Here is a 72,089-nt window from a genome sequence, read left to right on the forward strand (position 1 = left end):
GGCAACCTAACCAATCTGACAAATTTCAATAAAAAAAAAAAAAGTAAAATCAAGCCTTATATTTGACCCTGTAACTTTCACAAACACTATAAAACCTCTACATGTGGGTACTGTTATACTCAGGAGACTTCGCTGAACACAAATATTAGTGTATCAGAACAGTAAAATATATCACAGCAATAATATCCTCAGTGAAAGAGCTGTTTGTGTGTGAAAAATGCAAAAAACTTCACTTTCACTGACAATATCATCGCTGTGATATGTTTTACTGTTTTGAAACACTAATATTTGTGTTCAGCGAAGTCTCCCGAGTAAAACAGTACCCCCATGTACAGGATTTAGGGTGTCATAGAAAGTTACAGGGTTAAACACAGTGCTAGCAAATTAAATTATCTGGACTTTTGGCCTGGGTTGGCAGGCAGGTCCCTCAAATTGCAATCATTAAAATTACTTAATTAGGTAAAAATATTACATAAATATGCACGTAGAATTTTAATATATATACATATTTATATATTTGACGTCTACGTGTATATTTATGAAATTATTTATGTAATTATGTATGTGGACATATGTATATTTCGTATTATTTTTATTTATTTATTTATTCATAGATATATATATCATTACATTCTAAGTGTATTTTGATATAAATATATATATATCAATATCAAAATACTGTTAGAATAAAACTGAATATATATATAATTTTTTTTTAATTATTAAAAATTATTTTTATTTTTTGTTATTTATTTTTATTAACATATTATTTGTATTTTATAATAATATATATATACCATATATATAGTTATTATATATATTGTATATATTCGTGTGTAATTTAAATATAAGTGTATTTTTATAATTATATACGTATATATAAATATAAAAATACACTTAGTGTGACATTATATATATATGATATATATACATATATTATATATAGGTATATATAGATATAATACATGTATATATAGCATATATATATACACATATTATTATTTTTTTCACACTTATTACTTTATTTTAAAACTTTATTTCTGATTTTTCACTTGCAGGGAGACTGCCTGTCAGCACAGACAGTCCCCCTGCAGGCAGATACACAGACACCTATTGCGGTCATGTGATCAAGTGATCACATGGCCGTGGGGTCCTGATCTGCCGAGGGGGGGCTGCCCGGGCAGACAGGCAACCCCCCTGGACCGGGAGAAGAGCTGATCGCCGCCGTGGGACCGACGGCGATCAGGTAAGTAGCCCAAAACCGTTATGACGGTTCAGGACCGTCCGCGGTCCAAACGCACGTTTTACCGCTGACGGTCCTGAACCGTCAGCGGTCCTTAAGGGGTTAAGCAGACTGTGATTGTCTATTACAAAGAGACAAAAGTGGAGACCACCCAGAATACGTATAATGAATGAAATACAAAGGGACAACCTAATAAGGATCCAATTCCCTAGAATGGGATCTGTGTGAAAATGAGAAACACTTTCATAGCGTAAAAAAGTAAATATAAATGGTGTTTAAGGTGAGATTAGAAATGCACTCACAAACAAACGATTATTCAGGCCTTTCACCCTCTCAGGGGTAATAAGATGAGCACAGAGGTCCTCCAGCACGATATGTGTGGATATAAAAATGCAATAATAGTGAAGAATGTTTAGAAATATATAAATTCACATTTATTCATTGCACTTACAAATTTTCAGCATAAAAAGGCATCTCTCCATAAACATATGGAACTCCTGGTGATGGTAATCGAGTATCCACAGTCCAGAGTCAGGAAGAAGATACAGCATACAAATAAAATAGAATAAAAACAATAGTACATAAGTCAATGATATATATACATATATTATATATAGGTATATATAGATATAATACATGTATATATAGCATATATATATACACATATTATTATTTTTTTCACACTTATTACTTTATTTTAAAACTTTATTTCTGATTTTTCACTTGCAGGGAGACTGCCTGTCAGCACAGACAGTCCCCCTGCAGGCAGATACACAGACACCTATTGCGGTCATGTGATCAAGTGATCACATGGCCGTGGGGTCCTGATCTGCCGATCTGACATCACTACACTTCTCATTGACTTATGTACTATTGTTTTTATTCTATTTTATTTGTATGCTGTATCTTCTTCCTGACTCTGGACTGTGGATACTCGATTACCATCACCAGGAGTTCCATATGTTTATGGAGAGATGCCTTTTTTATGCTGAAAATTTGTAAGTGCAATGAATAAATGTGAATTTATATATTTCTAAACATTCTTCACTATTATTGCATTTTTATATCCACATATATCGTGCTGGAGGACCTCTGTGCTCATCTTATTACCCCTGAGAGGGTGAAAGGCCTGAATAATCGTTTGTTTGTGAGTGCATTTCTAATCTCACCTTAAACACCATTTATATTTACTTTTTTACGCTATGAAAGTGTTTCTCATTTTCACACAGATCCCATTCTAGGGAATTGGATCCTTATTAGGTTGTCCCTTTGTATTTCATTCATTATACGTATTCTGGGTGGTCTCCACTTTTGTCTCTTTGTAACATATTTCCACAAGTGGTTGTGAAGTTCACCTGAAACTACCTCAGTATACGTGTTTTCTCTTAGTGTATATACTTTATTTTTTTGTGATTGTCTATTGTTGTGACTTAGATGATGATCAGATCACATTTTATGACCAATTTGTGCAGAAATCCATATTATTCCAAAGGGTTCACATACTTTTTATTGCAACTGTATAAAGGGACACTATAGTCATCCAAACCAGATCACTTCATCTAATTGAAGTGGTCTGGGTGCAATGTCCCTGTCCCATTTAGTCCTGCAATCAGGGCAGACCCGTCCATAGACCACGGTGGAGCCACGGCTCCAGGTGGCACTCTGACAGGGGCGGCATTTTGCTGCCCCTGTCATAATCTAAAAGAGACACACACACTCACTTACTAACACACACTCACTAACTAAACCCCCATTATTTTTTGCCTAGATTAGGTGTTTTTAATAAAACTAGCAAAATATGTCAGCACCAAAGTAGCTGTTTAGTAGATAAGGGAGTGCGCTGGATTTTCATTTTTACTGTACTTATTGGCACCCCATTTAAGCATGTTCAGGTGCGTGCAGCCAGACCCTTGTTTTACCACACATACAGATACAGACACACAGATACAAACACTAACACACATGCATATACACAGACACAGTGTATAGGTAAGTGTATTGGCTGTAGTGCACACACAGATACATGCTACATCCCCAGCATTCACACAGACAAACGCTACATCCCCAGCACGCACACAGACACATACTACATACCCAGCACACACACAGACACACACTTCATCCCCAGGGGACACACAGACACACTAAATCCCCAGCACACACTTCATCCCTAGCACACCCACATAAAGACACTACCATTGCAGAAGCATATATGTTGTTGTTGTTGTTGTTGTTTTTTGGGGGGGGGAGGGGAGAGGTGTGGAGGGGGTCAGGGTTTCATACTTGGATCCAGGCAGCACAATGTTTCAGGCCGGCCCTGCCTGCAATGTAAATCATTGCAGTTTTTGAGAAATCTGACAGCCACTAGAGGCACTTCCTGGATGCTAGTGGAAATAATGCTGGACGTCTTCAACACCCAGCGTCCTCAACACCCAGTGTCAGTGAAATCCCCATAGGAAAGCATTGGAGCAATGCTTTCATATGGGGAGGGCCTAATGCACTCTCAGCGCTCACTGCACATGCGCATTAGTCCCCCAGTAATATGATGTCAGAGGAGGTAGTGCGACAACTCGGGTTAATGACTAAAGGGCTTTTTTTAAAGTTTAGCTGCCAGAGGGGGGCCACGAGGGAGGAAGGGACCATATGTTATATGTATGACATAATGTGAATATTGTGCATGTAAGGAGTGTATGAACTATTAATCTGAAGTATACAAATCACACAATGAAAATATAATACATACATAATAGTTACACCCAGAGTACTATGACACACATGCACACACACATTTTTTAAACAGAGGACACTGACATATGCAGTTACCCACTCAGGACAATTATACACACACTTACACACAGAGGACATTCACACACACACGCACACACACACACATTTACATGCAGAGGACACTGAAACACTCACATTTACACATAGCTTTGAGGCAAAATTTGGAAACCAAATAAGAAAACAGAACCTCATTTCTTATGTATTTGAAAATAAAACAAATTCTCACTTTTTGGGATACTTGGTATTCCTTTGCAGTTAATGGGTACATTGTATGAGACCTGCATTGTATCATCACTGCTCAAGCTACCCTTTTATCCCTCCATTAGGGTCAAAAGTGTAGAATTATTGTAGATGAGAGGAAGGCCAGTGTGGCCTGAGTGGCGCAAGAGGCTCCATAGAAGCAGTATAGGTTCCCTTTTGGGAGCTAGCTGGGGAGCACCTGATCCAGAGTGCATCCTAATTCGATAGGTATCAGTATGGAGTAGGATATGTGAACCGTGTTGCATTTAGTGGTGCTCCGTGTACAATAAAGAATCACGGGTTGCACAGAGATAATGTTATCAAGCAAATTAAGTAGGTTGTGTACATTTAGGAGTTGCCCCTAACCAAGGGGATTGTGGGGGGTGGAGAGGGGAGGGGTAGAGTAAAAGCGTGCTCATGCGTGCCATGTACAGGTTGTCTGTAATGTCCATAAAGGTGTGAGTACTGTGTTGCTACAGATTTGGGTAGTGATCTTTTGCCTAAAGAACCTATCAGTATGTGACATAGAAAAGAATGGGTTACATGTGAACATAACATAAAATTAAACAATTTAGGCTATTGTGCCGCTTTGTTGGGCAAAGCCCCAGTTCCAGGCCTTGGTAGACCCAAGGATGGTGAGGCCCGTGACATCTGCCCAGATAATCAAGTCACACAGGAGCTTGTAGAGCTGGCTCTCGATGTAAAAGGCTCAGTTGTAGTTGGATGCCATGCTGTTGCTTGGGCTGGATCACTTAGTGTTGGGGTCAGTTTTATGAGACCCATGGTGATCAGCAGTGCAGGGGCTTCATCTGTGGATTGAAGTGTGTGAACAGTCCCGTTCCACGGCACTTGAAGTATGCCAAGGGGTCCCCAGCGGTAAGAAACCCCTGCTGCGCAGTTGGGAAGTGTAAAGTGCCATGGACCTGCGTCATTGCAGGTTGCCCTGGATAGGTCATGGTAAAATTACAATTGGGAGTCCTCAAATTGCATGTGTGTTTTGCCTCATAGGGCCGACATAATGTGATTACGATCTGCAAATGAAGTGTATCTCAAGATTACATCCCGTGGTGTGGTGGTGGTGGTGGTAGTGGAACGTCCCATCACTCCAGAGGGCCCCATCTTTTTAGCGATTCCTGGTGGTAGAATGGAGGCCAGTAGCATCCGGACATAGTGGGGAAGTTCATCAGAGGTGATTGCCATAGGTATGCCGCGGATTTTAACATGATTGCGGCGGTGGCGGTCCTCCAGCGTTATGAGTTGCACTATCATTGATTGCTGGTTATTTTGCAGCTGGAGGACTGGGTCACTGAGTCTGGCAACTGTTGCCTGTTCATCTTGTACCGCTCCTTCTGTGGCCTGTACCTGGTCGGTGACCACCTGTGTCTCCTTCCGCACGAGGGCGCGATCTGCTGCCATCATTTTGTGCAGGTCGGCAAGCAAGGCCCTGAGGTCATCCTTTGTTGCCAGTGCTGGACCCCCTGTGGGCTCTGGGGGAGGATGTAGACCCATGTCAGGTGCTTGAGAGGGCCCAGGTCCCTGGGTATCTTGAGCGTGCTGTGATGTGGCCGCATCTTGTATTTCCCCTGCAGGGCTTGATTTTAGTTTTGGGGGCTTTTGCAGGGACGTATTAGCCGCGAGGCAAACAAGGCATTTGCCTTGGGCGGCATTTTCCAGGGGGCGGCAAAAAAAGCCGCCCCCAAATGCCCAGGGCAAATGCCTTGTTAGCCTTGCGGCTAACCGACATGCCGGTCGGGCTGCTGGGCGGGCGGCACTGGCGGGCGGCTGGCGAGGGAGCACTTCCCCTGAGCTCTCTGCTCAGCTCCCTCGCAAGCCGCCTGCAGAGTGAGGCTGGGAGCCGGAATATGACGTCATATTCCGGCTCCGCCTCCCAGCCTCACTCTGCGGGCGGCGTGCGAGAGAGCTGAGCAGAGAGCTCAGGGGAAGTGCTCCCTCGCCAGCCGCCCGCCCTGCAGCCACTGGACCACCAGGGAATGGGAGAACCCCCACCCCCCCCCAGCATTCCCAAAGGTAAGGAGGCTGGGGGGAGGGGATAAATAAAAATAAAGAGAAGTGAGTATTAATGTAAGTGAGTGTGTGTGTCTGTTAGTGTGTGTGTGTCTGTTAGTGTGTGTGTGTCTGACTGTGTGTGTCTGTTAGTGCGTGTGTGTGTGTGTTAGTGTGTGTGGGTGTGTCTGTTAGTGTGTCCGACTGTGTGTGTCTGCAGACCGGCGTTTTGGTTCTTGTCGCCCGGTAGGGTATCGAAAAGGCATCAATGCAAAAAGTCACACTGAACTTGATAGTGTGGTAGTCGTCAGGAACAGATACAGAGTATTACCGCTTTTTGGCAGTTAGTTAATAGAATAGCGAGAGCCTAAAGATATGGTGTCCGTCTCGTCCCCACCCCCCTCAATTTACTATATATTTTCCCATTGTTTGCTGATTGCCTAAATTATTTGGTTTTGTTATTATTCACTGTACTTTAGACACCCCAAACTAAGTTTGTCCCTGTATTTGCAAATATCGTCTGGCAGGTGAAAAACTGAGCCCTTCCTTTTGCATCTAAAACCAGCCAAGGTCAGTGTGAGGCTGGCCTCGCCCACAAACTCGTTCTTCTCAACCTCCCAGGACTCAATGCGTGGCTGGACTCAGAAGATGACGTCATTGTGCCAGAGACTGCCAGGGAGAGCTCACCCCAGAGGAGAGGAGGCTATCCAATTTGGCAAGTCCAGCAGACTGCCTTACTCTCCTAATTAGACACCCACCTCTGCGCACAGCATATATAAGGCATATTAAGACTGACTTCTTTAGAACTTCTAATATCGATCTTTTAATACTTGGTCTTTCTTTTCTAACCATATAAATCTAAAAGAAACTAATCTTGAATTTCTGTTAACCATTTATGTGGGAAAAAAGTGGAAGTGATCTAAAAATGTATAGCCAATTTAGAAAGATAACCTTTCAAGGTATTGCTATGTCTCCACCATGAAATTACAAGTTACCTCCATTGTGCAATATATTGTTTGGTCTTATGTAATAACTATTTATAATTAATTTCTGCAATTTTAGGGGGATTTTCAGAAAATATAATGCCTAGATATTCTTAGTTATCCTTAGACCAAATAAAGCCATATTGGGTTTTTGTTTTTTAAATCAATTCTTCCCCTTTTTACTGATATTTAATCCCATAATACTCATCTACTTAATATTCAATTTATAATTAGAAAGTTTTCCATAGATCTGAATCTCCTCTACAAGAGCCTCTATTGAATTTAGAGGGTCAGTGATCAAAAGTAAAATGTTGTCTACATGGGGCGGAGCTTGGCTATTAGGATGATCGGACGTGCAGAGCTCTCCATGCCTTGGCCGATTTCGAAGGGGTGCATCTAGCTTCCAAAGTGTGCTGTGTGGATAGGGGAAGCCTGGACACCCACACAGACACTTATTTGTAACTTCACTCTACTGGGTGTCATGACATGAAGGGGTGCTGCCCTGCAACAGCACTGTCCCTTTAAGTGTGGGAACCAACTTAGCAGAGAAATAATTCTAGGACACGATAAATGGAGTAATAAAGAAAATGTATTAAGGCAAACCAAAAGGATATAGATATATATAATATATACAAAACAAAATATGACAATGCCACAAATATATAAATATATACAATAACCCAATATATACAATAGAGCAGGCAGAGTCCACGATAGTCCTAGGCAAAGGTAAAGGCTTAGTCAGGTTAGTGCAGCCACCAAGTACAAAATGAACATCAAGGGGCAAAGTCCTAAGCAGGTCACACTGAAATAATACAGCAAGGTCAGAATCACTGGAGAAGGAGTCTAGGCAGGAACACTGCAGGCGAACACTGGAACAGGAGGCACAGGACACAGGACCATAAGGACATCGGAACACCGGATCAGGAAACACAGGATACAGGAGCAAGGAGCCAGAATCACGGGAACCAGGAAACAGCAGGTACAGGGTCAAGGATAGAGGATAATGATCTGACCGGGAGTGAGGGGAGAAACCAGGATATATAGGTGCTAAACAAGGGCCAGGTGTAGTGCCTAATGAAAGGAAATGAGAAACAGTGCCAAACAGAAAGAGTGGTGAGTGCGAGTACTGCACGAGGGCATATTGACTAAGGAGTGTCGTGACAGTACCCCCCCCTTAAGGAGCGACTCCCGGCGCTCCAAAACCCAAAGATTCCCCACGGGTGACAGAAGAAAATCAGGGCCACCCAACCAGTAGAGGAAAACAAGGAGGAGGCTTAGGAGGAATGAGAGGTGGACAATCCCATGGGAGAAACCAACGAGGCAGAATAGAAACATACAAAAGCAAGGACTGTAGAGTAACATTTAGCAATAGAAGGGCAGACACAGAAACAGAAGGTAAAGGCACATAAGATAAGAAACACTCCATACCAGTGACCGACAAATGTGTTAACCCACTAGATCTGGGACTATTGCTAGTAACCGGTTCATCACTCAGAAGTCCTGGGTCTGACTTGGTCTCTGGCTTGTGGGATCCTCGGAACAAAGACTGCGATGCAACTTCAGTCGAAGGGAGAACAGTCTCTGCGTAATCTTGGGTAGGCACCACTGGAACCAAACAAGGAGAATCCCCTAAATAAATAGGTACAGGATCAAGAACATTCTGCGAGCCTTCCTCCACAGACCGCAGATATGCATCAAGGAAGGGTTCCCCAAATTTCTCTTCTTCCCTTGTGAACTCAGCTCGAGGTAGTTCTTTATTTGCCGTAGATAGACTTTCAACTGAAGGCAAGTCTTCATTTAACACTTGCTGGAGTTCAGGTGGAGTGATAGACATCATGGTAACTGAAATGTCATAGAAGGAGCTTCCTTCATCATGGGAACAGGTACCTCCTTGTTCGGTTACACTCCTTTCCTTTGGCGTTTGGTTAAGCGGCTGATCCATCACGGGTTTGTCACGTTGCACCCAGTTTGAGTCTTTGTCTTCTATTTGGAGATAACTGTCTTTACTTGGCGACAACTCATTTTCCACAGTTGCGGTTGGGAGAGGGGTGCCAATCTTCAAACCCCCAGAGGTAGACGGGTTAAAATTGGAATCATCAAGCCTCCCCACATCAACGTCATGAGCTGCCTTTGGCACAATAGCCTCTTCTTCCACTGGTTGTTCTGAAGTTTTCACCTTTGGTTCTTCAGCCTTCTCAGCCAGTGTCTTGAAAGAAGTAGGTCGTTTACCACGTCTCTTACGTGGTGACTTTTTGACAGGAGATTCACCTTCAACGAGATTGGTCCCCAATTTCGATGGTCCAGCCTTGTCGTCACTTGCATCACCCGGAGCACATGTTATAGGTGACTCTTCTAGTTCGGATGCATTGTCCTTTGTGGGACAGGCCTTCAGATCAGATCCCGTTACCTGGTTAAGGTCACTGGTGGTCTCCTCAATTGGCACGGTGAGGTAGGAATTCGTATCTCTGGTTGCAGACTCAGGGGAGTCTGTTTCTGCTTCGTGGTTGGGCAGAGTTTGCTTGAGACTTTCTCTGACCAGACATGTACCCTCTTGAACGGTGTTGAGATCGTTCATCTTGGTAGCCGGTAGCTTTCACCTTGGAAATAGGCGAGTGGATCTTGCAGAAAAGAGATGGTAATATATGGGTACTATGTGTCTCTGGTACTGAGACAACATTAGGAAACTGCGTACTGGTACTACCTTCCCATTCAGACTGCTCGTCCTCTAAAGCTGCTATGCAACGAGCACCCAGTTCATCAAAGACTTGGTCCATGAGGGGATCGCCAGTGCTGTATAACCCCTCAACATCTTCGTCTTTTGTTTGGGCAGGAAGGCATTCAGCTTTAATTTCCAGAGGGACTTCGGTTTTGCAGTCGAGAGGACCAACAAGCCATTTTCCCAAGTCAGAGTCAGGAGGATTTGTTATGCTATGTACATCAGAAAAGGGAATACCATCATTATTATCAGGCATAAAGACAGTCATTCTTTCTTGTACAAGATCAATAATAAATTGCACTTCAGGTAACAAGGCAACAAGATTATTGTGCATTACTCTCACTTGTCTCTGCAAATATGATAAAGATTTTTTATGTGATCTCTTTAAGAGACATACGGATAAGTGTATACACCCTACTTATCACAGGAGGCTCTCTCAACCATATATCGCAATTAGGTAACTGAAAAAGCAATGAATCACATATGTTTTTGTGAAAAGTTTGAAGTTCATAGATAAATCCACATAATACAGATTTCTGGATTTGACAGGAGACATCTATAATAGATAAGCATAAATTAGAGGCCTTTCCAATCTGCCGCTGAATTTTTCCTAACTGATTACAACAAGTCTCAATGAGAGCACACTCTTGCTGTGAATCAGCGTGAATATCAACAAGGTTCTTCATTGTGATCCTAGACATTATACTCTGCCGGTTCCAAGTGGTCAGATCATTCTGTCATGACATGAAGGGGTGCTGCCCTGCAACAGCACTATCCCTTTAAGTGTGGGAACCAACTTAGCAGAGAAATAATTCTAGGACACGATAAATGGAGTAATAAAGAAAATGTATTAAGGCAAACCAAAAGGATATAGATATATATAATATATACAAAACAAAATATGACAATGCCACAAATATATAAATATATACAATAACCCAATATATACAATAGAGCAGGCAGAGTCCACGATAGTCCTAGGCAAAGGTAAAGGCTTAGTCAGGTTAGTGCAGCCACCAAGTACAAAATGAACATCAAGGGGCAAAGTCCTAAGCAGGTCACACTGAAATAATACAGCAAGGTCAGAATCACTGGAGAAGGAGTCTAGGCAGGAACACTGCAGGCGAACACTGGAACAGGAGGCACAGGACACAGGACCATAAGGACATCGGAACACCGGATCAGGAAACACAGGAAACACAGGATACTCAGGATACAGGAGACAGAATCACGGGAACCAGGAAACAGCAGGTACAGGGTCAAGGATAGAGGATAATGATCTGACCGGGAGTGAGGGGAGAAACCAGGATATATAGGTGCTAAACAAGGGCCAGGTGTAGTGCCTAATGAAAGGAAATGAGAAACAGTGCCAAACAGAAAGAGTGGTGAGTGCGAGTACTGCACGAGGGCATATTGACTAAGGAGTGTCGTGACACTGGGAGCATGAGCAGTCCAGTTGCGGCCTACTACATGGGAAGGGGTTGCCAACCTCCCTGCCTTTTGTATCCTGACACAGCTATGCAGAGCTCCTATGCTCCCCACCCCTTTGGATAGGTGGGGATTATCCCCCTGTGTTGAGTGGTTCCTGCCGCACTACTCTTGTGCATTGTGCTGCTTATGAATCGCGTTCCAGTTACTCTTGCTGTCCAAGATGGTGTCTGCCCTTCTCTCTGACACGAGGAGCTTGGATCTGTCTCAGCTCTCTTCTAGCTACACTGCTGAGCATATCATGCTATGCCTGAATTAAATCTTTTAAACCTTTTGGCTCAAACTTAAAGACTAGCATTACCACCACAGCTTCAAATGGTCATCCGTAGAAACCCATATTCAAATTGGACCATCTCAGGACACATCTACTGTGTTCATTCTCCCTCATGCTACCACTCATCCTCCTCGGCCAAGAGCCAACCGAGCCAACCCTCAGGCATTGACAACGTAATCCGATTATCAATTGCCGTCGCAGGTACTTACCATAAGGGTCTTCTGCCACACCCCACAGGGGGAGAGCCTTGGTGCTCTTTATTTCCCTGGTCTGTGGTTACAGGATGCCAGCTTTCACTCAGGCCTGGGACTGGAGGAGAACCCTGTCCCGGTGCTCCACTGCAAGTATCTGCATGGACTCTCTGGACTGCACTCTGCCTCGAACACTTATGGGGATCTGCTGAGTTGGGATCTCATTCCATCATCTGCACTCTGCTCTTTTGGCATGGTAGCAAACACCATTTAGTTAACCTGTTGGGCAGCATCATTTCTTCGTGTTTTCTATATTTCTACATTTGGATTTTGTCATGAGTAGTGGTGCACAGTCACTAGCCTCAGTGGATATTAATATGCTTATGACCCAAATCTAATGCATGGGTTCAGATTAATACTATAATGTTTTATTCTGACACCTTGCACAAACCATGTGTTTATTTTTTCATGGTTTTCTCTTAGCATGATGTTTCTACTTGTTTTACTTTCTCATACACTTATTACACTAATGCTGTGTGGTCAGCTGATCTAGCTTAACTGCTGGTTTTCCTTGCAAGACTTTGACACACACACATTTGAATAATCGTACGTTTCTAACCCAAAAAACAAACAAAAAAGTGCATTTACTTATCTCATCTTGTACCGTATTATAGATATTTTATTGTCAGATTGCCTGTTATTCACTGCACTGCTGAAATAAAGATTGATAAAATGTTGCCTGCATAGGAGTTAAACTTTAAATCCTCGTTTTAGTATGTATCCCTCTTTTTTTTTTTTTACATGTTTTCTTCTTAACTCTGAATCCAAACCCCTTAAATCCCTGTTCTAGAAGACTCCAATCCACCCTATCGAAAGCCTTTTTTGGCGTCAAGGGTTAAAATGGTCATTGGAGTCTTCAATTTTGTTGATTTCTCTAGAATATTAAATAACTTTGTAAGGTAGTTACTTGATAATCTATTTACTATAAACCCTACTTGATCTATATGCACTATATTCAGAATAATTGGTTTCACTCTTTCAGAAATATAGCTGCATATGTTTTAATATCACAGTTAGTTAAGGAGTATGGCTGATAGTTTCCAATTCTAGTTTGTTCTTTATAAGGTTTAGGCATTTGCATTATATTAACCTGTAATAACTCACTCATCAGGGATCTCTCTAATTAGCTCATTATATATATCCCAAAGTTGTTTTTGGATAATATCTATAGTAACTTTACAAACAAATAGCTTGAAAATCAATCAGGTCCTGCGGTCTTATTACTTTTATCTTTTTTTAATTGCTGCTCTAACTTTATCAGTTGTGATTGGAAGTTACGGTAGTTGTTTTTTTTAACTGTACAGAAGTAAATTTATTTAATCTTGCCTTTTCTATATATCTCTTTTTTTCCAATGGATCTTTTTCTTTTGGTAAGTTATAAACAGTATAATAAAAGGTTTTTGAAAGCTTTATCAATATCTTTAGCTGAATAATAATATCATCATGAACTATTTTATAAAATCCTGTATTAGCATATTTCTTTTTAAGTTTGGCAGTTAACTTATGATCTGTTCTATTTTCTTCTAGAAACAGTATCTGATTTAACTTCTTCATTTTATATTTAGTATTTTTGTTTGATTTCTCATTGATATCTTGTTGGATCTTAATACTCTTTTTAACCAGTGTCGCTACAGAATTCTCATTATTTTCTTTTTTAAATTATAACGTTCAATATAGATCCCTGTTAACACGTTTTATGATCAGTCCAGACTATTTCTTTGATTACAGCTTTCATCATATTTCCAGAAGTTTTAAGATCACCCCAGAACATGTGTATTCACATGAATTATGTATTCTTGAATAATGAGTATAATCAAACTCCACCGGATAAAAGACTCTCCGTAGGTCATACTGCCAGTTTGCTTTCAATATATTTTGCATGGATTTTGTCTGATATGTTCCTTTGCATCTCTTATTTCCATGGCAACTTTTTTATTTCTTGTAACTTCTAATAATTTTTTTAGCCCCCTACTATAATTAACTTGCAATGCTTAACCCTATCTAATTTGTTTAAAATCATTTTAATAAAATCATCTGGGTTATTATTTGGTGCATAAACATAAACCAGGAAGAAAAGTTGTTCATTTAATTTACATACTATAATTATAAATAAGGCATTTGAGTAAATATATATTTATATTTTATTTCTAGGTTAATATTACCTGCAATGAAAATAGCAACTTTATTTTTGTTTAGAGTTTTAAAGGAAGCTGAGAACATTTCATTATATCCATTAAACGTATTATTTATTTATTTATTTTTATCTCTGCCTCTATCCAGTGTGTTGTTTGTATAAAGCAGACCTCTATATTCTCGTTCTTTCTGAAATAACTGTATAGTGATCTTTTATATGGTGAGTTAGGCCTCTAGCATTAATTATTGTCCATCTAGCCATTTAGTCTACTTGTCTCTTTTAAGTCCCCTCTGTTTCTCTAATTGCTCTGCTTATATTGTAATCCAAGCTATTTCTCAACTTATACATGGAAACCAAACAAGTCTGCTTATTATTTATTAAATCAAATGTCATAACATTTTGTGTTTACTTTTTAAAACTATCCCTTTAGGTTAAATCCCTTTAAGTGCTAATGTTCACACACACACACACACACACACACACACACATATATATATGCACACAAAACAAAAATAACCTTAATTATTTATTAAATTAAATGTTGTAATAGTTTGTGTTTCCTTTTCAAAACTACCCCTTTAAATGAAATCCCTTCAAGTACTAATAATCAACGTTGTAAAGAAAAATCACATGGTTACATTTTCAACTTATCTTTAACTAAACATTAAATAAATAAAATGCCATACAAATTTTAAGTTTGCTTTTCAAAAAGTGTCCCTCTTAATTAAATAGCTTATATTATTAAACATCCCCTATGTGCATGTTTTGGATCAAACCAAGTGTTTGCTTGGTCCTTTTCTTTCCTTCCTTTCTATATGCTTTTTTTTTCACTTCTCCCTGCTTTTGCTTGTTCTTTTTAACCCCTTAAGGACCAAACTTCTGGAATAAAATGGAATCATGACGTGTCACACATGTCATGTGTCCTTAAGGGGTTAAACCTGTCTACAGCTTTCTCAAAAGAATCCCATTTTATTTTTGAATCCATCATCAGTGAACTTGTAAACTTGTGGGAAAACCCCAAGTATATATTATACCCTTCGCACGTAAATCAGCGATAATATTATTATTTTTCTTCTTTCCTGTCATGTCCGGTAGGCAAGATCCACATATATGTGTATATATGTGTATATCTTTGTATTCATCGGTGGCGAGCAGATTCTCCCGAAGCCATGATCAGAAAATCTGAAGCACGCAATCACATCTCTGGGTTTTGATTCTGATAAACACTTTGATCTAAATACCCTTTGCCATCTTTTCATTATTAGCTGATTTAAAAGATTGTTTTAATACCCATGAACTTAAATACAGTCACCAAATATTTTCCCATTTTGGAGTAGTTATTTCTTGTTATCCTTAAATGATTTCTTCTTGCAAGGTTTTCTAAATCCGCAAATGTTTCTATCTGTTTCTGATTGTATTTTTGGTATGTCTGTACATACATGTTAGATTGTCTCCATTTTTTATTCTATTTTCATTCTATTTCCCACGACTGTAATAACAGACCTTAATTCAGATTTTAAATTTTCTGCACTTTTTGTAATTTCCTCTTTAATTGCTCTTAATTGGTTTTTAAAGCATGTCTTAAAATATTCAGAAGTCAAGTTATTTTTTTTTTGGATTCTCTGGAAAAGTCTTATTGAGGTGGAAAGAGGAATTTGAAAATAATATATAGTAGTTTTCATATCAACTTCTGTTTGAGAAGAGGCTAGGTTAGATATCTCACACATTCCCTTCTGTATCATCGGGGGGAAAAAACATGACACCGATTTTTCTCTCTCATTATCCATTTGGTCTTTGGTCTGTAATTTTTGTAATCATTTTTTTTTTTTGTTTTTTAAGATGTCATATGTGCTGACTTATTTTCTCTTTTTAGTCTTTCCTTCTCTCATTTTCTCTCCCACTCTTTGTTTCTTTATACTTTTTTAAAAATATTTTTTATCTTCTTTCCTTCCTTCTATTTTTCACAATACTTTACCGTCTTTCCCAAATTTAAATCCTGAATTCCTCAGCTGCTTGAAAATAAGCAGACATATTACAGATATTTGACTCACCTTTTAAGAATAAAATTTTATAGATTCCCAGCTTAATTGGCTTTTAATATAAACAAATTTCTTATTGAGTGGTAAGGTCCCTTCTTATTAGTTTTGATTTCAGTCAGAGATAAATAACATTATACATTCTTCTTGATTTTTATTACAACATTTTTGTTACAAATACAAAGACAATAAAAAAAACACCATACAAAAAAAACTAAGTTTTGTTGCATACAATTACAATAAAACATTATTCCATTCTTAATAAAACATTTTGCTGTTCTGTCGTTATTGTATTTCATTTGTTGTATTTCTCATATGCGTTAAATACCTAGAATGCAAAAAATACATAAAGTTACAAACATTACATACACTAACAAAAATAATTCATAAATGTATTTTTCTCTTGACTGAGGGATAAAAAAAAAAGTAAAAGGAGAGGAGGGGTGGCTAGCCTACAATTCACAAGACTTCCCCTTGATCTGCCCTAGGAGCCCTATAAAGTGTTCATTGTCTTTACTGTTTCGTCCCAGAATCCAGTATACCTGCGTCTTTTATTACCAGGTGTTGGAATATATTTCTCTATAAGTAGTTGAAAACTTATTTGGAGTCTTATCAAGCACCAATCAGGTTTAAAGGGATTTTTTCAATTTCTTGCTATAATTAGCTTTATTGCAGTCAGCATATGCAGTAATATATTCAGATATAATTTTTTTTAATGCTAGGTATGTTGATATGTAAAAGCATTGGATCTGTTTTTAGGGGAATTGTGCTTTTTAAGATTTTATTTATTTTTGCACCAACATCCTGCCATAGCTCTTTGATAATTGGACACTCCCACCAAATATGGATAAAATCTGCCGCCATTTCTCCGCATCTCCAGCAATCATCAGATTGGGTAGGGAATTTTTTTTTTTATCCTTTTGGGAACTAAATGCCATCTATTTAAGGTCTTAAAATGTAGTTAATTTAGATTTAAACAATGAAGATTTGTATTTAGGGTTTGGATTGAATTACACCAGTCTTTATGAGAAATTTGTATACCCAAATCTTTACTCTATTTCGATAATGCTAGAGGATAAGATTTCTTTTCCATATTATTTAGTAGATAATTCAATTTTGAAATTAGGTTTTTAGTGTCCTTAGTATTGATAATTTGTTCAAAATTTTTTATTTTTTCCTTTTCTTTAGGAAAAATGAAGTTTTTCATTATGTATAATCTAACCTTCGGACAGTCGAAAAAATCTTTATTCGCGAACAGTGATGTCAATTTTAAATCTATAAAAGTAAAAAAAAATCTGATTTGGTTAGATCTCCAACAGTTTTGATACCTTTATCTGACCATGGGAATAGATGATGTCAGGCAATAAGCCATTTAAAAATCAAATTTTGAGAGATGGGAAAACATTTTTCTCCTAAGTCTAACATCCGTTTAATTTCATAACAATTTTTCAAAATATGATTTAGGGACAGGCTTCCACAAAAAAAAAATAGCTTTTTTATTTGTATGATATGGTAACTGTTACAAAACTGTTACAAACCCGGATTATATTGACTATTTTGTATATTATGACTTCGGTACTTGAATGCTGCACCCTCTCCCGAATGGATTATATATACCCCGGTTCGTCAAACGAACAACCGACCACCCGGCTCCTGGCGTGTGCCGCCACTTAACCCCGGTCACCTCTCAAACTACCGAACGATCGACCACCCGGCTGAGAGCGTGTGCCACCAATTGATCACACAAGGAGTTGCGGTTGCGGTTAACCGCAGGCTAATTGACGGCCCCAGTATATATCTGTTCGTGCCTTATCTACCGATGGTTAAACTACCGAAAGAGGCACGAACGGGGACCACCTTCAATCTGGCATGTGGCCTCAATTAGAATGTAGAACGTTGCGGTTAACCGCAGGCTAAGTGCCCCTTCACGGAGGGCTAACTTCGTATACCGAACAGCGACCACATCCAGCCAGAGAGCGGGGATTCGGGCACAACTCTGGCCGTTATTAGTTCCACGAGTTGACGCCGAGGTCCCTCTGCCTATTGTTGCACCTAAAAACATGCCCGCCATTTTCAGCTTGCGACCTAAATACATGAACAGACTTTCTCTCTACGAAATACAGCAGCGGGTTCGTGAGTCTGAGTCGCTATTCGGTGAACTTGTGCACACAGACTGGAGCTATAAAATGAGCTCATGCCCGCCATTTTCAGCTTGCGACCTAAATACACGAACAGACTTTCTCTCTACGAAATACAGCAGCGGGTTCGAGAGTCTGAGTCGCTATTCGGTGAACTAGTGCACACAGACTGGAGCTATAAAATGAGTGGTGAAAGTACCTATTGTTGCACCTAAAAACATGCCCGCCATTTTCAGCTTGCGACCTAAATACACGAACAGACTTTCTCTCTACGAAATACAGCAGCGGGTTCGTGAGTCTGAGTCGCTATTCGGTGAACTAGTGCACATAGACTGGAGCTATAAAATGAGTGGTGAAAGTACCGAAGTATCTATTCTGTTAGAGTTATGTATTTTTAATCTGTTTTCTGTGTGTAAAATAAACGTGGGTTTTGGGCGCTTGGAGATAATTGTATTACTGTAACCGTTGGATTCATTATCTCCAAGCTGGGCGGTAGCAAGTTCAAATGATACAATGTCTTATGATTGGTTGACTTGTTGCATTGTACTTGTATCCCACCAGGTCCACAGGGGGCTGTCCTTGGACCTGGGGACTTGCATAAATTGCCATGCTTACGTGCCAGTAAAGTCGGTTCGTTTTACCCTCAACTCGCAGCCTCGACTTGTGTTGTAGGGATCAGGGAATCCTAGCTTTGCTATAGCTAGTGGGAGATTCTACACTTGCAGGTTTCTACCGACTGGAGCATCGTTCGCCTCTCTGACTTCGGGAACCAGGACATCCAAGCGATCCAACCTCCTGCTAGACCGGAGGCAATCGTAACAGTAACCAAAAACTTAAGGGTATAGATCTTAAAGGATTTATTCCCTTGGCTTCTAATTTATACCAACATTCCTCCCGGGATGAATCCTGGAGGGTACGTATTGCATGGGTAAATAAGGTGGCTGAACTAATCTGATCAGGGATGGAATTCCCAGCCCTCCGTCTCCAATTTGTTTTGATAGATTGGTGCTAATTCTTGGTCTTTTATTAGACCATATAAATTTGGAGAAAGAGGACTGCAAAAGATTAATCCAGCTTAAAGGGATACCACATGGTATTAAGCTCAAGATATATGTTAACTTGGGAATAACATAAGCTTTTATAGTATTGATCTTACCCCACCATGATATTTCTTTTTTTCTACAAGTATTTAATTTAATATCAATTTCTTTTATCACGTGTAGCAAATTAATCTTCATCCAATTTTACGGGTTTGTTGATATTTTTAAACCCAAGTAAGAAAAATGTTCCTTTGCCCAAAGGAAGTCAAAACTTTCCCTTATTGTGGATTTCATCTGTGATGTTAAAGAAAATGAAAGAGCAGTTGTTTTTGAGGTATTTAATTTGTAGTTCGAGAATCGACTATATCATTGTATCACCTCCATTCATTCATAAATAGAGTTTATTGGATCCTCCAGCACTATTAAACCGTCATCTGCGTAAAGTTTTATTTTAATCTCCACGTTATCTTTGAAGCCTTTAATTTTTTTGTTATTCCTTATTTCAAGAACAAGTACTTCAATGGTCATGATGTAAAGAAGATGAGAAAGCGGGCAGCCTTGTCTGGTACCCTTTTTATATTTAAATGTGTCAGAAGATATGCCCTGCCCCATAGGGTTAGAATAAAGAGCCATTACGGCTTGATGGATCCATCCTGAAAAACCAAAGGCTTTTAAAGTATTTAAAAGGAATTCTCAGCTGACCCTGTCAAATGCTTTCTCAGCATCCAATGACAGGGTTGGCATTGGGACCCCTCTTCGCCTAGCAGACTCAAAGATGTTTAACAACATTCGTATATGGATTGATGATGATTGCCCAGGTATGAAACCTACCTGATTTATATGGATTAATTTATTTATTTGATTTATTTATTTAAAATTATTAACTGTAGGCTATAATGCCTGCGTATAATTTAAAATCTTTATTCAAAGGGGAAATAGGTCTATAACTGTTAACATCATAAGGATTTTTCTCTGGTTTTAAAATAGTAACAATATTCCCTCTGAGGAAGTCTTCGGGAGAACTTCCTTTCTCTACGAACTCATTAAAGGCAATCTGTAGGTGTGTTATCAGATCTTTTGTAAAAGTTTTATAGAACATAGCTGTTAGCTCATCCGGGTCCAGTGATTTTTTTAGGTTTTGAGTGGTCTATTATCTCCATTATCTCTTCTCTGGAAAAAGTTCATTGAGTTTTTCTAATTGTGAAGAAGTTAACTTTTTAAATTCTTTTCCTTGAAAATAGGACTCTACACTTTGTGGAGATTCGTTAGTTGTAATGTTATATAAACCACTGTAGTATCTCTTGAAAACCTTCGCTATTTTATTAGGGAAAAGATAGGTTTTATTATCACAAATTATTTTAGACATGGTTTATGCTTTTTGAATATTTTTCAATTTATTGGTTAACATCTTATCCGCTTTATTGCTCTTATAATATTGGAGAGACTTTAGTCTTTCCAGTTTCTTAGAGGTTTAATGATTGTTCTTTCATTAATACTTTTTTTTAGATCATCAATCTGGTCTAAGATGTTTTTTGAGGGATTAATTTTGTTACTTTGTGTTAAATTGTCTAATTTAGAGGTAGAGGTGTGCTTCAAGTGCTATGAGAAACCACAAAAGTCCACTGGATCAGATACATCAAATTCAGTAGTTCTCTACTGCAGCCACAAGATGTCACCAACACCAAAAATACTGATCATGATGGCTAAGCCTTGGTACTCCCAGGGTAGCAACATGTTGTAATTATTCTATATAAATTTAAAAAACCCAGTTTAATTGATAGCAAATTACAAACACGTCTCTGAATCTCTAAGTATAATCACTAAGTATAAAACAAGAGCTAACCAGAACGTATATAACTAACACCCCACAAAACCATATATATATATACACATAAGAAAAAAAAAACATTAAAAACCCTAAAACCTCTAGTGATGTTGAAGAAAATAAAATAGTGCAATACTATATCATAAAAAACTATTTTATGGATAAATGCACTTACAAACAGCAAGATAACATCTGCATATCTCCACAAGTGGACCTCAGGAAACAATAGAGAACTTGTAGCCCCACAGATGACTAGCAACAAAAGGTATACCTGATGACTAGCAACAAAAGGTATACTCCTGAGTTAATCTCCCGTAAATACTTGCAATTGATTGCAGTGGCGGAACTGCCGAGGTTGAAAGGGGTCGCAGCTGCGACAGGGCCCGCCGGCATTAACTGCCGGGGCCACCTTGAAGGGGGCCCACCCGATAGCAATGAATTTCAAGGGGAGATGACATCAGAGCTGGTAGGAAGTGACTACCCTGGTCACTCCTCCCAGTTTACAATGGGAGCCGCGCGGGAGGAGGAGGTCAGAGTGGGAACTCTGACTCCCATCAGGCTGAGCCACTGGGCCCCGGGGAAAGTCACCCTCCTGCACCTAAAAGGTAGGAAACAGGAGGGTGACTAAACCATTTTCTATGTGTGTGTGTTTGTATGTGTGTCTGTATGAATGTTTCTCTGTATGTGTGTCTGTGTGTAAGTGTGTATGTCTGTCTGTGTGTCTGTATGTATGTGTATCTGTATGTGTGTCTGTATGAATGTTCGTATGTGTGTCTGTGTGTAAGTGTGTATGTCTGTCTGTGTGTCTGTATGTATGTGTATGTGTATTTGTATGTATGTATGTCTGTCTGCATGTATGAGTCTCTGTGTGTGTATGTGATTGTATGTATGTGTGTGTCTACATGTATGTGTGCCTGTATGTGTGTATCTCCGTATATGTGTGTGTCTGCATGTGTGTCTGTTTGTCGGCATGTGTGTGTGGGGGGGGAACGTATGGGGAGGTAGGGCAGACATATTGGGAAGTTGGCGGGGGTAGACGTATGGGGAGTGGTGGGGGGGTAAACCTATGGGGGGGCCGCAGGGCATTTTTTGCACCGGGGCCCCGTGGTTTCTAGTTATGCCTCTGCTATGAGGACATGTAATTATACACCAACAACAACATAATACCCCTTTAGTACATACAACACATATCAACCCTATACACAAAATATAGGTTGCACCAATATAAAGTCCAATTAGTTCACAATTGTTGGGGTCTGTTCTCCACTGGTAACCATCCAAACTTCAAATGGTGGGAGTATATGGTGGGAGTATATGAAATAAAAGCAGAAAATAACCAGTGATGGTGCAGAGCATATGGAGTTTTAGAAAAGACAAAAAGCCAGTTGCCTGAGGCAACCAGCCTGTAAGTGTGTCCGGGGAATCCAAAAAAGGGGGTAACCCTTACATACGTTTATAGAAAAAAATATCAAGGAGGACGATCTAGAGAGAGATAGGGGACACCTAGTCTCTACCCCAGATTGACCAAGGTAGGAAACCCCTTCCTAGCTGTAATGCTAAAACGTAACCTTTAATTAGGATGCAATAAAACAATGTGAATACTTGTAGAAAAAATAATAATAATAACAGTGAAAACAAAAATAAGGAGTGGTGCCCTAATAAATGTGGTAGTGGACAATAACAATTGTAGAATAATCAAATCGTCGTCCTTGAAAACCACCTATAAGGCGAGATCTAATGTCAAGACTAGTCACTGATAAGGGAGGGTAAAGGGGGAAACCAGAGTAATACTGAAAAATGCCTTCAAAAAGCTCCTATATGGGAAGGCTAGAAGATATAGAAAAACTGGTGCTCACAAGCAACAAAGTTGCACATATATCAAGTAGCACTAAGAGTTAAATCTTGTAACAAAATCATATATCTGCAGAGACTCCCATGCAGGGTGAATACAGAAGACCACCCACATTGAGCAGAGTGAGTGTGTCTAAACTAGGCTAAATAAAACGCCAACTAGAATTCCTAACTCCAGTAGTCCCTCCTAATAAACCTCCAAAATCCCAGGATAAGAGCATACAATCTAACTTGACTAAGATCTCAAAATCTGGAACCACTCCTGACTAAACTACCAGTTGTTTTTTTTTCATGCAGGCTCTGTCAATCATAGCAAGGGGAGGTGTGGCTAGGGCTGCATAAACAGAAACAAAGTGATTTAACTCCTAAATGACAGTGAATTGAGCAGTGAAATTGCAGGGGAATGATCTATACACTAAAACTGCTTTATTTAGCTAAAGTAATTTAGGTGACTATAGTGTTCCTTTAAATAATTGTATCTCAATCTCTAAATTGAACTTTAATCATATACACGAGGCTCTTGCAGGGTCTAGCAAGCTATTAACATAGCAGGGGATAAGACAATCTTAATTAAAGAGAACTTGCAATAAAGAAAGCCTAAATAGGGCTCTCTTTACAGGAAGTGTTTATGGAAGGCTGTGCAAGTCACATGCAGGGAGGTGTGACTAGGGTTCATAAACAAAGGGATTTAACTCCTAAATGGCAGAGGATTGAGCAGTGAGGCTGCAGGGGCATGTTCTATACACCAAAACTGCTTCATTAAGCTAAAGTTGTTCAGGTGACTATAGTGTCCCTTTAAACCACACATTGAGGGACCAGCCCCCAGATCTACATATCCATCAGTGGGGATGGATAGGACAATGTTTTAAAACAACAGTTTCCAAAAGCCAAAGTAGGAAACACATCACAGGAGGGCGGAGCGATGACGTAAGACACACGGTCCAGGTGGCGCACAAGAGGGTGACCCAGCGGTGAGAAAGCAAACAGGGATGCAAACAGAATCCGCGTGAAGTGAAACCACGAGTGGGAAGACAAGTAGAGGTGAAGATATACGGACGGCTGAATTGTAATACCGTTCCAGCAATCGGAGAAACAACAAACAGGAGGATAAATAGAGAAAGGGGTGCCTGGGTTACAAGAGGAAAGTCAAGCAAATTCCCCAGAGGTCGTAAGGGCGGAGAATTCTGGCTGGGACATTGGATCTGACACCAATTCTACAAATAGATGAGTACTGAACTGTTTGATTTGTTTATCTGTCAAATTAAAATCACAAATTTATTAAAATCAGTACCTACCCTGCAATACACACTGCAAAGACTATAAGCACAGAAGGCACTTAATAAACCTCCTCAGAAAGAGAATAAATATCAGGACTGAATACATGATAAGAGAGCTCGGGGGTAGTAGAAGGAAGAAGTGGTCTGGCTACGTACAAGAATAGCAGAACAAATATAAAGGAGAGTTTCTGGGCAGGAGCAATAGTCCTAAAATAATTAATTACATCTGACCTGGCCCAAATATGACCTACAAAAAAAATCCTGAAAGTAAAGCCCTAAAAAAATAAAAAAGAGAAACTAAAAGAAATCAGACCTGAAAAAAGATGGTCAATTTTTTTTTATACCCCAATCTCCTAATCTGGGGGAAAGCGGAGAAGAAGGAGCCTCATTTACTAAAGCAGAAGATATTCCGAGTAATACATTAATGGGGAAAGAAATGCAAGAAATGTTCACAGAAATACTGGGAAAAAGCCAGCAACAATTACTTGAAAAAAATGTCTTTAGAGATTAAAAATAATGTTAAGGAGATAAGGGATAAATCGTGATAAATATAGAAAAAAAATAATCGATGCAGTGACTTTCCAGCAGGGGGAAGTAAAAATCCAATATGAGCAACTGCAAGAGAAATGTGGAGTGCTGGAGTTAAAAATAAGTGATATGGAAGATCGCAGTCGGCGCGATAATATCCGTATTTAAAGGATATTAAAGAACTAGTCACAGAAGATAAATTAGAGGAATACCTGATGAGTTTTTGCCGAGACTTGGGCATTATCACGGATTCAACTAAGAGGATAATGGACAGATTCCATCGTCTCCCTAGACCTTAAGGATTACCAACATCGGCTACCAGAGACATTATTACATGTTTCCATCATTTCTGGTTCAAAGAACAAGTAGTCACTAAACATAGAGCAAAAATAGGGAAAGATGAAAATTACCCCTACTCAGAGTTGAAAATATTCCAGGACCTGTCCTGGTATAGTAGGGAAAGCAGAGGAACATTGGTGGCAGTAACCAATATACTGAGAAATAATTTGATAAAGTATAAGTGGGGTTATCCAAATAAACTAGTAGTAATGTGGGGGAATGATACAGAAATATTTGAGGATCCCAAAAAGGCATCCTTATGGATTCAAAATAATTCTTTGCATTGGTAGGTGGCAGTAATATGCAAGATAATAGAAGTTGTTTTTTTTGTTCTTTTTTCTTCGCTTGGTAATATACCAAATAATTATTTATTTATAAAATATTTTACCAGGATGGATACATTGAGATTTCTCTCGTTTTCAAGTATGTCTTGGGTAATATTTTTAATATTTATTTTAGAATTATTGACAGAATATTGCATACGAATACAATTTAATTGCTATTGAGTAAGGGTAATAAATGGGTCAATAAATAGCTATGGGATATAAGACAACACGAAGGAGAACATAGTAGGTAATATAAAGTAATAAGTCAAAAATAAATGACACATGAAACTAAAATAGAATGAAGTAAAAGATTGGTCACCATAACAGGGAATTTTTCCAGAAGTTGTATACACAGTGAATTTAATATAGTATCAAATATAGCAAACAGTAATGAATTGGATACCGAATTAGGTTGGTAATATGAAACACTAATTAAGGGTGTTGGCTTAAGAAGGTTGATTTATGAGTAATTTTACATGGAATTGATTATTGCATTAGATATAAGTGAATAATACAGGAAGGGAAAAAAGAAAATAACTTTCATTTATTTAAAAGATGAAGGAGAGAGAGAGGGAGGAGAAAAGAGGGGAAAAAAACCCAAAAAGGACATTTTCCTCCCCCCTCTTTTTCTCTTTCTCCTGTAATGCATAGAAAAATGTATTAATAATATAGCACAATTATTACACACAGATTGGTTTATAAGAGGAATAAATAAGCCTAGTAATAAATAGTAAGCTGAATCACGACACTATGATTGGAAAATAGTTAAATTAATAGAGGATTAAAAGTTCAAAATCAAGGGTCACAAGAGAAAATAAAGCACAATAGAAAGTTTCATTGGTATGAAGAGAGGATTTGGAAAAAAACGTGTTATTAAGGGGTGATGGGGAAAGGGGAAAATATAAGAATTATAATATATAGATTTTATATTTTTTCTAAAAGGAGGAAAAGGAAAGAAAAAGGGGAAAAAATTATCTTTTTTTTCCCGCTCTCTTCTCTCATTCTCTTTCTAACAAACTACTTCATACCCCTACTTTTACCCTTTGTATCACTATACCCTACTCCCTCTAGAACGTAAGCTCATTGAGCAGGGCCCTCCATCTGTTCCTGAACGCCCAATTGTCTGGTTACAATTACAGGTCTCTTAGTCCACCCATTGTACAGCGCTACGGAATGTGATGGCGCTATATAAATAATAATAATATTAGTAGAGATTGATATGAAAGATTGATAAAATGATTAGAATTGAGATTTAAAAAAAGGAATGGCAGAATGATATTCTGCTTAAGGAGAATGGTTCACGTATACAATACAACTGGCTTAATATTAAGAAATAGATGGAAATGATTAGTAGATAGAGAAAACGCTGACTGTTTGGCAATATAGTTTAAAGGACCACTATAGGCACCCAGACCACTTCAGCTCAATGAAGTGGTCTGGGTGCCAGGTCTCTCTAGTTTTAACTCTGCAGCTGAAAACATAGCAGTTTCAGAGAAACTGCTATGTTCCACTGAGGGTTAATCCAGCCTCTAGTGAGAAGTAAAAATCACAATGAGAAGACGCTGGACATCCATAGGAAAGCATTGAGTAATGCTTTCATATGGGCTGTTTGAATGCGTGTGCGGCTCTAGCCGCGCATGCGCATTCGGATCTGACGTCGGCAGGGGGTGGAGAGTTCCCCAGCACAGAGGGAGCCTGGCACTGGAGAAAGGTAAGTGGCTGAAGGGGTTTTAACCCCTTCAGCCCAGCGGGAGGGGGGCCCTAATGACCCTATAGTGCCAGGAAAACGAGTTTGTTTCCTGGCACTATAGTGCTCCTTTAACTTTAAGTAAGAAACTCACACCAGTCAAGCTCCCTCACGCTGCAACACCTAATATAGAGTTGCTACAGGTTGTAGCTTTATTTCTATCTCTAGCATGTGGGGAGAACATGCTGGGAGTCCATGTGAGGTGACATGGACTGTGGGGAATGGGATTGGGTTTTTAGTAGACCCAATAAGGTTTTATGTATTGTATTGTTTACACCAGTCACCAGGAGAGAAATAAAAATAAATCAGATAAAGTGTGATTAGGATGCTTACACTAAATACCCAAGGTCTCAATAGTCCTCAAAAAAGACCAGCCCTTATAGAGATGATAAAAGAAGAAAAAATACAAGTATGTTTTTTTGCAAGAGACCCATTGGATTGAGTCAAATAGAGAATGTATTTTGGGTAAACAAACAGCTGTAGTGATTAAGGTTTTTTTTAGAAAAAGAGAAAAAAAAGAGGAGTTGTAATATAGATAGGGAAAGATAGAACATGAAATTATTTATTATTTATTTAAGAGTGCGATGTGGCACAATATATCATAATGATATGCAAATTAAATAATGAGTCATATACCTTAGTCAACATATACTCCCCTACTATTGGTCAGATGGCCTTTGTAAGAGCTATAATTGGAAAAAAATAGAAAAGATATCAATGGGCAGACTAATAATTGCAGGAGATTATAATTGTGTCATGGATACCGCATGGGATAAGAGCATCCCTCCGGGAGAACATATGGATGTAGCACTGCTCCGGAGAGCTCTCTCAACTCTCCTGAAAAAGGCGGCCTTATATGATGGAGATTATTTCATACACAAGATCATGATTTTACTAATTTCTCGTATAGACACTGTTCCTATGCAAGGATTGATATGCTTGGTAACATCATGATAGTCAATTGTGTCAAGAAAATTCACATAAAAATGGCATATTGGTTCGAATGATTTGAAAAGGGATAGAAGGCAGTGGAGACTGGATGAGGCACTATTGAGCAGTGATAAAATTAGGGAATATATAAATCAAATGACATTTTTATTTTCAGGAGAATAAGGAATGACCACGGGAATTAGATGGATTGCATACAAAGTATTAATAAGGGGGCATTTGATTAAATTAGGAATACAAGAGAATAAAGCAAGAGGAAGATCCCTTGCCGACATGTACCTCACTCTCTATGAATTGGAACAAACAAATAAGGAAATACCTACAATCTTTACGTTCTTAAGAGTGAAGGGCTTCTTACAGAAGGCCATGTTAGAGATCGATGAGCAAATAATGAGATTACTGAGTAATATTTTGTGAACAATCTGTCCCTAAAGTCATGTCAAAAGCATTTTCATTAACCCCTTAACGACGTTACGGCGTTCTATGCCGTCCCGCATTTAAAGGGCTTTAAAGAAGACTACAGCTTTATGTCGTGAACACAAATATATATATATATAATTACATAAAAGATTACATTAGTATATACATAGAATTTAAATACCTATAAATGCATATATATTAAAATTCTACGTGCATATTTAAATAATCTTTTAACATAATTATGTGATTTGATTAATTAAAATTTGATTGACATGCCTGACAACACAGGGAGAAAGTGCAGAGAATTTAATTCGCAAGCACAATATTTGACCCTGTAACTCTTCAAGACACCATAAAACCTGTACATAGGGGGTACTGTTTTACTTGAGAGACTTCGCTGAACTCAAATATTAGTGTTTCAAACTGGTAAATTGTATTACAACAATGAAATTCTAAGTAAAAGTGAAGTTTTTTGCATTTTTTTTTTACAAACGAACGGCACTTTTATGGACTATATTATTGTTGTAATATGTTTTACGGTTTTAAAACACTAATATTTGTGTTCAGTGAAGTCTCCCGAGAATAACAGTACCCCCCCCCCCCCCCCCCCCCATGTACAGGTTTTATGGTGTTTTGGAAAGTTAGAGAGTCACATATAAGGCTTGCATTTCATTTTTTTCACATTGAAATTTGCCAGATTTGTTATGTTGCCTTTGAGAGCGTATGGTAGCCCAGGAATGAGAACTACCCCCATGATGGCATACCATTTGCAAAAGTAGACAACCCGAGGTATTGCAAGTGGGGTATGTCCAGTCTTTCTTAGTAGCCACTTAGTCACAAACACTGGCCAAATATTAGTTTTTTGCTTTTTTCACACAAAAACAAATATGAACGCTAACTTTGGCCAGTGTTTGTGACTAAGTGGCTACTAAAAAAGGCTAAACATACCCCACTTTCAATACCTTGCTTGTCTACTTTTTCAAATGGTATGCCATTATGGGGGTAATTCTCATTCCTGGGCTACCACACCGTCTCAAAGGTAACATTACTAATCTGGCAAATTTCAATTTGAAAATGGAACGTTCTATATTTGACCCTGTAACTTTCCAAAGCACCATAAAACCTGTTAATGGGGGGTACTGTTGTACTCGTGAGACATCGCTGATTACAAATATGTGCATTTTTTTGCAGTAAAACCTAACAGTATTATGACATTCACAGCTAAAATGTCAGACAGAAATACAAATTTTAAAAAAAAATCTTATTTTCTCACATTTTTTTTATTTTATTCATAATAAATCATGTTCCATATATGAATAGTTAATGATAAATTAAAGCCCTGTTTCTCCTGAACAAAATGATATATAATAAATGTGGGTGCACTTAATGTGACAGCGGTGAATTACGGTTGAACAGACATATAGCGCAAATTCCAGTTTTTGTTTACGTTTTGTTTTGATCAGAACGTGTACTATTGACTCAGTCCTGAAGGGGTTAATAGTCCTTCTACACCGCGAGGAAAATTATAAGAATATCCAGTGCTACTACATATTGACATAAATAAAGAAGAATGGTTTAAGGCCATAAAGAGGTACAATAGAGATATCCATTGTGTAAATATTATCTAAAATCAGTCTAAATTGGTCAACTTTTGTTATTTGGACCCAATAAAAGCAGTTACGTTCTCTCCCAATAGCAACAGTAAGTGCTGGCGATGCAATAAGGAGGGAGGAGATTATTTGGAGATTATGTGGTGGGGTTGTAAAGTGGCAGCAAATCTATGGAATATTGTGTTTGATAAATTACAGGTCTTGCCAAACTTTAAGATAGAAAAAAAAAGAGAAAAAAAACAGAAATAGGAATTTTACACTCAAAATGGCCAGATTTAACAGAAAAAGAAGCACTTATGGCAACTCATTTTTTTTGTTGCCACAAAACTGCTCCAAGCTGAACATTGTAAACTAAATGTCACAATAACTTGGCCAAGCTTGAAGAGTCAAATTCTATTACAGAGTAAAATGGAAGGAGGACTTAAGTAGCTTAATAAGCAATCCAGGCAAATAGTAAATATATTAAGGGTTGGATAGGAAAATTAAAGGCAATGAATATTAATTGTAATCCTATTTTATGGGGTACAGTATACAGAAATTGGGTAGAGTAACTATCGTACAGATATCCTAGCTATGCCAATTATAAGGCAATATATTCTCTCATGATGAATTGGTAGTTTTTAAGATTGGTGAATGTTTTTTCCTTCTGTTATTTTTTGTTTCTTAGATTGTGTTTTTGTTTCTCTTTTGTGTGCTAATATATATATATATATATATATATATATATATATATATATATATATATATATATATATATATATATATATATATATATATATATATATATATATATATATATAAAAATGCCAGTAATAAATAAATATGTTGGTGCTTTATAAATAATAATAATTACATTTAAAACAAAACAGGCAGGGGGTTTGGTAACATACAATTCCCACATGAACAAGGACTGTCTGTATGAATAACATCCTCTAATAGAGAATTGCCTGGATTGTCTGTTAAAAACTACCTAACCCTGACTGCTGTATCCATAATATAATATACACTGTAACACCAAGCCTCAGATAGTCTCTGATACACAGCTTGCCCTGAGGAGGTTATTCAGCTTTTGGTCTCTGGATGCTAACTTTGCAAGCCGTTTCTATTGCTGTTTATTATTTTTCTTTCTCTAATTATAAGGTGAGAGCCTCGGGAGCGCGCAGCATGTGGAACGCATGCCAAGCTGTGACGCGCGCCGTGCGGGTGGTTGTGCGCGCGCGGCCGCGGGTGGATATACCGCGATCGCTGTGACGTCTGTGACCATGGATACGCTTGCATTCCTCGGCCTGCGCACTCCCGAGGAGACCCGTCTTCATCCGGGGCTCTCGGCGCTCCGTGCGAGTCGCCGTCAGTCAGTCAGTCAGTCAGTCTGTCTCTGGGAGAGGAGGAGGAGGGGCCTTACCGGCTGGCTCGAGTCGGTCGTAGCGTTGCCCAGTATGGCCGAGGATGCTGAATGGGTGCTGGAGAGTTTGCTGGGTTTCCTGGGCGGCCCTGCGTGGACGGCGGCCGTGACGGATTTCGTGGAGCAGAGATGCTCAGGTGTGGGCAGGGCAAATCACTGCAAGGGCTGAACCACACACACAGGGGGGCAGTGATGGGAGTCCTGATAACTGGGAGCAGAGGGGAGGGCAGTGATGGGAGTCCTGATAACTGGGAGCAGAGGGGAGGGCATTGATGGGAGTCCTGATAACTGGGAGCAGAGGGGAGGGCAGTGATGGGAGTCCTGATAACTGGGAGCAGAGGGGAAGACGGTGATGGGGGTCCTGATAACTGGGAGCAGAGGGGAGGGCAGTGATGGGAGTCCTGATAACTGGGAGCAGAGGGGAGTGCAGTGATGGGAGTCCTGATAACTGGGAGCAGAGGGGAGTGCAGTGATGGGAGTCCTGATAACTGTGAGCAGAGGGGAGGGCAGTGATGGGGCCCTAATAATTGGGAGCAGGGAGAGGGGTCCAAAGAACGGAGTACAGGGGAGGGCAGTCATGGGGTCTAATAACTGGGAGCAGAGGGGATGGCAGTGATGAGGCTCCAGAAAACCTGGGGGGCAGTGATGGGGGGTCCAGAAAACTGGCATAGGTGGGAGGGCAGAGTGAGGGGTCCAGATAACTGTGAGCAAAGGGAAGGGCAATAATGGGGTCCAAATAACTGGGAGCAAAGAGGAGGGCAGTAATGGGGTCCAAATAACTGGGAGCAAAGGCGAGGGCAGTGATGAGGGGTCCAGAAAACCTGGCCGAGGGGGGTCCAGACAACTGGGAGCAGAGGGCTGTGATGGGGTCAAGATAACTGGGTACAGGGGAGAGGGCAGTGATTGGGGTCCTGGTAAAAAACAAAACCCTCTGTCAGTCCAAATGTGAAGATTTCCCATAATTCTTAGCTACCCAGTGCTTTCATCATGGGGCACATTATTAATATGGTTTATATGGCATTTACTTATTCTGCAGCACTTTACAAAACCATGATGTAGATTTAACAACTATAAATGAGACAATTAAAGATTGTTAAACAAAATAGGTTGATGAAGACCTTACTCAAATGAGTTTACAATGCAGAGATAATCCATAACAGCTGGAGTGCCAAACATGCGTAAACTGCTGTTTACTCAACAAGTTAAAAGGTTACGTCATGGTACATTGTAGTTTTAAAACAACTAATGTGTAGAATTGTATATGTTTTGTTCAGCAGAGACAGGGATTTCATGGATTTTATATTATTATTTGCAAGACTTCTAAATCCCAAGTTCTAGGCTACTAGACATTCTTAAATATTACTCACCACTGCAAGTCTGGAGTGTCCATGACACACTCACTGGGAGTGAATTTCTCCTCACTAGGGCTGATTTCTAGATAGGCCCTCTTTACCTACTGTTACCGTATGGAAAACGTGATTTAAAACAGTTTGTTTTGGTGCACATATCGTACAGTGCTGCAGAACCATAAATAATTTTCACCCGCCCAATTTCTAGTGGAAATTTGGATACCTGTTATTGGTAATTCAACATTTGTGGAATATAGACCGTATAGTATAGAGAAACCAATACAAATACCTAATTTTAGCATTTACAGCCATTTTATACAAATTACTTTAATATAGCTGGCTTGTAAAATTACAATGTAAAAGTTTTTGATGGGAACTTGAGACAAGATCGTCAGGGGAAACTTGAAATTATATCTTGTAAAAAAAAAAAATGTTCATTAAGGTGATAGTTTAGTTTGCTCATTATTTGCATTATTTGCAGTTTTTGATGACGATGAAGAGAATAAACTATCATTTACAGAGATTCACCATGAGTACAAAGAGCTGGTAAGTATTATTTATTTTAATGTACATCTAGTAAATGTGTTTTTCCTGGCTAATCATGGCAGCATTTAACATATGGGTTAGCTCCTCCCCCCAGCCAATAGGACAGGAATACCAATTAAAGAATTAAATTATACAATTAACCTTTAGGTATAAGAGATCCCAGAATCCTTGGTTCCACTGTCCTTTTTTTTTTTTTTTAGCCAGACAGGACAGCTTGTATTCAATACAAAAGGTTTTTATTTTATGCTCACCTAACTATTACTATAGCCCTTTCCCTAAGAGGTCAGCCCCTCTCTGTAGGAAGACCAGGCCCAAGTAGCTGGGGACCCCGGGAGCCGAAGGAGTTAGTTACCCTCCGGCAAGTAAGGAAATACTGCAAGTAGACCTTGCGATCAGCAAGCACTGCAGGTACGTGGTATATGTATTTGGCGCCAATCTTCCTCATCAGGACCTGGACACCGATACATGTGCATTTTGTAGGAATTGCGCGAGTAGCCCGATTCTCGTCAGGAGATAATATGGCGGTTAAGGGTGCTCGCGGTTAATCGCGCAGGCGTGAATAATTAAAGGCGCTCTGTGCCAAAAATATTTCAAGGAGCAATTTTGTTGCTTTGCCACGAAATTAAAGCGGCAGTATAGGATTACACATCTCTGATGCCGGAAGTGCTCTCTGTGATTCAAATCTCAATATCTCTACAGGTACAAGGTTTTTTTTTTTTTTAATCAAATGAATTCTCTCGTAATTTCTAACTTTCCTCCAGATTAATTTAAATTTATTTTAGCCTGTTTTTCTTTCTAATGATGGATCATTCTCCAACTTCAGCAAAGTCTGCAGCAATAGGTGAGCATCATTATTATTTTCTAACTCCTATTAAGCTGCTATAATAACAAGAGTACACAGTCCTCAAGACCGGCCTGGCCCTAGATCTCCTTCCAGGAGAAGGGATAAGCCGGCAGCCTGCACTGGATGTGGCTCAAGACCATTGGAAAACTACAGGCTCTGCAAGAGGCTCTTAGCACGGGTTGCAGGAGAATTGGAGTTCCAACAATCTCCCCAAGCTTCTACCTCAGCCCAGGATATAGCCTCGTGGATCAAACAGGCAGTAGCTGAAGGTATAGCAGAATCACACAGAGGCAAGCGTCCTAGATGTGAATATCCACAAGTAGATCCTGATTCCTCAGAGGATGAATTTGGACAAGATTCAAGATACTTGGATTTAGAACAGATGTCTTCTAGTGAAGATGAATTTTCCTGTCGGCTAGACTCCAAGGCTATAGAACATAGTTACATAGTTAGATAGCTGAAAAGAGACTTGCGTCCATCAAGTTCAGCCTTCCTCACACCTGTTTTTTGCTGTTGATCCAAAAGAGAAAAAAAAAAAAAACAAACCCCAGTTTGAAGCACAATTTTGCAACAAGCTAGGACAAAAAATTCCTTATTGACCCCAGAATGGCAGTCAGATTTATCCTTGAATCAAGCAGTTATTACCCTACATTGAAAGATTATATCCTTGAATATTCTGTCTTTGCAAGTATGCATCTAGTAGCTGTTTGAACATCTGTATGGACTCTGATAAAACCACTTCTTCAGGCAGAGAATTCCACATCCTGATTGCTCTTACAGTAAAAAAACCTTTCCTTTGCCTTAGACGAAATCTTCTTTCTTCCAGTCTAAACGCATGGCCTCGTGTCCTATGTAAAGTCCGGTTTGTGAATAGATTTCCACACAATGGTTTGTATTGGCCCCGAATATATTTGTATAATGTTATCATATCCCCTCTCAGGCGACGTTTTTCTAAACTAAATAGGTTTAAATTTGTTAACCTTTCTTCATAGCTGATATGTTCCATTCCTTTTATTAATTTTGTAGCCCGCCTCTGCACTTTTTCTAGTGCCATGATATCCTTCTTTAGAACAGGTGCCCAAAATTGCACAGCATATTCAATATGTGGTCTTACCAGTGATTTATAGAGAGGCAAAATGATATTCTCGTCCCGAGAATGAATGCCCTTTTTCATGCATGACAATACCTTACTGGCCTTGGCCACTGCTGATTGACATTGCACATTGTTGCATAGTTTGTTGTCTATAACAATTCCCAAGTCCTTTTCGTGTGTTGTTATCCCTAATTCGCTTCCATTAAGGGTATACGTTGCTTGTGTATTCTTTACGCCGAAGTGCATAACTTTGCATTTTTCAACATTAAATTTCATCTGCCATTTGAGTGCCCAGTCCTCCAGTCTATCTAAATCCTTCTGCAGCAAAGTAATATCTTGCTCACATTATATTATTTTACAAAGTTTTGTGTCATCTGCAAACACTGAAACATGATTTTCAATGCTGTCTTCAAGATCATTTATAAAAATGTTAAATAGAAGGGGTCCCAGAACAGACCCCTGAGGGACACCACTTGCCACCTCTGTCCAGCTTGAAAATTTACCATTAACGACAACTCTTTGTATTCTGTTTTTAAGCCAATGTTCTACCCAAGAACAAGCATTTTCATCGAGACCGATTTCCTTGAGTTTGAACACTAATCTTTTGTGTGGAACTGTATCAAATGCCTTGGCAAAATCCAAATAGATCACATCCACTGCAACACCCTGATCTATACTTCTACTTACTTCTTCGTAGAACGCAATCAAGTTAGTTTGACATGACCTGTGCTTCATAAAACCGTGCTGATTTTTGCTGATAACCATATTCTTCTCAAGGAATTCTTGAATATTATCCCTTAATAACCTTTCAAATATTTTACCAGCCACAGAAGTTAAGCTCACAGGTCTATAATTTCCAGGCAAGGATTTTGAACCCTTTTTGAATATAGGAACCACATCTGCCTTCCTCCAATCCTCCGGAACACTATCTGAAAGAAAAGAATCTTGAAAGATTAAAAACAGAGGTTCACTTATTTCTACACTTAGTTCCTTAAGTACACGTGGATGGATACCGTCAGGCCCTGGAGCTTTGTTTATATTAACTTTCTTTAGTTGCTGCAGCACATTGTCTTGAGTTAACCAATTACCGTATATACTCGAGTATAAGCCGACCCGAATATAAGCCGAGGCCCCTAATTTTACCCAAAAAAACTGGGAAAACTTATTGACTCGAGTATAAGACTAGGGTGGGAAATGCAGCAGCTACTGGTAATTTTCTAAATAAAATTAGATCCTAAAAAAATTATATTAATTGAATATTTATTTACAGTGTGTGTATAATGAATGCAGTGTGTGCGTGCGAGTGCAGTGCGTGTGAGTGCAGTGCGTGTGAGTGCAGTGCGTGTGTGTATGAGTGCAGTGTGAGTGCAGTGTGTGTGCAGTGTGTGTGTGTATATATTAATTGAATATTTATTTCCAGTGTGTGTTTATAATGAATGTAGTGTGTGTATGAGTGCAGTGTGTATGTATGAGTGCAGTGTGTGTATGTATGAGTGCAGTGTGTGTATGTATGAGTGCAGTGTGTGTGTGTATGAGTGCAGTGTGTGTGAGGTGAGTGTGTGTGTGTGTGTGAGTGCAGTGTGTGTGTGTGATGCAGTGTGTGTGTGTGATGCAGTGTGTGTGTGTGATGCAGTGTGTGTGGGGGTGGGCATTTCGATATATTATTAATTATTTTATTAATTATTATTTTTTTTAATATTATTATATTGTTTTATTATTATTATTATTGATTATTTAATTTAATTATTATTATTTTTTTTTTTTAATTATAGTTTTTTTTCTTCCCCCCCTCCCTGCTTGATACATAGCAGGGAGGGGGGCTCCTTCCCTGGTGGTCCAGTGGGATTGGTAGTTCAGTGGGGGGAGAGGGGGGCTGGCAGAGCTGTACTTACCTGTTCTGCAGCTCCTGTCAGCTCTCTCCTCCTCCGCGCGGTCTGTGCAGCTCCCACTGTAAGTCTCGCGAGAGCCGCGGCTCTCGCGAGACTTACACTAGGAGCTGACCGAGGTGCTGAACGGACAGCGCGGAGGAGGAGAGAGCTGACAGGAGCTGCAGAACAGGTAAGTACAGCTCTGCCAGCCCCCCTCTCCCCCCAGTCTGTATTATGGCAATGCAAATTGCCATAATACAGACTCTGACTCGAGTATAAGCCGAGTTGGGGTTTTTCAGCACAAAAAATGTGCTGAAAAACTCGGCTTATACTCGAGTATATACGGTACAATTATTCTGCAAGTTTTTAGTAGCAATCATTTGCACATCTATTGCCATGGGTTCTTCTTTAATATATACGGAGGAGAAATAGTTATTTAGAATTCCTGCCTTTTCTTTGATTACTCTGGTAAGAAGAACGCTGGAATTATCTGATGAGGTCCTAAAAACCTCAGCCGTGGAGACATTTCAATGATCTCAATAGAAATAAACCGTCATTTCCAGTGCATAAATCCATTAAGGCACTTATAAGCAATGAGTGGAAGAAACCAGAAAAAAGATTTTCTCTTCAAAGCAGACTTCTTATGCTATACCCCATCCGAGAAGAGGACTCCAGGCTGTTATTTGGCAAACCCCTTGAAGAAGCTATCAAAAAGGTATTGGACATCAAGCAAGTATTCCTTCCACAAGATAGAAGAACAAGAAGACGTTGGGTAAAATTAAGGATAGACAACAAGGCGGCAGTGGCGTACATGTACCAGGAGTTGTGCTCTAAAGAACGAGATGCAACCAAATATAAATTGGGCACAGAAGAATATTGCAGGCCTTTGTGCTATATACCTACCGGAGAAGGAGAACACAGTCGCCGACTTCCCGAGCGGACATCAGGTGAGAAAGGCAGAATGGCAACTCTCCAAACAAGTCTTTCAGCAACTGGTCCAGAAGGGGGGCTTCCACAAGTGGACCTAATGGCCACAGCTCAGAATTCTCATCTTCCCTGCTTCCGGTCAAAGAAATTTCATCCGCAGGCATTAGCACAAGATGTCCTCTCAGCGAAATGGCCATTTCATCTGGGGTATGTATTTCCACCAATTATGAGGAGAATCTCCAAAGAACGGTGCAAGATAATAGCCATCATTCCATTCTGGCCCTGTCGCCCATGGTTTCCACTCTTAAAGAGCCTAATGATGGACAATCCATGGTAATTTCCAGTGTCCGGGAATCTTCTGTCTCAAGGACCTCTAGTTTATCTGCGTCTTCATGCCTGGCTCTTGAAAGGAAATCCTTAAGGGAACAGGGATTTCCAGAGGAAGTGGTTTCCATCTTACTATGCATCAGAAATACTTCTACTTCCTCCACATATTACAAGATATGGGAGGCCTTTGCTGGATGGCTTCAAGTGGATGTTAAGGATCTAAAATCTCCTTCCCTTTCCCAGGTATTGGGATTTTTACAGGCGGGTTTGGATAGAGGCCTAGGTCTGAACACCCTTAAGGTTCATTGTTCTGCTATCTCTGCCATTTTAGGCATCAGATGGGCAGAAAACCCCATGGTGATCCGCTTTATGAAAGCAGTAATCAGGATTAGACCACCGATACGGGTCTTTACATGTCCCTGGGATTTGCCTTTGGTTTTACAGACCTTGATGGAACATCCATACGAACCACTGAAATTTTTTTTCCATGTTATCCCTGACACAGAAGACTATACTTCTTTTAGCTTTAGTATCGGCTAGAGTGATGGCAGACATAAGGGGACTTTCAGTATAAGAACCTTTTACCAGATTTTATCATGACAAGGTCATTCTCTGTTCCAGACTAGAATTTCTGCCTAACGTAGTCTCTTCATATCACCTAAACCAGGAGATTGTTCTTCCAGTCTACTTTCAGAACCCATTTAATTCTGAGGAAGAAAGGTTTCACACGCTGTACCTCAAGAGGTGCCTTTTAGTCTATATCCAACTAACCAACTCTTTGTTATTCCTTGGGGTTCCCGTTAAGCTGCCTCTGTGCCTACTCTCCGCTCCTGGACAGTCTCTACTATTTCAAGAGCGTATAAGATTCAAGGTATTCCGGTTCCAAAAGGTATATGTGCACACTTTACCAGATCTATTGCCACTTCACGGGCTGCAGAGTATGGAGTTTCACCAGAGAGCATCTGCAAAGCAGCTAATTGGTCTTCTCTGAAAACTCTTATTCATTATCGACTGGATGTTTCCTCAGATCCTGATAAGCAATTTGGTCTTTCAGTTTTAAATTCTTGTAATTCTCAAAACAAATAAAGATCCTGGGCATGTATTCCCTCCCTGTGCTGTTTACTACTTGGGATATGATAAATGCTGCCATGATTAGCCAGGAAAAGGAACAATTTATTCATAGTTACCGTAATTTTATTTTCCTGGCTATTATTCATGGCAGCATTTGGGTTTCCCACTCTTAAATTAAATTTGGATCCGCTTGCTACTAGACTGGGGAACCAAGGATTCTGGGATCTCTTATACCCAAAGGTTAATGGATTAATTGAATTCTTTAGTTGGTTTTCCTGTCCTATTGACTGGGTGGAGGAGCTAACCCATATGTTAAATACTGCAATGAATTCTAGCCAGGAAAAGACAATTACGGTAAGTATGAATAAACTTTCCTTAATTGTACACTGAATTCAAGTGAGCAGCATATAAGAGACTCTATATTGTATTGGTTTCATGTGCAAGTATTTCTATAATGCATTATCACTCCTTTGCTGCAAATTATTTGTGTAGTCATCAGACTATCCCAGGTGTCCCATGAAGAGTCTACTTGCTGTATGTATTCTAGGATATTATACAAAAAGTTTCTACAATTGATTAGCACACAGAAAATACAAGTGGTGTAGAATGCAGTAACATTATACAGTGAGATAGATGTAATTTCAAATGCAAATGTTGAACTTTTATTTTCATTTGCGTCCTCTGAATAAATCACTTCAGTAAACATTGCAACAGTGTTACACAGGAAATATCTCCTTTTACAAGTTTTGCCTTCAAGAAATTAGTTGTTTAGTTACAGTTTTTTGATTGTTTATGAAACTTATTAAGAATTACATGGATCAACACATTAACACATAAAGTTTTCATGTCTCTAAAGTTTGTTTTTTTTCATAATGTTTAAAACTGCAATTTTCCTCCTGTTTAAAAGTAAAGTGTTAATTGTCCTTCAGGTGGAAAAGCTTCTCGAGGGTCATCTGAATGAAGTTGGCATTAATGAAGATCAGTTTCAGCAAGCGTGTGCTTCTCCACTTACTCGATCCCCAGAAGTCCAGGTTGCATTATTTTTGTTTAAGAAGGCATACATGATATCTATGTAAATTAATGTGAAATTTTGTACCAGTTTAATGAGCTTAAAGTTAAAGTGATAGATTTTCCACAATTGAGATGATTATCCGCTAAAAGAGAATGCAGTGCAGTGTTGCATCTGCTTGATAATGCCACATATATTCTAGGTAGTTCATTAATAAAATAAATGTAAAAACCCACAGAAAACGAACTAATCATTTTTAAAAAATCTATAAATGTTCTATGCTTTTTACGTAATGATTGATATAAAAATGTCAGGTCGTTTTTGTTTGTTTTAAAAGTGAAGTATTTGTTGCAAAGATGTAAACCACGGCTCAGTACTTGCTCTTAGTACAAATCCATGCCGACAATCTTTTTAAGGATAAAGCAGATTAAGAGTCATTTGACTCTACTAACCTTACGGGAATTAACGACTTTGGTTTGATGGTTATGTAACGGTCTCAAGTACTTTAATGGTTTAGTTCAAATAAAATTATGTAATGTAAACAATTTCTATTATGTATGTTTAGATTTTAAAAATATTTGGCGTTGTGGTGACATGGTTTTTATTCTGTGGTATTTGAAAATTAAACTAATGCTTTGTTAATTGGAAAGCTTGCTTTTTATGTATAATTGTATGAAACCTTGCAAACTGGTACACTTTTATTTTTTCTTTTGTATTCACACAGAGACCCTTTTATTTTTCGTGGTTCATACCTTAAAACCAGTATTTTCATCTATATCTGTATGTCCTCAACATACAGACCTCATTTCCAACATTTCAGTGAGCGTGATGGCAATGTGTTTCTACAAAAGCACTGAGCTCGTCCAGCTTAATGACTAGAACAGCAGATGATATAATCTGTATATAGCCTGGTATATGGATTACATATAATTCTACTCCTAGCAAACATCCATTCATCAGTATATGAATGACTTAATATAACTGAATGTGTTTTGTTTTTGTTTTACTTCATAGCTCTTTGAAAACATACTCTTTAGTGTAGGTCAGCATTGACTAAATGTTAGATCCCAAGCAATTATATGTTCCATGATCTGTGTTTAAGATGAGCAAAAAAAAAATCATAGGAGCTGGAATAGCCTGGGAATAGCCTGGGATCTACGTTTAAGACACTGCTACAAATATATTTTTGCAGGACATCCATTAATTAAAGAGCCAATGTGTATAGAGAAGGAACATGTACGCAGACCTTGGTATGCAAAATATTAATAATTTGTATTTCTTAATTTTCAGACTTTTTTACAGCCTGTATATGCTGTAGAAGATTTTACAGTATTTAAAGCTATGATGGTACAGAAAAACATTGAACTACAATTGCAAGCTATTAAAATTATACAAGAGAGAAATGGTAACAGCAATTTTACTTTTCTGTATTTGCATGCACGTCTACTTATTCAATTATTTACACACATGCCTTTCATTGTAAAATTAGCTGGTTTTCTCATTTACATTTTTGTTCAGAAGAAGCATTTTCCCTATCAGAATACAGTCTTAAAGGGAAACTCCAGTGCCAGAAAAACGATCCGTTTTTCTGGCACTGGAGGGTCCCTCTCCCTCCCACCCACCAATCCCCGGTTACTGAAGGGGTGAAAACCCCTTCAGTCACTTACCTGGGACAGCGGCGATGTCCCTCGCCGCTGTCTCCGCCTCCGCGACGCTCCTCCTAATGATTACGTCGGCCGGTGGGCGAGACTAATCTTGCTCACCGGCCGAGGAGACCTAATGCGCATGCGCGGAAATGCCGCGCATGCGCATTACGTCTCCCCATAGGAAAGCATTGAAAAATCATTTCAATGCTTTCCTATGGGGTTTTGAGCGACGCTGGAGGTCCTCACACAGCGTGAGGACGTCCAGCGACGCTCTAGCACAGGAAACCTGTGCTAGAACCCAGGAAGTGACCTCTAGTGGCTGTCTAATAGACAGCCACTAGAGGTGGAGTTAACCCTGCAATGTAAATATTGCAGTTTATGAAAAACTGCAATAATTACACTTGCAGGGTTAAGGGTAGTGGGAGTTGGCACCCAGACCACTCCAATGAGCAGAAGTGGTCTGGGTGCCTGGAGTGTCCCTTTAATATGAGTTTGTGTTCAGCATTTGTCTAGCATTAAATACTTAAAAGGCAAATCCTATATATTTTATTTCTATAATGCATAAAAGCTGAAAATTCAAACTACAGCTCCCATAACCTGTTGCACTGCTTTATCTTTGTTTTTGCACTAAGCTCTCCCCAAACTAAGAACGGGCTGTGCCAATCATGTTCGCTTAACATTCTACAGCACTGAAGAACTTATCCCAAATGTGCAGAGCAACATTTTATGGGTGTTGTAGTATGAAGGTTTGAATTTTTCTACTTAACATATTTCTTAATGCATTGTCTACTACATAATATATCAAGCTATTCATTTTGTTGGGTTCCTCAAAATGTTTATTCTTTAATGTGTAGGTGTGCTTCCTGACTGTTTGCAGAATGGTGCAGATGTCATTTCTGATCTAGAAGAACAGGAGAATAAGCTAATAACTGAAGCATTAAGGTAAGAATTGGTTACAATATTATTGTGATGAGCTTTATTCCTTCAAAGATGCTCAGCTCAGAACTGAGCCTCTTAACCTCTTGCTGGTGGAATCTGTAAGGCATTTAGGAAATAGCGTAATGAACGCACCCCTTAAGCATACAATCACTAGTTACTTAGGACACTGGGCTAGGGTGGTATTTAGGGGTTTGGATGGTTGGTTTGTGTATTTTGGTTAATTAAGCCATACATGTAAAAATAAGCGGGGGGAGGGGGAGGAGGGTGTTTAATGGTTTGCTTTGGCTCAGATATGTAGAAATGTTTTATTTCTGCCAAGGGGCATATGCCATCGTATAAATGTCAGGATAATGACATGGTGGCACGTTATTGCAGTGAAATTCATGAAAATGTCAAAGTAACACAGTCAAAAATGTCTACTGGTTGCTAGGTGATCTTGCTCCTTACATAGCTGGGAGGTATTTCTATGGATATATAAAGAGAATAGAGAGGAGGACCAATAGTGTAGTAGATCTTGCTTTATTGAGGACATCCAACATAAAGGTGGCCACTCACATATAAAGGAGCTTACGTACCAGCTCCAGTGTAAATGGCATGCAGTGGTATAATTCCCACTTATGGATATATAGCATGGACATTTTGTCATATGTCATAGATCATGTATAATATACGAATCCTTTGATTTGTGCTTCTCAGGATATCTAAGGAAGAATATGAGAAGGAACAGTTGCGGAGAGCTATAAAGGTGAGCAAAGTCGGTTTACTGAAAGCTTCAGCTATTGAAAGTCAGAATTTCAAATTCAGTTTCTTTTGAAAAGTGAAAACACAAACCTATTTGATTGTATTTTGCATGTTCTAATCTGATTCATTTTTATTCCATCAAAACACATTACAAGGAAGGTTTTATTTAAATCCAGTCCCTCTTCTTAAATTATAGTGGGGGGGGGGGGGGGTCTTAGAAATACACATATTTTACATGTCAGTGTTTGTGTGTAATATTATATGAAAGGTGACAGTGGGTTTTTGTGGATGTGCACTAATTTATGTATGTCCAAATACTTTCTGGTTGGTTAATTTTTTTTATTTTATTGTATGTGTTTGAGTGTGCACACATGCAATCTTAGAGCAAAATTATGAGCCCTATGTAAAGCGCAGTTTCCATGATGTTATCCAGTCTTGTGAACGGAGTATTGAAAAAACTCACAACATCTTTAGCCTTTTAAGGACAAAGGCTATTGTCCAAGTTCTGAACCAAAACAAAACCTAGATCTCTGAACCCCAAAGGCTATTGTGGGCAGTATGGTGGAACCTTCTGTGTGTGGCCTATGATCGCTGAAGTCAAACACCCTTGAGGTCAGCTTGCATTCAGGGCATTAGCTTAGTGGCAAACTTTGCAATCGTGAAATTAGTTTAGGCACTTGTTCTTCCATTGTATTATTATATAAACTAAAGTTAATGTGAACTGAAAAGGTCATGAAAATATCACTCTTATAAAATATTTCTGAAATACGAATATTGACTGCACTGGAATTTCAGTGACAGTATGGAGTACTTTGTGTAATGGTTAGCAGCAAGGTTGTCAAGATTCCATTGTTACATTTTGTATAATTTTGAAATGGGCTAATTGCCTGACATTATGGCCCTTAGAGCCAAATTAGAAGTGAGAATTGAAAACAATTCTGCAAAAAGTAGGCCAAATAGAGAGTTGTAGAATTTTACCAACTTGGTTATTTTCACCCAAATTTAGCAAGCTTGTTTTTAGCATAGCTGAAAGATGCACCAATATTACACAGGGGACAGACTTTGGACTTTCAGGTGCAGCTCCCTGGAATTTAGCACCAACACACAAGCTTGTTGATATGCGCGGCTGGAAGAGTAATTCCCAACTCTCTGATTGAAATTTCGTCTAGGAATACCTACAAGTTCCACTTTAAAGCCTTGTTTTGTCATTTTCCTAAATTACGTAAACGAAGACTGCAGGTATGGTTTTAGTTAAGCTAACTGCTTTTATAAGTAGATAACCAAACTAGAAGTGCCCCAATTCTGAGGTCTTTGAGCACTGGGGCTGCAGGTGCTTTGAAACCTACTAAACAGAGCTTCCCTATACACTTTAACCATTGCAGTGCATAGACGAGGCCCCCTGCAACACGTTTTGTTAAAATATTTGCTTGCAACAATAAAAGGAAAACATAGTTTTGTGTCCCTTTTTAAACACGCAAACCTATTGCAGTGGTACACATTTTAAGTGTAAGGTAATCTTGTTTATCATATTTCACAGAATACTGATACTAGATGTCCAGTTGAAGTTTCAAGCAGTCTAGTGGAAGTTTCAAAACCTGAAATTCCCATCAGTCGTACTGAATCAATAAACCATACAGGTAAATATTTATTTGTAATTTAAATACACTCCCTCTCCCCCCCCCCCCCTCCACAAAACTGACAAAGCCTTTTGTATTTTACATATAGATGTAATTTATCTTTCTCTGTATATTTTTGTCCAGACGGTTATGGTGGGGGAAAAAATGTGATTGAAAACACCTTCCATCTGAAGTCTGTGGATAGTTAATACAATGTTAAACAAAAATCTGCACGCCATAAGACTTGCTTTTCCCACAGAAATCACAAATCTGCAGTGATGTTGCTACCGCAAAGGATTCTTCGTGGGCATATGCAAATTAGTTTAACAAAGAATCACATTTTGCCTCATTACATTTTAAACATGGATTCCTTTAAGTCTGTGTTTGCTGTATACAACAGCTTTGAAACACAACTTAGGAAAAGATGCAGAGAAAGTGAACCACTCATGGACAACTGTTTAATTGGTAATGCAAATCATCAGCATGAGGTTGGTTACTGGTTTACTTATTGAGGCTTGGTAGTGCTTCCCATGTCTTCTGAAGTTGTGTTTCAAAGCTGTTGTATACAGCCAACATACTTAAAGGAATCCATGTTTAATATGAAATGAGGCAAAAATTTGATTCTTTGTTGAACTAATTTGCATATGCCAACCCAAAATCCTTTGCAGTAGTACCATCACTGCAGATTGTGTGAAGCAAGTCTTGTGGCTTGACTGGTGTGCAGATTTTTGTTTAACATTGAGAGAGAGAGAGAGAGAGAGAGAGAGATTTTTATATATATATATATATATATATATATATATATTCTCAGAATATCCAGAGCACTCAGTCATTCTCTAAACAGCAACTTCAAAGCTCACAGATTTTGAGTTATTTTTTATTTTATTTTTTTAAACACCTAATTTAGGCAAAACAATTGTTTTTTTAGTTACAGTATATGATCATATATTGCATAAGCCTGCCCAGGGCCGCCATCAGGGCATGACAACCGCAACGGTTGTCATGGGCCTGGCGGTCCTGGGGGGCCCGGACTGCTCAGGTCGTCCGGGCCCCACATTCAGTGGGAACATACCGGGTCACAGGGGGCCCTGCGACCCCGGTATGTTCCCACTGGGCCAGCCTCTTCTCCTGGGGGGCCCAGCAGCTGGTCACCTCAGGGCCCCCCAGAGGCTGGCCCTGCTGACACCCAGCAGGCGCGCGAGGGAGCACTCTCCTCTGAGTGCTTCCTCTTCAGCTCCCTCGCGCACCGTACTGATGCCGGAGCCGGAAGATGACGTCATCTTCCGGCTCCGGCATCAGTACGCGGCGCGCGAGGGAGCTGAAGAGGAAGCACTCAGAGGAGAGTGCTCCCTCGCGCGCCCGCCGGGTGTCAGGAAATTTGAGTGAGTGGGGGTGGGGTGGGGGGGAGAGGGAAGGGAGGAAATTTGAGGGAGGGGGGAGGAAATTTGAGGGAGGGGGGGGAGGGAGGGAAGGGAGGACATTTAAGAGGGGGGGAGGAAATATGAATGAGTGGGGGGAGAGGGAGGGAAGGGAGGAAATTTGAGGGAGTGGGGGGGGGGGGGAATCTGAATGAGTGGGGGGAGAGGGAGGGAAGGGAGGAAATTTGAGGGAGTGGGGGGGGGGGATTTGAATGAGTGGGGGGGAGAGGGAGGGAAGGGAGGACATTTGAGGGAGTGGGGGGGAATTTGAATGAGTGGGGGGGAGAGGGAGGGAAGGGAGGAAATTTGAGGGAGTGGGGGTTGGGGGGGAATTTGAATGAGTGGGGGAGAGGGAGGGAAGGGAGGAAATTTGAGGGAGTGGGAGGGGGGAGAGGAAGGGAGGAAATGTGATGTGGGGGAGAGGAAGGAAATTTGGGGGGGAGAGGAAGGAAATTTGAGGGAGGGGAGGGAGAGGTAGGAATTTGAGGGGGTAGAGGAAGGGAGGAAATTTGAGGGAGGGGGGAGAGGAAGGAAATTTGAGGGAGGGGGAGAGGAAGGAAATTTGAGGGAGGGGGAGAGGAAGGAAATTTGAGGGAGGGGGAGAGGAAGGAAATTTGAGGGGGGAGGGAGGAAGGAAATTTGAGGGGGGAGGGAGAGGTAGGAATTTGAGGGGGGAGAGGAAGGGAGGGAATTTGAGGGGGGAGAGGAAGGGAGGAAATTTGAGGAAGGGGGGAGAGGAAGGGAGGAAATTTGAGGGAGGGGGAGAGGAAGGGAGGACATTTGAGGGGGGGAGAGGAAGGGAGGACATTTGAGGGGGGGAGAGGAAGGGAGGAAATTTGAGGGGGGGAGGAAGGAAATTTGAGGGAGGGGGGAGAGGAAGGAAATTTGAGGGAGGGGGGAGAGGAAGGAAATTTGAGGGAGGGGGAGAGGAAGGAAATTTGAGGGAGGGGGGAGAGGAAGGAAATTTGAGGGAGGGGGGAGAGGAAGGAAATTTGAGGGAGGGGGGAGAGGAAGGAAATTTGAGGGAGGGGGGAGAGGAAGGAAATTTGAGGGAGGGGGGAGAGGAAGGAAATTTGAGGGAGGGGGGAGAGGAAGGAAATTTGAGGGAGGGGGGAGAGGAAGGAAATTTGAGGGAGGGGGGAGAGGAAGGAAATTTGAGGGAGGGGGGAGAGGAAGGAAATTTGAGGGAGGGGGGAGAGGAAGGAAATTTGAGGGAGGGGGGAGAGGAAGGAAATTTGAGGGAGGGGGGAGAGGAAGGAAATTTGAGGGAGGGGGGAGAGGAAGGAAATTTGAGGGAGGGGGGAGAGGAAGGAAATTTGAGGGAGGGGGGAGAGGAAGGAAATTTGAGGGAGGGGGGAGAGGAAGGAAATTTGAGGGAGGGGGGAGAGGAAGGAAATTTGAGGGAGGGGGGAGAGGAAGGAAATTTGAGGGAGGGGGGAGAGGAAGGAAATTTGAGGGAGGGGGGAGAGGAAGGAAATTTGAGGGAGGGGGGAGAGGAAGGAAATTTGAGGGAGGGGGGAGAGGAAGGAAATTTGAGGGAGGGGGAGAGGAAGGAAATTTGAGGGAGGGGGAGAGGAAGGAAATTTGAGGGAGGGGGGAGAGGAAGGAAATTTGAGGGAGGGGGGAGAGGAAGGAAATTTGAGGGAGGGGGGAGAGGAAGGAAATTTGAGGGAGGGGGGAGAGGAAGGAAATTTGAGGGAGGGGGGAGAGGAAGGAAATTTGAGGGAGGGGGGAGAGGAAGGAAATTTGAGGGGGGAGGGAGGAAGGAAATTTGAGGGGGGAGGGAGGAAGGAAATTTGAGGGGGGAGGGAGGAAGGAAATTTGAGGGGGAGAAGGCAATGAGAGGGAGGGGGAGAAGAAGGAAATTGGAGGGGGTAGGGGGAGAGATTGACATCCATCACACACACACACAATGCACCCCTTGCACACAGAAAAACACACAATGCATTACACACAGACACACATACACAAGCAATGCATCCCTTACACACAGCAACACACAATGCACCCCTTCCACACACTCAGTGCATCCCTTACAAACACACACACTGCATCCCATACATACACAAACTCACCTTGCAGCCCTTACACATACAAACACAGATTCACACAATGCATTCCTTACACACATCAGGACATCCCCCCCCCACACACCCCTGTGAACAAACGCATTCGTGGAACATGAAGTTGGACCCTGGGACCCAGACCTTGAGCTGTGTAAAGGGCCCTCAAAAAATGGAGCTGCTTCCCGTTCTCCCAGAACATTGATTTTTGTGACCACAGTTACAAACCACCTCCAGGGAGCCTGTTCTACACCAGACCAGTGGAGCCAGACGGCAGCTGAAGCCCATCATCATCCTCATCTGGTTGTAAGTAGGCAATCTAGTATATTATTCGTGGCACTAATCTTTAATTTACCTCACATTAAAGGGACACTATAGTCCCCAGAACCACTGCAGCTTAATGTAGTGGTTCTGGTGTCTATAGCCTGTCCCTGCAGGCCTTTTATTGTAAACACGGCGGCACTGCAGCACTGTGTTAGTTAACATGGCAGATCATATGGGTGGGGCACTGTGATGTCACATGGGGGGGCGGCAAACTTTACTTTTGCCTAGGGCGGCAAAAATCCTTGCACCGGCCCTGCAGACACTGCATCCCTGTGGGCGGACTCGGGGGGGGGGGGGGGGGGGGGACTCGGGTGCAGGCGCCAGGGGGCCCAGACCTTGAGCTGTGTCAGGGGCCCCAAAATTTCTGATGGCAGCCCTGAGCCTGCCACAACGTCAATGTACCCCATTGGCAGACTTATGCAATGTATGATCATATGCTGTATCTAAACCCTACTGTTTTTCTAATATACTGCATTATGTTGGTGCCTTAAGAATAATATGTACAATTTAGGAGAAGCCATCAGGACACACAAAGCCAAACAACCGCCTTTGGAGGTACAGAAACATTCTATGGAACTCCCTTCTATTAAGTTAAAAGGAGTTAGTAACAAAGAAGCTGCAGAGGAATGGTTAGCACAAGCAAGAAAAGAGACTGGCACACAAAGCTCTAATACTGTAAGTACCTTTTACAACATACACAGTTCTTTAAAACACTTGTCTTCTGCACATCTGCAGGACCACCACAACTCCTGATTAAAAATGGTGAATTTTAACCCCTTAATGACCTCGGACGTATCAGGTAAAAAAAAGTCTGGAAATAGCTAAGTGCTACTTGTACTTATAGCCCTATAACTTTCAAAAATTTTTTTTACATGTTTACATTGGGTATTTCTAAACTCAGGACAAAATTTAGAAACTATTTAGCACGGGTGTTTTTGGTGGTTATAGATGCATAACAGAGTTTTGGGGGTAAAAATAAATAAATATTTTTCTTTATGTTAATAGTAAATTTTATATTATATGATGAAAATAATTGGTATCTTTAGAAAGACCATTTAATGTGGAGAAAAACTGTATATAATGTGTGGGTACAGTAAATGAGTAATGGAGAAAATTACAGCTAAACACAAACACAGCAGAAATGTAAAAACAGTCCTGGTCCCAAACGGTAAGAAAATTGAAAAGCAGTCTGGTCACTAAGGGGTTAAAGTGCACCTTTAGTGCAAATTTGACAGTGTCCGTTTTTCTAAAGCCATCTTTATAACAAATATAAATCAATGTTATCCTATTGCTGAGCATGCCATGTAAATTAAATTTAAAGGAAAACCACACAGCACTTCAGCTTTCTGAAATAGTCTGTTGTTTTAGAAAAGTGCAGATTTTCAACAAACATTGGCACTTTATACTTGGAGACAGAAACACATCACTGGCTGTTGGATGATCAGGGAGGTTATCTTCATCCAAAAGTTGTGGCTGTTTTGTATGTTTTCGTTTGTTTACCTCTGAGTCTGCTGTACTATTAACTCCAATAACCATTTCATTTGATAAGTGACAGTTCTATTTTAGTAATTTTATGTCACTTTTGCACTGTATAGAATGTAGATTAAAAGAAAAATACAACCTTTGGCACATTTTTCTTTTCAGGTTAGTCTGGTGACTCAGTTGCTATATTTTTATTTTTATTTTTTTGCAACAATTTAGTACCTATAACACGATGAAAACGTGCATGGATACATTTCTGCATGTTTGTATCTAAAAAACACTTGCACAAGGTGCAGATCTGTTGCCTGCAGCCTTTGCAAGCCCTCCCCTTTTCACCTTCTTATTGAGAAGCCTCTATGCTGGAGTGGTGAGCACATGCATGTGGATTTCCAATGATTCTCAATGTAATACAGCACATTGAGAAGGGGGGGGATCTCCGTGGAGGTAACAGAAAAGGGGGGGGGGAAACTCCCTGGCTGTCAGTTCCTGCCCCTATTGGTAAAAGTGCTGATTTCTATTGAATTTGCACTTTTACAAATTGTTCAATTGTCACATAAGGCACTTGAGCAAGCTGAAGTGCTTTGTGCATGGAGTATCTGTTTAAGATGGAAAAAACCAAGTAGCAAGAGAGGTGAGAACGGACAACTGCCTCAATTAGCCTGCCCTTCGGTGGGTCCCCGCTCAGATCTCAAGCTGGTTTAGCTCATGTTGTGCTATTACAGAGAGAACATATCTGAAGCATATCAGACTGGTCCCACCCTTACAGGCAGTCCAGATCCGAAATGCCACAAAGTTCCCTCTGCACGAGAGATGCAGCAACCCCAGACGATTGTTTCACCCTTGTGAGGTATAGCCAACATTCTAAAGTCCCTCCTTTACCACCCCCACCCACATGCAAAGGCAGCAGGTGAGGGTTACTTCAGTGACAAGGGAAAATCCCACTGTTTTCTGTTTTCCTCTCCCCCTGAGGGGTGACTTACCCCACTCACCCAAATAATATTGAGAGGGGTTAATAAATCCCTTTAACCCCTTAAGGACACATGGCATGTGTGACATGTCATGATTACCTTTTATTCCAGAAGTTTGGTCCTTAAGGGGTTAAAGTAACAAAAAAAATTTTAATTCACAAATCTTATTTCTTAAGTATTATTTGCTTTATTTCCACAAAAGGCCAAAAAGAAGCAGTTATATCCTGATGCTACAAAAAAAATAAGACGGGGGGGGGGGGGGGTGGAGAGGGGGGGAGAGAAGATTCTAAAAAGATGCTGCCAAAAATAAAGAAAATTCCTCCTCCTTCACCATAAGATTGTTGCATGCATAATGAGCTTTTACAGGCTGTTGCTGCACACTCAGTCACTACTCTGTTGCCATACATCCATATGATGTAGAATTTGGACAAATCACATTTCAACCCTTATCCAGTCTAAACAAGTGTAGTAATAATTATTAGAATATATGGGATTCTTAGCACTTATCGTTTACATGTTTGTAACATGTTTGTTTGCAGAGCCTGTCACAGGGGGAAAAGGAACAGCTCCAAAAACGAGCTGAATATTTGAAACAGAAAAGAGACCAGTTACTAGGGAAAAAGCTGGATTTGAAGAAAACCGTAAATAGCTCTAAGGAAGAAGCAACAACGTCTAGACGGGTAAGACATTTATTATTACAATTATACAGATAATTTAAAAGACCACTCTAGGCACCCAGACCACTTCAGCTTAATGAGGTGGTCTGGGTGCCAGGTCCTTCTAGGGTTAACCCATTTTTTCATAAACATAGCAGTTTCAGAGAAACTGCTATGTTTATGAATGGGTTAAGCCTTCCCCCTATGTCCTCTAGTGGCTGTCTCATTGACAGCCGCTAGAGGCGCTTGCGTGCTTCTCACTGTGATTTTCACAGTGAGAGCACGCCAGCGTCCATAGGAAAGCATTATGAATGCTTTCCTATGTGACCGGCTGAATGCGCGCGCAGCTCTTGCCGCGTGTGCGCATTCAGCCGACGAGGAGGAGAAGAGGAGGATCGGAGGAGGAGAGCAGGAGGAGATCTCTCTGCCCAGCGCTGGAAAAAGGTAAGATTTAACCCCTTTCCTCTTTCCAGAGCCGGGCGGGAGGGGGTCCCTGAGGGTGGGGGCACCCTCAGGGCACTCTAGTGCCAGGAAAACGAGTATGCTTTCCTGGCACTAGAGTGGTCCTTTAAGCTCCTGCCCCACCTCCCCTCCATTTGAAATCTAAAATGTGAGCTCATCATTGTTAAGGCTACCACTATGTTACAGTATCTCAATGTCGGTGGGTCCTACACTCATTTTAACATGCCAACTGCAATACTGTTTCCAGAGATTGTTCTCAATTTATGCGTTCCTGTGGTCACCTCCAGTGGGGCACTTCTAGTGGATGGGTGGGGGTGTTAAGCCCAAAACACACTCTTCTGTCCAGCCTCCAGATGTAAAATATTAGTGCAAGCCCGTTGAAACCATTTTCTCTTGGTTGTTAGTAAGGTTGTATTTTCAATCCGATCTTACAACACACTGTGTCGTTTCTCCACCTGCTAATCACACATGTGAGGCTCCTGCAGGCTCTAGCAGAGAAATAACAGGAGGAGCTAAAAGTTTCTAAATTAATTACACTGTGCAACAGGCCCGGACTGGGAATGCAAAACCGCCCTGGAAGAAAAAAAAGTATGCCAGCCCTATAAGCAGGGCCAGACTGGCCCACCGGGATCTCTGGAAATATCCCTCCCGGTAGGCCGCAGCACATGGTGTCGAGCAGGCTGCCCTAATACCATTTAAATAATTTCCCCCTCGGACTCTCAGTTAAGGAGGGAAGTGCTAGGAGCTGGTGTGGCCACATTGAGGCTGCAGCAGCCAGAGGGTTTTCTGTGCCTATCCTGCCCTGCTCTTAAGCCTCGTGTGCTTGTCTGTGCAAGCATGTGAGTATGCTTATTGGATAATTAATTTTTTTTACACCTGAAAGGACCAATATTTTGAATTAATAAATGAACATACTAATAATAAAAGTGTATATTTTTATATATCCACTTCAGTGATAATGACCCCAGATTGAGTAATGTTGTGGCAGGCTTATGCAATGTATGATCATATACTGTTACTACACCTCCATTATTTTTTGCCTATCTTAGATGTTTTTAAATAAAACTATTACATTCTGAAAAACTTCATATTGCTGTTTAGTGAATAGCAAGTGTACTGGATCTTGAGTGTGCATGTATGTGTATATATATATATATATATGTGTGTGTGTGTGTGTATATATATAATTATATACTCATACAGCATTTTCCATAGTGTTTGTATATACACTTTCACAATCACATAAAAAGCAAGCTTTCTTGAGTTGCATGAGTTATATTTTTAAATGAATGCACCTGTATAAATAAACAAGCTAAATTGGTAGGCCACATATATTTGTGGTAAATAGGAGAGCCACATTCAGTGGATGGTCCTCCATCCCCTCTTCTGTTAAGGGCCAACATCTTGGATATGTTTCCATACAATCTTTGGTTATTTCCTTTTTGCCTAGAGAGGGAACCACTTTGAACACTGCGAGCCATGTAACCCTCCTTTGACGGTTTATAACCAAGGGGCAATTCCTAACCTCTCCTTTACCTCCAAAGCTCATTTGCCAAATACATTGGTTATATTCTTGCTGCCTTACTAGAATTAGATCAAATAAGATATATTTTGTTTGATTACCATGTAATTACAATCTTTTATTACAGGAACTAACTGAAGATGAAATAAAGAATTTAGAGAAGCGGAAACGCCTTGCTGAGAAGCTTAAAGAAGAAGTGATCAATAAATGAGTAGATTACATTCCTTCATGCCCCTTCTTTAACTTCAACTATTTGCCAAAGTTATTACTATATTTTTTTGTATGCTTTAAAACTTCGTTACTTGATTTGTACAGTTAATGATAGAAATATAAATTCATTATTGCTTGAGAAAATAAACCATAAATTAAATTATACAATGTCACGTGACTTTCACTTTGTGCACTTTAAAGTGACAGCCCACTTTACAAAAAACTCAACTGTTTAGTAGACCTACTGCATGAAAACATGCATGTATTTAGTTCAATTAAGGGTACATACCTAGAACAGCTTGCAAAAGCTACCGGTCTCTTGTCTGAAGCCTTTGCAAGCACTCACCCTTCTAACCCCACCCAGACTTTCTGTGGTTGTCCAATAACATACTTCCTAATGCAGGTCAATGAGAAGTCGTTGCAAGGTAGGAGTTATGAGCAATTGCCTGCGTCTTGAGCTTAGCTCAAATGACCTAACCAAACCAGGAAGTAACAGGACATGTGGTGTAACTGGGGGGGTAACAAGGTCAATTGCTATTGATATCTGTACTTTTTGTAAAGAAGAGCAAATAATGACACTGTGAGCACCCTCGTTGCAACACTTCCTCCTCCCCTCTCTAGCTGGCTTTTGGAGGTGTTGCTAGCTCTCTGTATAAATGTTGCCAAAGGTAATACAGAGGCCTTAAGCAGATTTAAATCTTTTTTGCACCATGCAGATAGTATTAAAGGGAGGTTATATTAAATTTACTTGTTATGTTCTAACCTTTATTACTGGTTTTTAATGTGAACATGTTCTCATATGTTAGTTTTAACTAACCCTACCATCTAAAGGCAAAACATCTCTCTTATAGAGAAATATATTCAGTTGGAAATTGAGATAAATACAATGCATACCTTCATAAGCAAAGTGAATGAGATGAAGTTCCTCATTCAAAGAAAATTGCTGCAACTCCATAAAAACTAATTTAACAGAGGCTGGCATTTTTTTTTTTAATACTTCAATAAATGTATAAATCAGGATGACAAGGTTACCTCCTCGGTGCTGGACTCTTCCCAATAATAAATACCAATTCACAATATTTGCACAGCGGTCCACACACGTGGGTATTCCCAAATAATTCACAAGTAAACATTTGGGGGGGAGGGGGGGCGGAGAAATAAGCACACATGGCATCACACTGGACCAGCGATCCTCGTAAATGCTAAAATAGTCCAAATATAACATATATAAAAATCTGTCGTTGATAAATACCATATTATCAAAAAGATATGTACCAAATCACTGGACTACCCAAGAAGACTACTCAGAAAAAGGTAAGTGAAGCTCTGGATGTGTTTCGCACCCCTCCTGGTGCTTTATCAACATGTGATGAGGAATACTGTTACAGTGTGATGCCATGTATACTTATTTTTTTTCTAATAATTCTGCATTTCCCCCCCCCCCCCCCCCCCCCCACCACCACCACCAATGTTTACTTGTGGACTATTTGGGAATACCCATGTGTGTGGACCGCTGTGCAAATATTGTTATTATTGGGAAGAGTCCAGCACCGAGGAGGTAAGCTTGTCACTCTGATTTTAAGTATTTAAAGAAAGAACACACCAGCCTCTTTGTTAAATTAGTTTTTATGGAGTAGCAGCAATTTTCTTTGAATGAGGAACTTCATCTCATTCACTTTGCTTATAATTTACCATAAAGTACATGTGCACTGGCTAGAGAAGTATAAGAACTGTGTGACTGATGTCACTCAGTTAAGGCGCTGGTGAGGAAGCATCAGAAGTGAATGTAACAATGGTGAAACACCCGCTGAGCACATATTAACAATGCAATGAAGGTATGGATTGTATTTCTCAATTTCCAACTGAATATATTTCTCTATAAGAGATGTTTACCCTTAGGTTAGTTAAAACTAACATGAGAACATGTTCACATATTTTGTGTCTTGTGCACTTTTTGGGATTACCCATGTGTGGACCACTGTACAAATATATTGTGAATGTTCAAATTCTAGAGCAATATAACTGCTTTTGGAAGGTCCTCCTGCTCTATCAATCAGTTGTCAGGATAGGTGTATATGTAAGAATAGAGTGGTGGGTGAGGGAATTTTTTTTTCTTTCTCTCCAATCCATACATTTGTTAGAACAATGTAAAAATTGAGTTGAATTGATTTTTAAAGCATAAGTCAGTTTTCCTAATTTAAAAGATATTGGATTTTATCCAGTCTACTAGGCTCTCTTGATCGGGAGGGAGCAGTAATAATGATGTCAGAGGTTCGCTGACCATTGTCTAATATTATGCTTACATTCCAAACTGTTTAATATATATCTAAAGAAAACTCTGGATCACAAGTGAGAAATAAACCTCTTGGAGGGTCATTGCTAGAAACATCATGAAAGAGAGAGTCCAACAATACACAGTGATTGGCTCCAATTTATTTTGATTACTGTGGGAGCCAATTTGTAAGGCTTAATATATGTTTGGAATCATGGTAATCTGCACTTGAGGTCTATTCAGAATTTAGCACTGAAAGTGTGTGTGTGTATATACACACACATATATATATATATATACACAAAACCTGTCTCAGAATGGGAATACTCTGGTTAGTGTTCACAGCACTATGATGCCTGTTGTGCCACAGTGCAAGGCTGTAGGCAATCTGAGCCCAGTACAGACAGTAGCATACTAGGCTATTACTGGGCTGCTTCACAATGAAGCAGTACTGCTTGGTTACAAACGCATTTCATCTCCAAAGAGCCTTGGTCACTATGCATTTTAAAAATAAATAAAAAAAATTAGATTTTGCTGTATAGTTGATGTCCCTACACTCTCACTGCTCAATTCTCTACCATTTATAAGTTAAATCACTTTTGTTTATCAAGACCTAACCAGACCTCCCCTGGATGCAACTCACACAGCTTTTATTGCAGTGTGTTTAATTTAGAAGTTGGGCTGTTAATTGTCTGGAAGTTACAACAGGTCACTTATAAATTCCTGCTCTGGGAAGTGAGAAGAGGCAAGTCTCCAATTTGACCCCATAAGTTCCTCAACAATCCTGCAATGTTATGTTAGGAATTGCTATACTGTAGGGATGCAGATGAACAAAATGCTGAGGCATTTGATGTATAACAGACACACACATGTCCTGGGAAATTCACTATTAAAGTTCAATAGGTTTGTGAAAAATATAGTTTGTTGCTAATATCCACAGATACTGGTGTTGAAATGATCAACTGGGTTATTTACTAATATGGAAGTTCTATGCTTTTAGCTTGGCATCACTGACTTTTAATTTGAAATTCACTTTGAATTCTCAACAATTATCACTTCAGGAAATAACTCTGCAACACCTAGGGGAGCTTCTTACTAATATATATATATATATATATATATATATATATATATATATATATATATATATATATATATATATATATATATATATATATATATATTTATTAATACAATGCTAAACAAAAATCTGCACACCAGTCAAGCCATAAGACTTGCTTTTCCCACAGAAATCCCAACTCTGCAGTGATGTTACAACCGCAAAGGATTTTGGGTGGGCATATGCAAAATAGAATCACATTTTTGCCTCATTCCATTTTAAACATGGATTATCACTTTAGGAAATAACTCAAACACAAAAACCACAACAAAAAAAAACAAAAAAACATAAAACAACATGTCTTGATAAAAGTCCGTTTGGACTGAAACGTCGACTTGATCCGCATATTCTGCATATAATTGCTCAATAAAAGCACTTATTTGTAATTTATACAAGTCCTTTGAGTGCACTCTTTCGGGAATATATATATATATATATATATATATATATATATTATATATAATACATATATATTATATATAATACTATAATATATATAGATTATAATATATAGTTTAGTGGTTTTGTATTATGTGGTTTGTTTAAAACCATAATTTCCACCATGCAATTTTTTTTCCTTTAACTTCCAAAAATAAATCCTAGATATTGATATAGAATTTTCCTCTTACTCATTTACTGTACCCACACATTATATACAGTTTTTCTTGCCATTAAACGGTCTTTCTACAGATACCATTATTTTCATATATAATTGACTAAATTTGTTTCATAAAATCTGATGAAAGAAAAAAAAAAAAAATAACTTTCTAACCTTGACCCCCCCAAATCTGTTACACATCTACAACCGTCAAAACACCTGTGCTAAATACTTTCTAAATTTGGTCCTGAGTCTAGAAATACCCAATGTTAACATGTTCTTAGCCTTTTTTTTTTTTGCAAGTTATAGGGCGATAGGTACAAGTAGGACATTGCCGTTTCAAAATATATATTTTAAAATGTATAAATAGTGACATTGTAACACTTATGTCATAAATCTCTGAATTACACCTTACATGTACATTTTATTTTTTTAAAGTAGACAAACCAGGGTATTCAATATGGGGTATGTCCAGTCTTTCATTAGTAGCCACTTAGTCACAAACACTGACCAAAGTTAGCGTTCATATTTGTTTTAGTGCGAAAAATGCAAAAAACTAATTTGAACCCTAATTTTGGCCTGTGTTTGTGACCAAGTGGCTACTAAAAAAATACTGGGCATACACCATTTGCAATACCTTGGGTTGTGTTCTTTTGCAAATGGTATCCCATCATAGGGGTAATGCTCATTCCTGGGCTACCATACGGTCTCAAAGTCAACATTACCAATCTCAAATTTCAATGTAAAAAATAAATAAATGCAAGCCTCATATTTGACTAACTTTTAAAAACACCATAAAACCCGTACATGGGAGGTTCAGTTTTACTAGCGAGACTCCGCGGAACACAAATATTAGTGTTTCAAAACAGTAAAACGTATCACAACAATTATATCGTCAGTCAAAGTGGCGTTTGTGTGTGTGTGTAAAAAAAAAAAAAAAATGTAAAAATGCAAAAAACTTCACTTTCACTGACAATATCATCGTTGTGATATGTTTTACAGTTTTGAACCACTAATATTTTTGTGCAGCGAAGTCTCCAAAGTAAAACAGTACCCCCCACGTACAGGTTTTTATGGTGTCCTTGAACGTTACAGGGTTACATATAGTGCTGGGTTGTCAGGCAGGTCCCTCAAATTGTAATTAATAAAATTACTTAATGTAAAAATATTGCATAAATATATTTGTAGAATTAAAATATATATATATACACACACACACACGTATTTTTAACATCATTCTAAATGTATTTTGATTTAAATATATGTATAATATCAAAATACAGTTAGAACAAATGTACACAGTATATAATTTAAAAAAAAGTAATTATATATATATATATATATATATATATATATATATATATACACACACACACACACACAAGGACAAGTACACGTTTTCATGTGTGTCCACTAGGATCCATTACTTGCGGGATAACGGAGCTTGCAAAGATGAACCACATCAAAAAGGATGGGCACACAAGAGAATGCTGAAGACCAGCCAAGAACTGTTGTAAAACTTTGTATGGCAAAGTGTCAGTGGTTTGAAAAAAATAAAAGAAAGACCGAGTGGCTGCTTGCTGATCTGCACCATGGCTAAAGACCATGGAGGTAGTCACCTGTTTAACAGAATTTGTTGTAATCCTTTAAAAATTTGATGTAATTTATAAAAAGTCCCTTACACTTTTCAAATGCTCCTATGAAAATGCAAAAAAAAAAAAAAAAAAAATGTGCTTGAGTGGTACAATCCCCGTTTATGGATAAATGCTTTCTTCTCATAGCATCCTCAGCCGAACATGGAACTATACTTATTGTTGCATTAATAATCAGGCTTGTTTTTTGTTGTACTGCCTTTTTATTGACGCCTAATTATATTACTACTAGGTCACGTGTCCTGCATAATCTGTTTACACAAGAATCTTCAAATTTTGTCCAGCCATACAAGGGTTCTTCCCCTGGTTCTATTTTTTCCCCCATATACACTTACCCGCTGCGGACTTTTAGCATAGCCAATACCTCACAATATTACCAAGTTATATACTATGCTAGCAAGATCTGACATAAGTGCATTCTTCTAGCACTCAAAGGGTAAAGTGATCTATAAAATGCCACATTAAACTTAACAGATCTATGCAACAAACCAAACAAAACAAAACTTTATGGAATTACAGGGTCACGTTTTAATTCCTGAATTTACAATTTAGCATTAATATCACCACATGTATACAAATGGTGTAAAACAAGTACAGTGGTATTTAATACAAAATAAACTTCTGTTCTTATGGAGAAAACAAAAACAAAAAACCTATACTTCATATCTACACACACAGCCCATATATAAAAAAAAAAAAAAAAACACTAAAATTAAAATGAACTACAAAAATCAGGTAACGGTTTTAAATTATTTCCAGGAGAAATAGACTCCAAGCATTACTGGGCAATCGGTGCAGAGATTGTAGGTTGCTTTGCATTTCTAGATTGATTATTGGGTAGCATTTCATCATTATCTCAGACCATATATGGGTATTACAATTACAGTGCATGTGCCGCTTGACCCAAATTCTAACCAATTGTGTTCCACGGTTCCATTTCTCTTTTATATGTTTGTTTTGAATGTCACTTACATCCATGGAATGTAAAATGAGTTAACAGCCTTCACATCGCAACCCCTACTGAAGATATATGCAGCATATTTCAGTCTTCCACAGATGTATTATTAGCCAGAAACACATTTCCTGCTAGATGTCAGTTAATTTATTCGTTCGCATCTGTTGCTGGATGTTTAAAACCCTTTTGGTATGTTTTTTTTGTAGCTATTGTTTAAAATCTGAAAACTTAAATATAACTTCATCATACCGTAGCATGGATGACACTGTCAAACCAGGAAACTGATTGCAATGACAAAACAGTTGTTCATGTACGTAACACAATATTTAACACTGCAAGAGATTGAGGCACTGGTAAAGAGGTCATTGGGCAGATTCCAAACAAAATTATGGAAGTTACTGATCCTTGGCATCAGTATTTCTGGAAGTGCAGTATAGAGGGACGGGCTGCTTATTATTACAACTGTCCATTTCGACTTCAGGTTTTATTAGAATACACACAAAAGTTACCGCTCTTTTTAAACGTAACATGCACTATGACGATGTGCCCCCCTCCCATTCCCTACTAGAGTAGACAGTAAAGCAATTTACAAAGAATGGTCCCGAGGTTTTATTTTCATTTTTTTCTTTAATAACAGATTTAGTTTCCCTTCAATTGGTTTTATAAAATAGGCAATTGATAAAACACTATGGCCAGCACCATTACAAAATTAAGATTACTGGGTGTGCAACTGAAAGCATCTTTTTAATGTTCTAGTTGACATACATCCTGGGGCAACCCTCCAACATAAAAATGGTCTTTTTAAATTCCATTCTGTGCCCATCCTATACACAAGATGCAGATTGCATTGAAGCAGTCATCTAGGTTTTCATAGCTAACCCATCAGTTTGAAAGCCTACAAGGCTTCTTGAACACTAGAAGGGCTTCGATGAAAGCTTGGCATTTATACCCTTTTAGTGGAGTTTGGCTACTTCCATTATGTATTCAAGGGAGAAAGCTTTCAGACTCACTATGCTCCAACATCAGTTTGCATCATTAAAAAATGCACAACTAATGAGTGTCAGTATCTTTATGATCCAAGACGTGGTCTTTTTCGTGGGGATGTATCCTCTTCTTCCTCTTCCTCTTCATCATCAGGGTAATCCACTAAGCCAATTAGACTTCCCTGCTAACAAAACAGTCATTTTAATATCAACATTAAAGTTATTTTTTTACTTTAAAATGGAACAAACAACAAGAATATAGGTCTTTCGCAATGAAGCATTCTCCGTTCTGCTTTTTTAATTTTTTTTAGGCTAAAAGTTCAGTTACTAGAAAATTCCTTACCATTTGTCACAGATCCTCTCCTCCTCCTACATTTTGCTATTATGAAACTTCTTGTTTCCTTAGTGGGGCATTTGTGTTTCAACTAGCTTGGGTCTTGAGTAGTTTGCACGGTAGTGAGAAAGGGTGCCATAATGCAACATCAAAGACCAATGCATTCTATGTCACAGAGCTGTGCTAATAAGTAATAGCTGGAGGCTCCATGAGATTTCAGTACCTGTTCTGGCTTGCACTACAACTTTACCCAGGGCCCAATTTACACTCAACAATGGCAAAAAAGTAAGTGGAAATTCTAAGCTGTGTTATAAACATATTCAGCAAATTAATCTGGAACTGTAGAACATGGACAAGAAATGTATCTCACCTTGGTGGCTGTTACTGTGGTGGCCAAGTTTGTATTTTTCGAGGAAGAGCCGTTCGACCCCACTGGTGGTGTTTGAGCTGCCACAGATTTGCTATTTGCACTATTTGCACCGTTAGCTGCACTGGCAGAGTGAGAAAATGTGAATTTGAATCCTCCAACAGCAGTCCTCTTTGGAAGATTCTCCTTATCTTCGCTCTCTTTAGCTAAAGTAATAAATCAAACAGATGTGATTTAACTTCTTCCACTCATGTAATACAGATTGCCAAAGCAATGGAGATGTATACATATTCTGTTTAAGGTAGAGTCAATATACTTCAAGACACTGCAACTGATAAGCACATCAAGTCAATGTTTATTATTAACATTACTAGCCTGAACAGTATATATATAAAAGATCAAGGAAAACACTCAATGTCTTTGATAAACACATTAAAGGAATAAAGTAAATATACTGCAAAATGCACATGGTTATTAAAAAATCCACACTTAAAGACATGAAAACCTAATGTTACACCTTTATAGGCTGTTGTTGATGAACCAGTAAGGTTGGTAAACACACAAACGTATTCCTAACACTATAGTATTAAACTGTTTAGGTGAATGCTAACCTGAGATCTCATTAAAAAAAATAAAAAAAATTTTACTCCCTTTTTCCCTCGCCGATCTCGCTGTGGCTGGCCCGTCTCCATGCCCGAGATCAAACTTGTTCTCAGCCAATCAAATTCTCTCTCATAGGAAGGCATTGGGAAGCTGTGCATGTGTTTTAAAACAACGCACTAATCAGCATCCTCCGAGATGCATTGAAATAATGCATCTCTATGGGAAACGTTCAGCGTCTCCATGCAGAGTGTAGGTGCTGCACAGTTTGAAACACTGACATAGAAAGCACCTCTAGTGGCTGAGTGACTACCGACTACCCCTAGAGATGTTACTAGGAAGCAATGTAACCACTGCCTTTTTCTCTGAGAGGGCAGTGTTTACTTTGAAAAGCCAGCAGGGACAGGCTGTAGACACCAGAACTTCTCCATTAAGCCAAGTATATTCTGTCACTATCCTTTTCACAATTCACCACAAACAAGGAAACCAACATTTCTCACTTAGAATAGGCAACGGTGCCTTTGTCCCTAACGCTCTTAGTCTTGACTATTGAGCCTCTCCTTTACCCATCTGGATTTTGGCAAGATTTGTTGGTGCCTTCTAGTGTGACAGAAATATATTGTCTAAGCTACTGTTGATTAAATAATATTTCTTATGGTCCCCCTAGAGTGTTCCCTCGCTGTTACAGCTTTTCATAGAGGTTTCACGTTATAAGATCAAGCTCTATGACAGACTTGTCAAAACTGCATCTCAAACTACTGTATGATGCCAACTATGGCCAACATGTTAAAAGGTCCTTAAAGATAACTGATCACTGGGAGGACCCCTACCTTTATTAAAAAAAATAAATAAACTCAATTAGATTGACACATTCCACATCTTCTCTTCCCTTTTTCAAGCCCTCGATACCCATTGTAGCCTAAAATCTGGGAGCAAGAGGGCATTGTTCTCGACACAACCTCCGCACCCTCTTCAAATATATATTAGTATGCTGGTCAACTTATGCAAATTCAGACCATACACTCATTCTCAGGTCTACGCCGCTGAATGGAATTGGAATCAATCTTCTGACTATATTAGATTCAAACAAAACATTGTCTACAGCCCTAACAGCACAGGAATTTACAAGGTTGGAGAATGGCGGGATTTGAAAAGGTAATTAGATTTATTTGAGGAAATTTGCCCTGTCAGCAAGGGTTCACTTAACTCTTGATTATTTATTTCTTTTTTTAGATTTCTTCAAATACAAAGTTTTGTTGCAACCTCAAGTGAGAAATCTATCACTGACTCCTCTAATCTTTCTTGGCACATGCTTGCTGTGATTTTCAAGTGAAGCAAAGAATACCTTTTTTTGTTTCCATGAATTTTTCATAACTGTCAGGAAAGTCATCCTCTGCTTTTGATTTTTCAACAGGAGGTACAACAGCTTCTCCTTCTTCCTCCTCATCTTCATTAAACCACAACTCTTCGTCTTCATCTAAAGCTCTTGCATCCCTACGGAATCGGTTGCTGCGCAATATGGATGGAACACTGCAATACAAATGATATCGAACTTATTAAAACATACCATCTTCACAAATAAGTTGTCACAGAGGTGAAGTCTTCCAGTCATAACCTTTATGTTACTGGTCAAATTTAATAAATATACACACACACACACACACACATATTTAAAATCCTTTAAAAAATGCATGGATGCTTTATTGCAATACTTAAGCGAACCAAAGCAGGAGTTTCTCAGGGTACAATAGTTTGTCCCTAGTTAACAGGAGCCCTTAAAAAGTGTGTATTTGATCAAACTTAACGTTTATTAGTTACTGTAGAACAAAATGAAAAGAAAAATATTTAGACACCCAAAATTTAATTAACACTCAGTGTAAAACAAGTGTAAGTGCACATTTGGTTCATCCAGTGAGTGTCTATATGGTGCACTTGCTGGTTGTGTGAGAGAGGGGATAAAGAGGATAGACTAGAAAAAGGGAAAGATATTTAATCCTTTTATTTGTCCCGGTCTCCTTTGCCTCTATATCTTTCAAGATTTTTTAAATAGGTTTCTCCCTATAGCATATTATTAGACAAAAAAAGGTGAAGAATGGAAAATCCCTATGACTGTTAACTCAGGATGAAATATAACTAACAAAATCAGCTTGGTGTTAATTCACTGATTTTTGCCTGGTTATGGGAATCTACTTGTCCCAAGATGTTTTTGCAGTTTGCAAACTGACTAAATATCTTGCTTAGATAGAGTTATTTATAGAATGAGAGTCAAATCCTTAAGTGTACAAAAATCCGTACATTAATAAAGCCACTACCTGACTCCAAGTCTAATGATTAGCTAGACTGTATTAACGGTCAGAATGACTTGATGGTCTGAGCAATTTCCCGACAGCTATTCACTTAGAATCTCATACCTAGCTCCACGTATTGTGAGAGCATTCTGACCCTAACTTAGTTACTGCTTAGTAGCTTTCGAACTGCTATCATTAAGTTGTTTATATTTTAGTCCTGCAGATTTTATAAGGAGTATATATAAACCCCTTTTGCAGAAGCGTATAAACCCCTCTTTTATCTAGAGAGCACTTAGCTCTCAGTTTATCAATTTATGGTTTGTCATTTACACTTGTTTTACACTGGGTGTTAATTACATTTTGGGTGTTTCAATATTTATCGTTTCATTTTGTTCTACTGTAACTAATAAACGTTAAGTTCGATCAAATACACACTTTTTAAGGACTCCTGTTAACTAGGGACAAACTATTGAACCCTGAGAAACTCCTGCTTTGGTTCGCTTAAGTATTGATTTAAATTAAAGGAGCACTATATTGCCAGGAAAACAAAAATTGTTTTCCTAGCAATATATGGTCATTAGGTCCCCCCCACCCCTTAGGGCTGAAGGGGTTAAATCCCCTTCAGCCACTTACCTTTCTCCAGCACTGGGCTCCCTCTCCACCCCTTGCCAACGTCAGATCCGAATGCGCATGCGCGGCAAGAGCTGCTAGCGCGTTCAAACAGCCCATATGAAAGCATTACTCAATGCTTTCCTATGGACATCCAGTGTCTTCTCACTGATTTTCACAGTGAGAATCGCGAAAGCGCCTCTAGATGCTGTCAGTGAGACCAGCAGTTTCAGCTGCAGGGTTAAAACTAGAGGTACCTGGCACCCAGACCACTTCATTGAGTTGAAGTGGTCTGGGTGTCTATGTTTTTTTTTTTTTTTTACTAGAGTAATAGTAGCTAGCAAAATTAAACAGAAGTGAAAACTAAACTATTATAGAGTTAAAAACATGCATTAAAATTGATGTCCAATTAAATAAAATTGATAATTTGTCATGAGGTTAGGTGGCAGAAGGGTGTGTTGTGAGAAACACAAACGTATACACAAAATAGGTTTTTTTTTTCCCCAATTAATATCCTCCCCACAAAAAATGCTAGCTCATGTGTACGCATTTTCTTTGAAGTGGACAAAAGGATGCACCACAGGTTTGCATGATTGTTGGTGCAGAGACCATCCTTCCAAATAACAGTTCTGCATTATACATACTTAAAGAAAGAGGGCACTATATTTATACAGATAGACAGACGTCCTCGTGCTGCCCAAGGTTAGTGAGAGTGTGGCAGACTTGTACATGCAAGTACTCATCTGACTTAAATCTGATCCCTAAAAATGACACAGAGGTGATCTGTGCAATATTCCCTTATTTATTATGGGATATAATTGCAAGGAAGTTGTCAGCACATAATCTGCCGACTGATATAAAGATCAAATCAGAAAAAGAAAAAAAACTACAGATGCAAGCAAGCCCATCAACAACAGCCAATCAGGCAGCCCAAACTCTCAGTTCAGTCTGCCTGATATTAATTTTGTTAGTAATGTATGTGAGGTGTGCGTCCGGAGTTTTATCAATAGTCTATTTTCAGGCATCCTTAAAGCTGAAATATTGTTAACATTATTTACTGTGTTAAATGGCAAAGTACGTACTTTACCTAATAAAAACCCACACACAAATCAAACAGACATCCTACATCCCTTAAATCTGTACCTGCTTAATTTCTGGTTTTGACGATCTTTCTCTTGCTCATACTTTGTTTTCAATCCTTTAAAAGTCTGAACATACTCAATGGGTTCAAGTTCCTTATAAAAGTTATCTACTATGTGTGACGTCAGAGACTTTATGTCTTCCTGAAAAAGAAACCAAAATACATAATGATGCAATTAATTGCAATATGTATACAATTTTGGATATGTATATTAGTTTGCATATTATATATGAACACAATATGAACTAGAAGTTGTGCAACAAAAATTCCCACTATACTGGTTAAAAGGAATTTTCAAAACCGTTTGCATTCATTTAAAAACTATAACTTATTTGAATAATAAAACGGTTACTTACCACTCTAATAAATTCAAACAGTTCAATTACTGCAGAGTTTAACAGATTGTATCTGGTTCCATTATCCAGAAGTGCGTTAATAACTGGCTCGAAAAGGTTGCCCTTTATGATATAGCGGTTGTAAAATTCATCTTTTAAGCCAATTATACGCCTCATGAAACGTAATGCACCTATTTGGGGAAAGTAATTGGTTATTTGTACTGTAAACACAGAAAAGGCATTGAAGTAAAATGTAACAAAAGCACACTATGAAAAAAAAAAGTGACACACAAAAATGAAATACTTAAGAAGGGCAGGACTTGATACTATGGCAAAATTGAAACGAGATCTGGATCCCAGAGTTTTGACTCTGCATGCCATGGAAGCTTAAAATATTTTCCTTTAATGACACCTATAACCTGCAAGTAGCAAATGTTAGGCCAAACCGCCTTTCTCTGATGCAGGGAGATGTTACATAATATTCTAAATTAAACAAAAAGGGGAAAATATATATATATGTTAATCAAGCCCCACTTTTCACAAAACTTATGTTGTGATGGGGTGCAATTTAGACACATGGCAGGGTCAAGGGCCCTGGAGCTACAACTGTCCAAAATACACATCGCATGCTCTCTCCCACTAGACTCCAAATGAGCAGCCATACTCGCACTGCAGAAAGGTAGGCAAAGGAGAAGAAAGCTAAAAATTAACAAAATTTAGTGGGTCTATGAAATTGCAACAGACAATAGGTGCATTGGGGTACCAAAGGAAAATATGGAGAGCATTAGAAAGAGTTTGTGTTAGGGTAACATACTGTGATATATTTATGACTAATCCTAATTATAGGAATAAAGACAACATTTAAAGGACTTACATAAAGCCAAAAATGTATGCTTCGAATTCATCAGAATTAACACTCTCCTAAGTAGATCCTTGTTCATTATGTAGTTTTTAATATGGTATGTGTGATGTTCAACACAAAACGTGAGCAATTCCAATATTAAGGCAAGCAACTGTGCAGTTTGATAATTATCTGGAAAACAAAATACACAATGTCAGCTTAAAAATCATACAAAACATTATATGCTACTAGTCAGACTTTAACAGATGCATAATCCATTACACTTTGATAAGCACTGTGATGCTGACATTCTATTCCCTCTATAAGCTTTCCAGTTCTCGAAGTTTAAATCTAAAGAATTCAGATTTCCTTGATATACCTGCCTGGAGTGTACACACATTCTTGTAAATATATGGCCAAAAGGGTGCAGCAATACTCAAATTAAATAATACAAAAATCTTACCAGGGCAGATTGTGCTACTCTTGGTGGATCCAACAACTGCATCTAATAAGCAAGTGCAAAACAAAAAATTAATAATCATATCCATTAAAGCTATGGCTTTTGAGTTCAAGTCATTGGGAGGAGCAGCCAACACCGTTCATGGTCAGGTGCATGTTATCGCAGATCCATACTAACTTAGCTCTTTTTTGACAACTGATAATTATCTTTCCACAATATAGCCAGCTCACACTGGGAATCATCTTTCTTACTATTATGTGATGCCAAAATAAAAGTACAAGGCTTGTTTTAGACCTCTGGGGTCTCACTGTCACAGAGAACCTCGGAATATGCTTTGGTTCAGAGATAATCAACTGTCCAGCTTTCGTGATTTAAAAGTTCATATGTCAGTCTGGGTATTTAAGCATGGCCCAAGCTGCACAGTTGGTGGCCCCAGGCTGAACAGAGGGTGGCCCCAGGTATTGATGTCACTAACAGAGAGCAGGAATTTAACTCTGTTCATACCAAAATTAAAACATTTTGTAATGTCTTAATGGAATTAAAACCCTTCTGAGGGATTAAGTCACATCAATGATCTGTGTAGGACTTCACTTCTCTCTCTCAAGGAATTTGACATCATTACATGGAATCCAATACACTTCAAACAGGGTCTTGAGTCTTACCTTTCTCCAGCTTATCCTCAGAAGTGTTTGCTAAGAGAGGTGCCGTGAGAACATGCATACAATGGTTGTAGAAGAAATTCAAAAATTCACTCTTTTCAGCTTTCTGTAACAGAAATGAAATTGTTCAAACACTTCTGGCAAAAACAAACAAAAAACAACCTAAAATTGAGTTACAAAAATAAATAAATGATAAAAAAAAAAAAAACGACAAGTAAATTTATGATATAAAACCACATTTAAGAAAGACTGCAAATAGTAAAGCTGCTTTTACCCATGTGCAGGATCTTACATTAGCTGTTGCTAACATGTTCTCTGGGTCTATCAATGTTCGCAGGAGTCCCATTAACTGAACTGCTCCTCCAAGCTCTGGGTCAGTATCACAAATCATTTGCTCAATAACAACATTTATCAGAAGAATATCCTGTGGAGAAATGAAAGCACATGAAACAACACTGCATAATGCCAGAAGCTTTTATTTCACACAGTGTTACTCACTAAAGTCAGAATTCAAAGTAAACCTAAAACAAAGTCAAAATAGCCAAACTGGAAAATTCTCTAACCTAGCTATGCTTTCAACTCTGATACTTTGACCTTAAATTTGAAGTTCACTTTGAATTCCCATTTTAGTAAATAACCCTGGTACTAAAACAGAGCCATTATGAAAAATGGAAATTCTTCATTCATCAAGATCGAAGTAGAGGTGAGCTAAACATGATATGCACGTAAAACAATAAAAACTTATTTCCAACTGAAATGGGGAGAGAGGTGTTTATTCACATATTAAAATATTGAAAAGAAAATTACAACTTTTAGGCTGAATTTAGTAGAAATGGAAGAATTCTGCAACTCAGATAGTTATGACTTCACTATTTTAGCTAAAATTATGCAACTCAGTTTTAAAATCAATACAATTTGCCAGTTACTAAATTTAGTGTAGATGTCTCTCTCTAGTTTGACACTTTTTCCAAGTTGTGTGTGAATTACCTGGGAGGGCTGATTTAAATTTTTTTTTTTTTTTTTCGATAGAGAATATATATCTGCATGGGTTTTTAAAAAAAATCACATTCATGCGCTGGGCTCAAGTTAAGATGGCACCTGCCGCATTTCAGTGTACCACGGCCCACACACATACTTGGCTTCCCTCCTGCCGATCCACTTCTGAATGCTGTGGCAAGGAGGAAGAGGTTTCTCTGTATATATGTGGGAGCTGCAGCAGACATCAGCACTTACCATCAAGGGAGCTCCAGAGACATACCACACCATAAAAGGAGCAGCCATATTAAGGTTTGCTCCACCTCAGGTAGGTCTTGCTTTCTCATTTATATCTAAAGGGGAGGAAATGGGGATCAGAGAGCAGAGGGAATACTGCTGTGATGTCCCAGCATGTCCTCACACCACCTGATGTATTGTGGGAGCTGTAGTCTCCCAGCATGCGCTCTAGAGCCATCAACTTCACAGACTACCATAGCAAAGGGGAGGCACTAGAATCAGACATGTGTTGTTCTCCTCAGAAGTCACCTCTAAATTATCAAAGTTTCATATTTGATATTTAAAATATTTCTTAATTTTGGGATAAAAAAAATAGGGGTTGTCTTATACTACATTATAAATATGGTATATATATTTTTTTATTAAAAAAAATTATATATATATATATATATACACACACATATTATATATACACACACACACACACATTATATATACACACACACACACACACACATTATATATACACACACACATATATATATATATATACACACACACACACACACACACACACACACACACACACACACACACACACACATACATACTTTTACATATTTACAATGTAGTTTACTTACATCATCACTCTGCTGGGCTTCTTGCATTACAAACTCGCGAACCATGGATGGACTAAATTCTACCAGATAAGAAAATATATCTGTAGCAGCTGCCCTTACTTGCAAGTCATCCATACCCTGTAAAGAAGAAAAAAAATACAAGAAATACATAAGAGTAAAGAATATATACAAGGAAGAAAGCCACAACTGTGTGTAAAATTGATTGTTAGAATTTCACAATAAACTTTGAATGCTGTGTTTCTGATAATGTTTTGGAGTACAGCACAAAACTCGCACTTTACATAAGAGCGCTGATTTTATTATACGCTGTAAAATTTACAAATAGTCCTTT

The 72,089-nt window shown here is 39.1% G+C and overlaps 2 protein-coding genes across 5 annotated transcripts in view; one reads left to right on the forward strand and one right to left on the reverse strand.

Moving 5' to 3' along the window:
- Positions 1 to 31,471: 31,471 nt before the first annotated feature.
- Positions 31,472 to 54,857, forward strand: CFAP36 (cilia and flagella associated protein 36). Its single transcript, XM_063443727.1, has 10 exons — positions 31,472 to 31,747; positions 33,441 to 33,505; positions 40,565 to 40,666; positions 41,935 to 42,049; positions 43,145 to 43,232; positions 43,926 to 43,974; positions 45,508 to 45,607; positions 49,903 to 50,066; positions 52,381 to 52,521; positions 54,609 to 54,857. The coding sequence occupies exons 1-10, from the start codon at positions 31,645 to 31,647 to the stop codon at positions 54,690 to 54,692; spliced, it is 1,011 nt and encodes a 336-aa protein (XP_063299797.1). The 5' UTR covers positions 31,472 to 31,644; the 3' UTR covers positions 54,693 to 54,857.
- Positions 54,858 to 61,873: 7,016 nt separating this feature from the next.
- PPP4R3B (protein phosphatase 4 regulatory subunit 3B) overlaps positions 61,874 to 72,089 on the reverse strand; it is a 40,136-nt gene continuing 29,920 nt past the window's right edge. Inside the window, exons 7-16 of one of the 4 annotated variants that reach the window (XM_063443728.1) lie at positions 71,759 to 71,875; positions 70,180 to 70,329; positions 69,909 to 70,011; positions 69,250 to 69,291; positions 68,820 to 68,978; positions 67,967 to 68,136; positions 67,613 to 67,752; positions 64,918 to 65,102; positions 62,976 to 63,178; positions 61,874 to 62,456 (exon numbers count right to left, since the gene is read on the reverse strand). In XM_063443728.1, the coding sequence (XP_063299798.1) occupies positions 62,358 to 62,456; positions 62,976 to 63,178; positions 64,918 to 65,102; positions 67,613 to 67,752; positions 67,967 to 68,136; positions 68,820 to 68,978; positions 69,250 to 69,291; positions 69,909 to 70,011; positions 70,180 to 70,329; positions 71,759 to 71,875 (1,368 nt within the window). In that variant the 3' untranslated portion in view covers positions 61,874 to 62,357. The remainder of the gene's footprint in view (positions 62,457 to 62,975; positions 63,179 to 64,917; positions 65,103 to 67,612; positions 67,753 to 67,966; positions 68,137 to 68,819; positions 68,979 to 69,249; positions 69,292 to 69,908; positions 70,012 to 70,179; positions 70,330 to 71,758; positions 71,876 to 72,089) is intronic. The other 3 variants (XM_063443731.1, XM_063443730.1, XM_063443729.1) reach the window with 3 other exon arrangements.

The sequence above is a fragment of the Pelobates fuscus genome, chromosome 2, assembly GCF_036172605.1.
Source record: "Pelobates fuscus isolate aPelFus1 chromosome 2, aPelFus1.pri, whole genome shotgun sequence".
Classification (NCBI taxonomy): domain Eukaryota; kingdom Metazoa; phylum Chordata; class Amphibia; order Anura; family Pelobatidae; genus Pelobates; species Pelobates fuscus.

Bases quoted from the DNA above. Each gene is read 5' to 3' on its own strand.
- CFAP36 (XM_063443727.1), top strand. From the start codon at position 31,645: ATGGCCGAGGATGCTGAATGGGTGCTGGAGAGTTTGCTGGGTTTCCTG. The intron at 40,667-41,934 runs GTTGCATTATTT...CTTAATTTTCAG, and splicing joins CTCGATCCCCAGAAGTCCAG to ACTTTTTTACAGCCTGTATA. The intron at 43,233-43,925 runs GTAAGAATTGGT...TGTGCTTCTCAG, and splicing joins CTAATAACTGAAGCATTAAG to GATATCTAAGGAAGAATATG.